We start from the raw sequence: 70,359 nt of genomic DNA on the forward strand, positions 1-70,359 counted from the left end.
CCCTCATTTTCTTAGATTTTATCTCATTTATAGTTGCGCCACTCAAAACGATCATTCAAGTCGCCTATAAATTTTTTAGCAAAGAGCAAAATAATTATCTTTAAAAGCCATTTTAAAATATATATATTTCAAAGAATCCTACTAATTTATAGTCTCACAATATTTCATTCTACAGTTTTTAATATAAAAAAAAAAATCAAATTGTTGAAATGGGATACTTTTGTTATCAAAATGCCCAAACTTACTTTTGGTTCCAGCATGATATTTACTCCAAGATTTTTAATAAATAAATAGGTATATTTTAGTGTTTTTCTTCAATTTAAATACAAATATAATTTTATATGCATATTAAACTTAAATGATATGTTTTGATTCAACCTGCCAATTTTTATAACATAAAGTTATTTTAAAATAATTATTTGAAACTAAATTATTATAAATTGGCCTTAGTAAAATTAATTCATCTAGAAAGTAAGTTTTTCCATAAATTATAACATTATTTTGTATGGAAAATAAGATAATGGGTTTCAATTATACAATAAAAAATTTACTTGCCTTTTTTGGGATATAAATGTATTTTTCGAGGGTTTTTGGTAATTCTAACGAAGCTATTTGTAATATTTTGCTATAATTTATTTAACTATTATGATTATCGGTATATGTATGAGGAATATTTTATTTTTTAAAAGAAAATGAGGAATATTATTTAAGCAAATTAGTTCTCTCTTCTTCTTTTTTTCTTTTTTCTTTTTGTAAAAAAAAAAAAAAACTTGGAAGGAACCATTCTATTGGGCTCAAAACGTCAAGCATAGGGATAATGATTTGTCCAAACAACCACCATGCAATCCAAATCTCTACAAAATAGAGGATATCGAGAGTTCGATGGATCTAGTTGTCAACCTGCCTGTGGCCCAAACTAATATGCAGATTGCAAGTTAAAAATTTGTGTGAGACGGTCTCACATGTTGTATTTTGTGATATGAATATCTTATTTGGACCATCCATGAAAAAGTATTACTTTTTATTGTTAATATCAGCGGGGTTGACGGGTCTCACAGATAAAGATTCGTGAGATCATCTCACAAGAGATCTACTCATTGCTTAATTTATGTGGGCATCCGATTCTTTGGTCAATTGGCATGATTGGACAACTCTCCAACAACAGCTAATCCAATGGCCCACCAAATATAGCATGAAAATTCCTCCACTATCATATTACATTAATCATGTCAATTTCTGTATGTAGACAATTCATTCGTTCAAAGAACCTCAACTTTCATGGTTTCCAAATCTAAAAAAAAAGGAGTTTATGATTATCGGTACGAAAATCTCAAGTTCGATACTCAATTATAATAAATATTTCTTTAAACTCGTGAACTTGATAAATGCAAGAACTCCACATTGTTGACAAATGGTATTTTGTTGAAAATAAAAAGAAATTTCTTTTGATATTTTTTTTTGCTATTTCGACTAACAATTCAAACTCAATCTTACCGCCAAAAAAACATCATATCTTCTGCTGCAATAAGCATATTGAAAATTTTTATTTGACATAAGCGTAGATAATACAATTGCATTTTAATTGTTTTAACATGGAAATACGTACATAAAAAGTATTTCTAAAAAAAATTTTAAAGCTAACACATAATAAGGTATACTTGGATTGATGAATTTAATTTATGAATTTATGTTAGATAAATTTAAAATCCATGTTTTTGTTAATTTTGTAGATGTAATGTTAATTATGATATATCTAAGTGCAACAAATTTATCAATCAATTTCATATTACAATCTTTGGAACCAGATATAATAACAATGAGGTGAACATTTGACCAATCATCAATGTTCGATTTCTTTTATCAATACTTTCTCGAAGGAGCCTAGTGTATAAAGTTTGCTCAGTACGATATAGTTGTCACGTGCTGAGATAAATAGAAGTTCGGTGAAGTCACACATGCTACAACAGTCCTATAACAATCCATTTATACCTAGGGATGGCAACTTTTCCCACGGGTTTGGGGCCCCGCGGGAAAAACCCGAAACGGGGATGGAGATCCCCGATTTTTTCGGGTTTGGGTTCGGGTTCGGGGATTTTTTTAAATCCCCGATGTAGTTCGGGGTGGGTATGGGATTATTATTCCCATCCCCGAAATCCCCGAACCCACCCCGAAAATAATATTAATAATAAAATAATAGTATTATGAGTATTAATAATATAATAATATTATTATTTTTTAAAATATTAATAATAATATTATTATTAATATTGATATTAATATTATCTATAATAATAATATATAATAATAAATTTTGAATTGAGAAAATCTCCGAATCCGTCGTTGTATTGTCATATTAATATTTTTGAAAGGGGATGAGGACGGGGATGGCTGAAGTTTCGGGTTTGGGGATTTCCCGAACCCGAAAAAGCGGGGATGAGGGCAGGGATGGGGGAGTGAATGGAATTCGGGGATGGAGATGGCAAACCCGCCCCCGTCCCGGCCCATTGCCATCCCTATTTATACCTCTGAAACCTAGCTAGAACACAACTTTATATATATTGGCTACCATATATATATATAATTTTTGATATATTGGCGTTTAGAGAGAGACAGAAAAGTAGACTTCGTCCACCTCTTCATTGCCAGACTGTCACCCCCACACCCTCACAATCTCTATATATACACAAACATTCCAGATAAGCGAACATGCAAAAAAACCCTTAATTCAACAATTGGACTAAGTACCTCAATTATCTCCGAATCAATTACTTCTCTAGAATCATGAGTCTTTTTGGGATTGGAAGCAGGTAGATTTCTCTATTTCAGTGTATATATAATACTATGTTTTCGCAAGCAAGCATGCATGTGTTCTTTTTTTCTTGAATATTTTAGTTTTCTTTTGATCTTATGTGGGATTTTGTTTGCTGAGATTACCAGTTCTTGCATATATGCTTTGTGGATTCGGGTTAAGATTTTGCTAGCTGTTCATCGATTTTTGGTCTGAAAAATCGGGGTTTTAATTCACTATCTGCTGTTCGATGAACAATAAATTATCCCAATTTGTCATATTTCACTTGGGCAAAGTAATCACTAAATAGTTGCAAAGCTTATTTTGTGTGACAAATAATTTCATTGGTTGCAGAAATCAGAAAACATTTCGTCCCAAGAAGAGTTCTCCTTCTGGAAGTAAGGTCTGTAACCATCATTGTTTTATTGGATTACGATGTAAATGTAAACTTTTTTTAGAAAATACACGTAAATTTCGCAAATACTTTTGAGTTCGATGAGAAGTCCCTGGTATCACTTACATTATTATTATATTAAATCATCGGCGTATTAATTTCTGGATGGGAATTTATTTAAGGGGTTTGGATTATGTGTATAAACCGTAACCGAGTTTCGGATTGATTCAGGGCTTGCAACTTAAGAAGCACATTGATGCCACTTTGGGCAGCGGCAATTTGAGGGAGGCTGTGAGACTTCCACTCGGCGAGGATCTTAACGAGTGGTTGGCAGTAAATAGTAAGATTTTGTTTGTTTTGATTTAGTTTGTATTGGAGATGTTTCAAATCTGATTTGCCAATGGCTTTTGTTTATAGGTTTAATCATATATAGTAATACTATCGAAATAAAGGGGAGAATGGTGTTGTATCAATGCTAAAATTTCAAGAAATATCCGCCTAATCTCTTATATGATTTTACTTCGTAAACATTGATAGGGATGTGTGATTTAAGTTTTCATAATTGATTTGATGAATGTCTTTGTTGTATTTTGCAGCTGTGGACTTTTTTAATCAAGTAAATATCCTGTATGGCACTCTCACAGAGTTCTGCACATCGTTAACGTGTCCAACAATGTCGGCCGGACAAAAGTATGATGCACAAGCACAACTAAGGCTTTAGGATTCAATTTGGAATATTTGTTGAGATTTTCTCTTTTTAACCAGGTACGAGTACAGATGGGCAGATGGGATCACCGTGAAGAAACCTATGGAGGTTTCTGCTCCAAAATATGTCGAGTATTTAATGGGATGGATCGAAGCTCAGCTTGATGATGAGTCCATTTTTCCTCAGAAATTAGGTGAGTAGTAATGCTGGCATGGTTTGTACACCTGTGGGGACTCGGGGAATTAGAGGGAGACTGCCCCTTTTCTCTGTATCCATAATTTCTGGCTCCACATCTAACGCGTCCTTGTGCATTCTTCGGGCTAATTTTACTGCAGGCACACCTTTTCCACAAAACTTCTTAGATGTCGTAAAAACTATACTAAAGAGGTTGTTCCGTGTGTATGCACACATATATCACTCCCACTTCCAGATGATAGTGAATCTCAAAGAAGAAGCACATCTCAATACTTGCTTCAAGCACTTTGTTCTCTTTACGTGGGTAAGCACAGGAGAATGATTCGGATCCCGCTATATATATTCTATTTCTCATTGTTTGTTTGGGATTGAAAAACAATCATTTTTCTTGCATTTCATGCAGGAATTCAAACTAATCGACAGGGGAGAGCTCGCGCCACTGCAAGAGATCGTTGAGTCTATCTTGCAGTGTTAGAACATTCTCGGTCTTTTATTCATTCATTCATTCATTCAGATTGACAGCTCTTACCTTTTCCACCTCCATTGCTGAAGTCGTCGTACCAATAGAGCTGTTGGATAATTTCTTGTTATAACTGTTAAATGGACACAAATATGTACTAGGCAAATATTTCTTGATCTTGAAGTATTGCATTCAAAGATTCTATGACATACTGCAAGAATATCGATAACATATATTATGTTAATATGGTCATGACCGATATTTTAGCGTTATCAACATGGTCAAATATTTAATATATCTATCTATACATATTATAAAATTGTGAATCAAGGTCAAAGTTTTTCTATTGTGTATTGTCAACTTTGTCCTTAGTTTGTACATACAGGAAAAATTTAGTGATGATGTTTTTGTCAAATCAGTTATTATGATAAGGATAAAATTGTCAAACTATATTTATGTTAGATAATGATCAAGTTGACAAAAAAGCTGAAACTTTAAAATTCTTTGATTTTTATTTTCTTGTAGATGAATTGAACAAACTTTTTTCACAAAAAATATTAATTTGAAAAGATTGAAATACCAAAATATATTGGTTTTATTTGCTTATAGATGAAGTGAAAAAGTATTTTTTCACAAAAAACTTAATTTGTAGATTTTTTCACAAAAAAGTTAATTTGTAGAAGATTAAAATAACAAAATTCTTTTATTTTATTTTCTTGTAAATAAAGTGAAAATATTTTTTCCACAAAAACTTAATTTGTATAACGATATAATGTTAAATATATTTTATTTTACGTTCATTAAGATTAATTATTTTAAAATGAAGAATTAAACTAATGAAGCCAAATAATTAAACTAATTTTGTTTTTGTTTTAACAAGGTTGGTGTCATGAAGAAGGTTCGATATTTAATTACATTTACAAAATGATACAAGAATTATCATATATAAATATAGATAATCCTAATAAATATTTCATTGATATTTATTTTATCTATATTTCTTTATCAAAAAGAAAGTCAACTAATATTGTTCAAAGCATTGGTTTATTATGAAAATTTAACGATATAAGATTGAATGATATATTTGTATTAATTTTAACTATATTTTCCTCTTTTTAAAGGCTAGAAACTATAACAATTATTTTATGGGAGATTCTTGCTTTGATTATTTTTATAAGAGATATATATTAACAAATCAGTTATAGTTTTTATAATATTAAAAAATATATCTTTGAATGTAAATTTTTAAAATTACGATAAATAAATTTTTATAAAAATTATTCATTAGCAATACTCACTACTTCTCCATAGACAAAGTCAAAGTTATTTGGTTTTTATTTACTTGTAGATGAAGTGAACAAATGTTTTTCACAAAAATATTTGTTTGAATGTGATTTATTTTATTTTATAGATTTATAATCTTTTGAATGATTTTATATATGCAAGAAGTTTATCTTTAATTTGGTGAGGAAGTTTTTGTAAAATCAATTATTATGATGATGTCAAGATTATCAATCTACGTATGCTAGGCAAGGGCCAAGGATCAAGTTGCCAAGAAGATTGAAACTCCAAAATTCTTTGGTTTTTATTTTCTTGTATATGAATTGAACATATTTTTTTCCGCAAAATATTAATTTGAGAATATTGAAATACAAAAAATCATGGGTTTTATTTGTTTATAGATGAAGCGAAAATAATTTTTTCCCAAAAAAATTAGTTTGTACAATATTGAAATACCAAATTTCTTTTGTTTTATTTGGTTATAAATATAGTGAATTTTTTCCATAAAAAACATAATTTGTGTATGGACATGATATTAAATATCATCTATTTTGCATTAATTGAGAATAATTAATTTAAAACGACGAATTAAAATAATGAATCCAAATAATTAAATCATGTGGGTTGGTGTTACGAAGAAGGTTCGACGGTTAATTACATTTTACAAAAATGATACAAAGCATTATTGGATATAGAAGAAAGATGACCTTATAAATATTTCGTGATTATTTATTCTATCTATCTTTCTTTATAAAAAAATCCAACTAATATTTTTCAAAGCCTTAGTTTATTATTAAAATTTAACAATATATGATTGAACACATACAGTTTTACTAATTTTAACTATTTTTCGTCTTTATAAAGATCAGAAACTATAACAATTACTTATTTGATGATTTTGCAATTGACGAAGATGTATTTTTATAAAGGATGAATATAAGTAAATCAATTATAGATTTATGTAATCTGAAATGACATATCTTTGAAGGTAAATTTTTAAAATTATTATGAATAAATTTTTACAAAAATTATTCATTATTGCTCAATATTTCTCCTTATGAGTTATGATTGATAATAAGAAATGTCAAATTTATTTGTTTTTATTTGCTTGTAGATGAAGTGAACATATATTTTTCAAAAAATATTAAATTGAATATGATTTGTTTTATTTTGTAAATCTATAATCTTTTGAATGAGTTATATATGCAAGAAGTTTCTCAGAAAAAAATTAATATATACAAATTTAATACTTCTAATAATATAGTATGAAATATAAAAAAAATATGTTATCGTAATTTTGATTTTTTGTATTTAAATAACATATTGCATAAATATGATATATCATTAAGAGTTGAACACTTTTTGATAAATATAATAAAATATTAATTAAATCATATTTTGTCATTGTCTAGAAGATAGAATAACCAAAATTCATTGATTTTATTTGCTTGTAGATTAAGTTAAAATATTTTTTACAAAAAATAAATATTTTGTAGAATACTAAAATAACAAAATTCTTGGGTTTTATTTGCTTGATGAAACAAACTTTTTTTCTACAAAACACTTAATTTGTGGGTAGATTTGTAGATGCATCAAATAGAGAATAATATACATTTCTTCACAAAAGATTTGCTAATGAAGATGGCGAGAATATTGTTTTTCACAGAGAAGAAAAAACTGATGACAAAAAAAAATCGTGAAAGCAATATAAATTGAAAATATAAAAGAAGAAAACATTTGACGCAATAATTTAATTTAAGGTTTAGAATATATTATCTATATTATATTTTTATTTTTCATAAATCAATAACACGTGGTAAAATAAGTGGTCAACGTTATGTATTATACTTTTTTCTTCTCTCAAATTTAATTTTAATAACTATTGTGATATCAATTTTATATTATATTTTCTCCAATGTCTAATTTATACAAAATTATAATATTTATTACTAATATGTTTTTCAACAATTATTAATTTATTTAGATGCGCTTGGATAAATTGATTTCAAATTTATTGATTAGAATTATAATTTTATTGTTAACAATGAAACAATATATAAAATCTTAAATCTACACATGACTTATTTACATATTATTATTTATATAAAGTAGAATAAATTTCAAATAACATTATTATTGGGTGGACTTGAAAAATATCATAACTAACATGAAATACTATTATATAAACATGAAATGAGTGGATTTGAAGTTTATGATGTTACTTCTCTAAATAACAAAAATACATTTGAATGTATTGAAATCCATGGATTTGAAATCCTTCTATTCAAGAATATCCTTAGATTTATAACACATAAAATTTTTAAACAAATATTTTTGCACTCATTTTATAATACATGTAGTACAAATTATGTTGGGTGCAATAATTGTCCCTGCTTGGTAGAGCGATCGAACCGTGGTGCTTGAGCTGCTGTGCGGTTTAAAAGATTTGAGTTGCACCATTACCACTAGCTATAGCTTTTGGTAAATCGGTAAGCACTCGATCCTACAATTGGTATCAGAGCCAAGGTCACGGGTTCGATTCCCATTGATTGCAATGAGTGCAATTATTGGGAGGGAGATTGTTGGGTGCAATAATTGTCCCTGCTTGGTAGAGCGATCGAACCGTGGTGCTTGAGCTGTTGTGCGGTTTAAAAGATTTGAGTTGCACCATTACCACTAGCTATAGCTTTTGGTAAATCGGTAAGCATTCGGTCCTACAAATTATATTACATTGAATTTCCTACGGATGATGCTAAAGGTACAACCAATATATCGTACTGCGATATTTACAACAATTATATCGTGAAATTTTGTTATTATCTAATGAGATTTTATATTTAATTTATCAAGAGATTTTGATAAATGAAATTTCTGTATTGATTTTTTTGAATTGTAAGAATTATTGTACAAATTTGGTTGCACATGTAGCATTACTCATTTTCTATCGACTAATATAGCATGAAATCATTAATATATAATTTTTTCTAAATTAATCTCTTCTGATATCATTTCTTTAACAACAATTATTGATAATATAAATGTATTTTCACGTGCGTCGCACGTGTCTTTACCTAGTGTACGTAAATGTCTGTAAATTTTTAAATTTCAAATAATAATTAAGGTCCCAGACTTCAATATTGATTAGACATTACAATTGTATGTCATTAATTAGTAGTTAAGAGTTTTCAAAGCAAAGCAAGTAGGTTTGATGAGAAGAAAGTTGAAAGGTTGCTGCATCAACTACCTGATTACGACAAATGAAAAGGCAGATTCAGCATTTAATCCATAATCTTAATAAGATTCAGGCAATTGATATTTTATGTCAACTGTTATTGTTAAGCAACTAAAAGCTTGAACAGAGCATTCAAAATTGAAAATACCTCAAATTCCATCTTTTGATAAAGAACCTGAGCTGGTTTATTATTTCCATGAACATGCACAAACACCTGCTTTACACCTACAACACAATGATCTAAGTCATTATAAAAGTATTCCGAAAATAACAGTATTATTATTTATTCGTTCACAAGAATCTGCGGAGTGGTAGATAAACTTGACAATATGCACAGTATTCAGTCTCTACTGTTTAGTTCATGACATTGATGATGTTTTCTGGAGAAATGATGCGGCAAAAGAGGTGACCTCGAAAAAGATTACTATTGAGTTAGTGTGCCACTAATATGGCAGTACTTATAGGGCTGATGCAGTATAATGGGTGGAATGAGAAGTGCCTTGTATCTGATGAATGTCAAGTGGGCCTTCGCAGGTATCCATTTCTCTTGGAATGAGTGATGACACGTTTACAAGGTTATTAAAAGTGCAATTATGTAAGGTAGGCAAATGTGGAGCAACACAGACTCTCCCTCTTTTCATTTTTACTTCAAGTGTACTTTACCATAAAGCGATTCAGGTTCCTTGTGCTTACCATGCTCTTTTGCAAGGGAAATGGCAAATTGCAGCATGTTTCTTGCAATACCCTTACGACGTGCTGACTTTGCAACACATAAGTTTGAGATATAACCATATTTACTGGATGGTTTTCTGTCGACAAAGCCAAAAAGAGGAGCTTTAATACGTTCCTGTTCAGAAAATGCAATCAATTTTCAGGGGGGCGCTAAAAGATTGATTTTCATGTTTGACCAGTGTTCGAGTACAGCAGTACCCCTGGAAAGGACTGCCCGTGCGACAAATATCCATAGCTCAAATCCACGGTTCCAACAACACTTTTCAGTACATTATGCTTCACGGTTCGATCCTCCTTGTTCGCCTGACAAAGTGATCAAAATTCAAGTACTGTGCCAATTGCAAACCTCATACACTATTAGGACAGGAGCAGATATGAGCAAACCATCACGATGCAATTGCATTTCTCTTCAAGTTGTGCTTTGCATCTGGTTTTCAACGAATTGAACTCCTGGACAACGCAGAAGGTGGTAAGATTTTGACAGCAAGAAGCCAACTCCAAGGATTGTGACACAGATGTAGAGTGATATCTACCTGTTCTGCAAATTGTTTTTTGTAACTTTCAGCATATCTGCATAACAATCCAAAGTTGAGATTCAGCTGCAGTGATCCGGTTCGAATCTTCCATCACATTGATTTAAAGTTATCACGCTTGAGGTAAATATTGGATATGATTTTATCCTGATTTGTAATCAATGAACAAGGTTTGCCACTGTCTTTAAAAACAAAAGGAAACATTGATAATAAGAGTTTTCGTATTTGGGATCTTTGCAACTTATGTAGGCCTAGCTCTCAAACCACAGCAAACCGAGGTGCAAGTGATTCAAAAACTCGTGTTCAACCTTTTGAGAACCGAGATGGTCGAGCTCGAGCTTCAGTTACTCGAAATAACTCTGAGTTGAGCTCTTGCATCAAGCTCGAGCTACTTGAATCCGGCTCACATTTAGAAATCTCTACTTGATCTAGTTCGAGTTCGAGTGCATTCCTAATCCAAATTAAGTTACAAAAGGAGGTTGAATTCAATTTTTAGTGCAAACCGGTCATTTTCTTGGTTCTCCCAATGAGCATCAGCCCTTAGCCATGCTGCTGCCTAAAAACAATATTTCACAGCTGTCATTGCACGTTAGCTTATGCATAGAATATTAGACCACCATATTTAGCTTTTTTATAGAAAAGTAAATATTTACCCAATATTCTTCATCAATTTGAGCTTCGCGTGCCACGAACTGCCCATACTCGAGTCCGTCTCCTTGATCTGCTCGCTGCAATCTGTCGAGTTTGATGTTTAAAGGACTGAATTTATCAGTTTCAGGAGTGGATAGTTTACGAAGGTCTCCTGATAATTCTTTTTCCTTGGTTGCCGGGGTAGACTTTGAGCTCACCCTGTATGTTTAAACGCATCTGCTTACTCATTCAACAAGAGTTTCTATCTATAACCCAAAAGATGACGTCCAATGAATCTATAGATAAAGCAGCTTGTGAGAACTACTACACACAAGCAGAAATGGATTGAACCAACTCACATTGCCCAAGACGATGAAATCGTATGATGAACTCGTATCCCATGGCTCGAATTTCTTGAAAAATCTGGGCTTTGCAGAGCAACGGCTGCAGACATGCTGGATTCAAATATAGATTATAGCAATGTGACTCAAATCCATTTTCAAAGAAATTATTATTATTTATGTAGCATGGGCTAATACCATATCTTTTCAGACCACAAAAATTAAATGGTGTGGTCCTCTCAGAAAGATATTTTCTTTCACGGAGTATTGGCTCTCGTTGATGAAGTACGAGCTCAAGGCCACAATTATTTGGGAACCGTGGGTTATTCACATTTAGGTCCGATTCGCGGAAAATTCTGTGGGTGCATCCAAAGGTGGTTTCAATTAACCCCGAGTCTACACCAAAGACAAATATTTGTCGCCAAGCTTCGCTTCGCTTCGTCTCCATTGCGTCTCTCTCGGCCTCTAAACCTTCATACTCGCTAACTGAACATCTATTGATTGCACAAGTTAGTATCATGACTCCAAATTGCATCACAAACATAACCATCAGAAAAGCTTAGCCTCTCGGAGATTTAAACGTGGCAAGGCTCGATTTTTCCTTCGTATATAGGATCCCGAGTATTTGACTTAAGGGATGAGGCGAGGAGGAGAGAAACATGGGTTACGTAGCAAAAATGAGTGAGTTGCGAGAAGAAACCGATGGAGGAGGATAAAAGCAAGATGCAAGAAACAAGGATAAACTCGCAACCAAGTGAAGTTGGTGGCAATTTGAGCAAAATTATTGGGGCTAAAGAAGCCGCAGAAAGAATGAAAATCGAAAAAAGAGAGGAGAAGATTTAGGAAGGAGCACGAGTTTCTCGACTTTGGTGAAGCCATTTATTTGATAAATTTAATTTAAATCCGACGATGATATGGAAAGGAGAGATTTTGAACTTATGTAGGCAAGAAAGCTTGGCCGTTTGAGGTTACGGCTATTTTCATGAACCAGCGAGCTTGGTTTCCTCCTTTTACTTTATTTATTTATTTATTTTTTTACATATTTCATAGTAGTTAAGTTCGTAGAATACGGGTTTTTAATCCAAATAAATGTAGCAAAAGTTGGGAAAATAATTTACAAAAACTCAGATAATTTTAACAAACTCGAATGATGATCATGCTGAAGTTTAGTGCTGGTGTTGATTGAATTTAAGACACGAGCAATGATTAATATGCAATATGGTTACATTTAAGCCGCCTCAGCTGAATTACACGAATGCCTTGCCTTGCAGTAGAGTATGTATCAGAGGAGGTAGGAACAACGGCTTTAACCGGATCAACATCATTGGCGAAACAGATATGGAATCATAGCAATTATACTGCTTGCATTCTCTGCTTGAGCTTGTACTTTTCGGATACTTCACTGTCATATGTAAGAAATTTTTCTTACAGCTATAACCAGAAGAAAAAAGATAAGACTCATCCTCATTTGGCTCATGCGAGAGCATACATTCATGCATACACTAAGGAATTAGAAGACGGACTAGAGAGAATTGTGGCCGTAGTGCTATGCATGGAATGGCTTCGTAGTATGTGTAATTATTATCGGGCCAACTACCATGAGTACTAACTCGTGAAAATTGATTTCCAACATTGTAATTAAACTAGAAGGTTATAAGTTCAGAAGTCCTTGTAAAAGTGGTTTCTACCAACGTACATGCGGGACAGACAAGACTTCAAGTATATGGCGATTAAGTGAAGCAGATTGGAATACTGAACGTATTGTAATTGGATAAAAATGTAAATATTCAAAATCCCTGGTATACTTGATCAAGTAATTGCCTCTACACGACACGATTCCAAAAGTGTCATTGGCCAAGCAATACTGGATCAGATACCTGTATCTAAACAAGCAGATCTACAACCTGATGTGTACCATGCTAAACAGATTCTGACCTTACAACATACCAGACACTTCCAACGGCGTTTCCCATTTTCTTTTCTTCAAAATAAATACTAAACAAGAGAGATGACTAGTTCATGGTTGTCTATAAGTTGCTTACAGTTTCTTTGGTGTCTTCAAACATTTTTGACAAAAAACTACGTGGAAACATACCAAGTCTGTCATGTTCCCCCACCATGCGTGAAAATGGCCTCAATTCTGTCAAGAGATGCTTCTAAGCGACCAGAGTTCATGTTGAACAAAGGTTCATCGGTCCCCACACCCCTGTGAATGACAAAGTTCAGTATAGAGCTCTTTCAGGCATGACATGTAAAAAAACTTCATCAGTAAACATAAATTGCTACAGATCAAAATCACTAGATAATACTATATAATGAAGCCGTTTATTGCATTAATAGAACAAATAACATTATTTCCAACCAGTAACCAATTAATATGAGCCAACTCACCCAGTAAATTCTGGGAGAACATAGTCAGCCCTCCAACCAAATCGTAAATCCACTCCTGGACACAAACCAAAGGATGTTTTATTTCTAATCCTTGACATACCATCTCCCCCAAAACACGTAGAGAGCTTCCATTTCCAGCCAATTGCGTGATGCAAAAAGCTATGGCCTACACCTACCTGCACAAGTTCAAAATATTACAGTTATATTTGTGCATAATAATAAAGCAAAGGTACGGGAAAAGGGAAAAATTCCAGATCATCAAACCTGAAGATTCAGATATTTTGTTACAGGTATCTTCTTAGAAACAAGCTGCACATCCTGTTGCAAAGGTTCCAATATTACCTTCCACATCCGTTCAGGGGCCAACGGTTTCAAAACCAGCTTTGCATGGTAGTCGTTCAGAGGAGCGTTACACAACTACAACAAACCAAAGAACCAGCACTTCTACTGAACGCATCAGAATAAAACAAACCCATAAATAGAGAATCCACATTTTGATCCTTGAGGCAGACATAAGATTACGAGATTAAAAAAAACAAAAAAAAAGACAGCAGCAAAGTTCACTATGCAGTCCAGTTGATAAAGAACAATCTACCTTCTCAGTTGTCTAATGTAGGCCTGATAGTCTACTAAATTTGACAAAATAAAATTATGCTGCACAAAATTTCCTAGAAAACTATCAGTGGACATCATAAGAAATGTTTCTAGAATCGAGCTTCAGTTTTCATTGTCAACGAGCTCACGAGATTCATGTGCCTGATGCACCGACAAATGCGGAATGAGAAACAAGATTCATATTCTAAGGAATCCGAACAAAAGCTGTATATAAAAAACAACTGTAGAGCTGTTAGATTTTTTTTTCGACTTGTAGTGAATTAAAAGGTACGGAGAAGAAATACTGTTTAAATGATATGACAATTCTCTATTTTCAGTATAAAACATTATTCTTTGAATTTTATCTTATCATTGCTTAAAGAATTAAAATTTAGATAAATTATACTACCTTCCTGAAAACGTATATGATATAGTCACAATTTTACCCTGCAACCAGTAAATAAAAAGCTATCATAGCACACATGGTGTCTCGGTCTCAGGCTCATTTCATGTCCCAAGTCCAAGTGTTGCCTAGTTTCAACATAGCCTTATAAAAGATAAGAGTCCAACCGTGCAAATGGCAGAATGCCTGTGCCCATATCATGAGTTTCTTTTCTACTCTCTCCTTTTCTATCAAGTATTCAAGCATCTTTCGGATTGCTTGAAAGTCATTGCAGCCAACACTCTGCAGACTTTCTTGAATATATTTTTCCCAGACTGAAATATACTTTGTGAAAATTACATGAATATTGTTTTCCAAATGAAGAAAGAAATCACCCACCTCACAGAATCAGGTACACCTTTGTTCCAAACATCACAAAATACTAGAAAGATAAACTCTTCCATCTAATAACCCACTTGTGACTTCAATATTCATCAAAGGAAATCAACCACCCAAAAGATTAATCCATAAAAATCCAATATCTCAAAATCATATCTATAAGCGAGCTCTATCCATAATAACAGCAATACGAAGAACTCAAGAAATTTACCTCGCCACAGCAATATGAAGAACTCTACGAAAAATACCTCTAAGTTAACTCCAACACGAATCCCCTGCATTTCTCTTCGGAACTTCAAGAAGATCTCCGATGGCATCAAATTGATGCTGTATATGTCTTCCCACGATTTGGGTTCTTCACCATTGGTACTCCCCTCCATCTACCTACGCATAAACAATATCTACATGATAAAATCAACGGCAAAGCCCATTAAAAAACGATTATGGAAACTCAAAGAAATCAACATGACCCGTAATATTTAATTTTTTTCTTTTCCTTTTTGTTTGAACATAAGGTCGTCAAGTGAATTGATACCTTTATCGGTTGTAGGAGAAAAATTTGTCGCTGTTTTTGGGTATGTAATGTGAGAGTGCCGCATGGGAAGATACTTTGGCTATACTTAGACCTCAAACACGGTAGCAAATGTATAAAACTCGACTCAAATATGAAAATATTTATCCAATTGTGAAATATCTATCTAAATATGAACAACTTGAAATAAATATGAAAACTCGATTGATCCAAATTTGAAAAACTCGATATTAATAAACTATTTAAATGCATAATTTCTTTCAAAATGTAAATGTTTGTATAAAGAAATTTTTGTTTACCGGATTTGATATAATTTAGCAGCTCGAACATGATCAAAATTTGAAAAAGTTAAAGATTTTTAGTTTAAATGAATGCTAAGTTCGATTTTGATTCAAAAAAATTGAAAACATCAATATTCAAATTTTTACTCCAAAACAAATATTCAAAAAGTTAGAAATATATTTCTAATTATATATAATTACTTAAAAAAATTATCAAATAAAATTATTTAAATCTAATTTGACCGAAAAAGGTTCGAATTAACAATTGATTAGCTAAAATCTTGGTTCAGTCCCAATTGTTTGGGGTAGTTCCTGTGAGGGCACATGCTCTTAATTAATATTTAATTACCAAACAACAATGATTAATTGGTGTAAACAGCGAAAACGAGTTTAAAACGTTCATTTGAGCATACAGAAATTTCGGCATGACCTGCCCGTAAGTAGGACATCCCAAAAATTTCAAAACACAACAACATCAATATACGCTCGAAAATAACATCAAGTTCACAATCAACCAAACAAATATCTTACAGCCGCACTGGCCAGGACTAGACACAACATGCACAAATAAAATCCTAAACAACATAAAAACATCACCATACAGCTACACAGGGCATCTCCCTGACAAATGTATCAAACCAATATAATATATAGATATCTGGGAACTCTGACACAAACCAACTGACTACTAGGTACCACTTGCTGACGCTCCACCAGACGCATCAAATCCCCTGAAATGACCTGCTATGGCATCAAAAACAACGACAACATAAAAAAAAACAGGGGTCGGACCCCAGTACGATAAATCAGTATAATTACGACGTATATAAAAGACATATAATAATACCAAGTAAATGTAATGACATGTGATGCATGAATGGTACAATGGAATAACGGATACCAAATGGAGTCCAAACGAATAGCATCATCAACAGTAACAGTGGCCACCTGTGCCAGGAATGCAGCATCAAATCGTCGCTCGTCCATGCACGTAGCATCGGGAATGCGAGTAGCTAAGTCGTTCGTCCCTAGCTGTCATCAGGGAATGTGGCTAATCTTAACCCAATCGTCCCTCTGATGACTCAATATATATCAACAGAATCAACATAAATCGTCGTCAAAGGAGTCATGGCTCAATATGTTATGCCAATACAATTAATAATTGAATGCAACATAATAAACATTCAAGGCATATAATAGCAAACAACATTCACCGAATATTCTTACACACCAATATAAGAGTCATAATGATATAGGTTTGAGTGTACCTCAACTACAACTTACAATACCACGGTAATTTCTTGAGGACTTCCTGATGAAACTCGTCCAACGATATAACCTACAATATAAATTCGTTGTACACTTCAATATAATGCATTCCAACTGACTAAAACAATTTAAATCGGAGCGATTAAAATTCGAATTTCCGGGCAGCTTATATAACCCTTATATAATCTGAAATTTCAAGCTTAATACCTCAAGAATCGAGATTTAAATGCACAATAGTGATCTCACAGAAGTAGCTCGCCGGAAATGTCGCCGGAAACACTGTTCACGATCAGAAAACAAGCTGGAAAAATAGGGGAAAAGCTTAATACTTCACTTATTCAAACTAATCCTCCAAAAACAACCAAGAATCGAAGCCAAAATCTTACCTAAATCGGAATCAAAGCTTACACGCACTGATGCTGGAAAACAAGCCGATCGAGCTCGATAACTTCCGATTCATGGCAGGAAAAAGTCTAATAGTATGGAGGAAGAAGATTGTTAAGCTACTGCACACAAAAAATCTGGCCGCTGGGACGCGGCGCAAGGTGATGAGCTCGATGCTTGAAAGAGCTGATGGGTTCAAGGGAAAAGCTTGGAGATGGTTACGGGATAGATTTAGTGGAAAATGGGTTGGGTTTATTTAAACTAAATCTGGAAATGAGCAAGGCCTATTTTAGGTATTGGGCTCTCACAGTTCCCGATTTAGTCCTAAACGAATTTAATGAGCTGATTTAGTGCCAAACGTTTCAATAGTTTTCCAATCCAATTTTTCCGTTAATTTGTAGTTAACTAAACGGAAGATAAACTTTTGTAAATCAATTTATTAAATGAAAAATACGTATGTTTTACCCTATATCACAACAAAAATATAAGAACAATTAATGATTTCACACGAGCAAACAACATAATATAGTTTCACGAAAAAATTTTAAAAAATGAAGTTCACCATTTATGAAATAGAAATATACCGAAGTGTTGTTTTGTTTTACTACCAAAAAAAATTGTGAGAAATTAGATAAAAGGATGCATGTGTTAGAGAAGGATAGCAAAGTTGTGTTAGAGAGGGAGAGAAAATGTTTTACTTTGTGTTAGAAAACCATAAAAGAAGCTAAACTCGAATTAACATCTTCATCTTGCTACTCTATATCTTGAACTTTGGATGCATCATCATCTAAAAGGCGTTTGATTTCATCGATGATACTTTCGGCTGCTAATAAATTTCAAGCAGTTAGCTTAAGTGTGAAAATCAAATATTTGAACAATTAAAATAAACTAAAACTGTCCATCACCAGGCAAACCGAACAGAGTTGAGAGAAATTTTTTAGCCAATTTCATGCTAATATCTCTATCAATGAATTCATGATATATCGATTTCAGGCGCAAATAAAAAAAATTGTTATCAGGAGCAATTGCGTACATACCTCGAGATGATGACAGAGAGATATCGAGGAGCAATTGGAGATTTTTGATGATTTTTAGAGCGTAGAGAGGTTAAGGGATTTTTGGAGATTTTTTATTTTATAAATTGATTTGCAAATCTTTCTCTTCCGTTTAGTTTGACCAAAATTAACGGAGAGATTGGATTGAGAAAACTTTTGAAACGTTTGGGACTAAATCGACTCATTAAATTCGTTCAAGACTAAATCAAAAATTAACCCAAACAATTGAGACTGAACCGAGATTTTAGCCACAATTGATCAGGGGAAAAACTCGTGAACCCGGTTTGTTTAGAGACTTGCTTGAAACCTTATAAAACCCACTACCCCCAAAACCTTGACCACTCACTCACCTGCAAAATGTCCTCCGCCGGGATTGGAACTTATGAAGACTTCGTTAAGGTTCACGGCGTCCTTCTGACGGCATCAGGTCTGCCACAGTCACTTCACAGGAAGCTCTTTCAGAAGCTCGCGGCTGTGACTTTCGACGGCGGTTGTTATTTCCAGGTGGAGCCGGTGGATGACGGAAGGCAAAGGAGGCTTATACTTACGGAGGAGTCATTGGGAAAAGAATCGGATGTATTTCTGGTGGACCATGCTTGGACTTTTCGTCATTCTGATGCTTACAAACAGGTTTGAAAAATGCTGTTTGAATTAGATTTTGTATTATTCGGTGGGGAAATTAAAGAAATGTACAGTCTTTACCAGCAAACTGGGAAGAGTCGTTTCTCAATGAACGTATGGACTATTTCGTTGATCTTAAAACTTCTAGCACGCATCAACGTGCTGATTTTTTCATTGCAGTTGCAGGAGTTTCCGGGCTTTGGCAGAGAGGATGGCTGCACTAATGTGTGTGGATACTGATTTAAACTCGGAGGAAGCAACTGATACAACTGATGTTAAGCCAAGTGCTATGGAAATTGTTGAGAGAGAATTTTGCAAAGTCAAAGAAGAAGGAATTAATTCTGTGATGTGGTTGGAGCTCGAGGATCTTGAAATGGACGATTCCACACTAGTTTCCCTCGATCTACCCAGTAAATTTCCTGTAAGTCACTACTTTGTACGTGGATGAGCAGTGTTGGTTAATGTGATATTTATTCGATTATTTTCCTGAAGTGTAATCACGTAGTTTGCAGCCTGAGCGTCTGTTGTAACATACCAGTTTTTTCCTCTAAAACTTGAGACTATCTCAATTGCTCCATTATCTGATTTCTGTTGCTCCAGTTATTTTACATATGTGATGATACAACTAGTAGGGGTAACCTAGTTTGGCTCGTATGTAAACCATGCTCACACTGCCAGAAACATGTCTTTTGATTTTTATGTTTTCCCTGTACATTGCGCCAGCATTTGATTGCATTAAGCCTCTGTAACAACAAGCTCAAGGACTTGGAAATTTCCGTAAAGGTGATCTCTCAATTTAAACATCTTAGAGCACTATGGCTGAACCATAATCCGAATCTGAAAACTAGGTGAGTTTTAAAGTTCCTTAAAAGTTGACACCAAGACAGCTTGAAGACTAGGAAATGTTAGATTTTACCTTTGGTTAACAGTATCTCTCTTTTCCAGTGATAATTACGTGGAAGCCACTATTCTACAAAATTGCCCTGATCTGGAAATCTACAATTCCCGTTTCACTCTCAACTATGGTGAGTGGGCCTTAGGATTCTGTGGAGGATCATATGATAAAGACAATCCTGGATTTTCTTGTCAGAGTGATCGTATATTGCAGAATGTCACATCTTTTGATCTCTCAAATAGGTGTATTCACCATTTAAATACTAAGGTCAGTCACAATTTTAGTTCTCTAGCATAATTCTTCACTTTTCCAACTGCTTATTTATCTACGAATTTGATTGATTTACTATATCCTCATCCATCTCCATAGTCATTTTCTGCTGCTGCCTTTTTTCTCTTCAGGCCTTTTCCCATCTTGAAATGCCTAATCTTTCTCATTTGAACCTTCGTGGAAATTCATTTGCTGGAAGTTCGATTCACGAACTGTTAGAATATATTAAAGGATTCACTAACTTAACTTCACTCGAGGTGACTTTTTAAATCTGAAAACTACATGTATTTTCAGTCTTATGAAATGAAATTTTTTTGACACATGCAATTTAACAGGTGGATATTCCTGGACCTCTTGGAGATAATGCTCTTGATATCATTGAAGCTCTGCCTAATATTTTGTTACTTAATAGGCTTAGTGTTCCCAAAATCTTGGAATCAGAAAAGTACATTGTGGATTCAATGTTAGAAACCCGTCTTCCACAGTGGGGTGCTGGAGAATCTCTCACTGATCGTATTATTAACGCACTGTGGTTCTACGCAATGACATATAGGCTTGCAGATGAAGAAAAGATAGACGAAACTTCTGTTTGGTATAATGTTTTTGCCTGACTCTATGAGTGTGTGTTCCGTGCACAAATATTCACACTAAATAAACTATTTTCACAGCGGATCCGCTCAAACAGAGAAGGAAAGAAATCCCCTCTGAGTATTTATATTACTTGAAATATAAAGGAAGACACTGCAATAACCCTATCTTCAACAGTGAGGATTATGGACCCAAGGGAGAATCCTTAACAAGAGAGAATGATTTCTACTGAGTACTGGCCCTATCTAAGCAAGAGACTCCAACAAAATACCATGCTGAATGATCCCCTACCTACCCGTCCCCCCTCCCCCAACCCCAACTCATATATACTCAATCATTCCCCTAATATAGGATCTCTTTTATTTTTGCTACAGATTGGGATAAAATAAATTGGATAAGTTAGATTTTTTTTTTGGCATTTTGCACTAAATAATATGATTTCGGCGACAACCGTGTGATTTGCTTATCTCGATTTCCTGTTTTATTGGGACTCTTGTTTGGCATTGTTCACAGGTACGTGATGGATGAACTAGGTTCAGCACTGCGACACAGCGATGAATCCAATTTTAGAGTTTCGCCTTTCCTATACATGCCGAACGGTAGACTGGAGTCAGCTGTTAGGTTCCTTCCTTTGACCATCCAAATTGCTGCTCCCATCTTTTCTCCAAAGTGTTTCCGAAGCTAATTTTTAGAGTTTGCACATTATTCTATTGAACTTCATCAATATCCAATATCGGGTTTTTTCTTTATTATTTTGAAATGGATGTACTAAAGAAGAAAAATATTTTATGCTGAAGATTTTATGGTTCTTAGCCTCGTTTAACTGTATTTAGAAAAGATTATAAGACTTAAGCAAATATTTTCAGTTACTCCATCCTCTGGCCCACCAAAAACATTGAAGAAGGAGATGAATGCACTCGAGATTTCCTGTTTGGGATTGGGGAAGAGAAACAACGCTCTTCTAGACTTACTGCGTGGTTCCATACCCCTCAAAACTATTTTATCAGAGTATATCTTGATTCCACCTCTTCTTTTTTCCCCCCTTTTCTAGCCAATCCATGACTTAATACTGGGGCTCATTCAATATTTTTCTTGTTGGTTCTTTAGGAGTATGAAAAATACAGCAAGAAATTGCAATCCACAAATTTCATGCCACTGCCACTGAAGGCATCTGCAACCAATAGTCTGTGTCACAGTGATGGAAGTGCTTTGCATGTTTACACTGATATACCTCAAGTTGAGGAACTTTTGACCCGTCATGAATTTGTTATCAGTAAGTGATGTGATGATACTAACAGCTATCAAAAGTTCATCACATTCTATTAGTTCTGTATTATGCCTCCTTGCCCTAGAAGTTCATCAAGTCACACTTACTCTTTGAATAAGTGTGACTTGATGAGAAAGGCTAAATAACATATCGTGAATTATCTGTGTTACCAGAGGTTCAGTTCAATCACTTGACACATGCTGCCAGATAGGCTGTAAAGAAGGTTTGGAGAATCGTTGGCTCTCTTACTTTTCACAACTTATTCAGTTTCTATCTGATCCTTATGCAGCGGCTGAACCAAAGAATGCTGATATAATATGGACAAGTGTCCAAGTAGATGAAGAGATGAAGGCGGCAGTTGGTCTGAATGATAAGCAATTCATAAATCAATTTCCATTTGAGGCTTGCATTGTGATGAAACATCATTTGGCAGAAACAATTCAGAAGGTCCTTCAGTTTTGAACTTATGATTTATTCAATGTTTAAGATTTCAAATGCAAAACATATTTTTTATCAATACCTTGTGTTTCTGATTCACTGCCTCGTGCTACAGGCTCACGGTGCTCCCCAGTGGCTCCAGCCTACTTATAATCTTGAAACCCATCTTATTCAACTTATAGGAGACTATTACAGACGACAAAAGGATGGCATTGACAATTTGTGGATATTAAAACCTTGGAACATGGCAAGAACTATTGATACAACAGTTACACAAAACTTATCGGCTATTATTCGTCTAATGGAAACTGGTCCAAAGATATGTCAGAAGTATATCGAACACCCTGCCCTGTTTAAAGGGAGGAAGTTTGATATTCGCTATATCGTTTTGGTGCGCAGCATTAACCCATTGGAGATATTCCTCGCTGATGTTTTTTGGGTAAGCGCAATTTTCTCTTTTATGTAAGGTGGCTGCAAACTCTGCTTCAAATTACTCTTACAAGTTTTTTGCTTACAAATGTCTCTATTGAAGTAATATTTTCATCATTATCTGCAGGTTAGATTGGCAAACAACGCTTACTCTTTGGACAAGCACAGTTTTTTTGAATATGAGACGCATTTCACAGTTATGGTAAGTACCTTTGACCGATAATTACCTTTTAGTTTTCTCAATAGTACCTTTGAACCTGATTGCCATGGTGGATTATGATGTGACTCCTAGTCGACGAAGATTATTTGCTATAATCCATTAAGTAGAACACCGGTCAATGTGAACTTGATTTCACATAGAAGCACCAGGTTTTTGTGAAGCATATGATTCATGATTTTAAGCTTATTTCTTCTTTAGAACTATAGGGGAAGATTGAACCACATGAATACACCAGAATTTGTCAAGGAATTTGAACAAGAACATCAAGGTACTGGCTTTTCCTATTTCCACCTATTTTGTTTGCCTGGAAACTCTCGGTTTTGACAGTTGCATGGTTGCTCCATCTATTCTTAATTGTTGCAGTCCTATGGATGGATATCCATCAGAGAATCAAATCAATGATCAGATCAGTTTTTGAGTCTGCTGCCCTTGTGCATCCAGAAATGCATAACCCGACATCTAGGGCCATGTATGGTATTGATGTCATGCTCAATTGTCATTATCAACCAAAACTACTGGAGGTTTGAGAAACTTTTATTGCTACTTCTTTCAGCAAGATTGCACCATATATATTGTGCAAAATGTAAATAAAAGTGGGTAGGAAGAATAGAGATCGTTGAACTGTTTATCATGCTGGACATCGTGTGTATCATCTGAAAGTGAATAAATGTTGGAATTTAGGCGTCCGTGATTTAAATTTTAGGCAGAAGATGGTGCTATTTGCAGTACTCTAGACCTTTAAACCAAGTGCACTAGTGATATTTGGAATTCCTTTACTTTTATTTCAGTCTCGTGCCAGTTTTTGTGTGATATGGTTGTGGAAATTTAGATTTCAACTGTGTTGGAAAACTAGGCGCAGCGGCTAATAAATAGGTGTTGCTTCACTTGCTTTATGCTTATTCGCATATTGTCTTTTATCCAGGTAACTTATTGCCCTGATTGTACACGTGCATGCAAGTACGATACTGAGGCCATTTTTGGGGGAAAAAAAGTGATTAAAGGAAGTGAGTTTTACAATTTTGTGTTTGGTTGTCTCTTTTTAAACGAGACGACTCATGTATCCCCCTTGTAACTTATGAAGATTGTAGTTTGGTAGGTTTTGTTTGCCTGCATGTTTGCTTTGGTTTCTTTCTCTAATTTTTTTATGTATCTTCATCAGGGACACTATTAAAACCCACTTGTTTGTGTACCAATTGCCCAACTGTACTTGATTTTTGCGTCTATCTATAAGAGAATTTTGATTACTTGGTGAAATTTCTATAATTTGTTACCGATATATGCTCAACATCATTGGGAAATTTGGTTATGATGATAGAATTTCTTTTAGCTTTTTTTCTTTGGATTTTATATTATATGTCTAGAGGGTTTGTCAATATTACCAATCAAACTATGCATGTTATGTCCTTTTCTAGGTGAATTTATTGTAGTTTATTGAATATTTTTTGATGATATAGTTTAACATATTATGTCAACAGTGACAAGGTAATGGTTATTTTAGAAATTGATCTGTAAACAACCAAGATTTAAGATTCTAGGAGGTATTTTGACAGACAACTTATGCCTTGTTAACTCGATATTTAGTAGAAATAAAATATATTGACAATTTTTATGCTCGCATGGAGCAGATTTAATGTATTACTGATTTTAACGATCTGCCTTGGACATGCATGAGTTTATCGTATGATTTTGCAAAAAAAAAAAAAAAAGCAGCTATTTTCATGTAACACTAGTCAATTTTAATCGTCAGTCCAAATGGCTTTCGTAAGATAGACAAGCTCGCGTGGGGCACCGGATACGAGGGGAGAGAATTATAAATTTTTATATTTGATTTTTTTAATAAAAAAATACAAGAAAAACTGGGTTAAATAGCAAGCTAAATTTTTAGCCCCATTTAGGATAACCCAGATGAAAAATAAGGCTTGAAGGTCTGTTGTGATCATTGTATTCCTAAAACAACGTCCATTTCTTCGACCACACAAACATCGATGTTCTTGAATAAGTACCGAAATTCGTTGGTAATTGTGTTGACGCCCATGTAAACACACAACCAACATACAACTTAAACCTCGCAATGGCCACATGCTCGAGAACTTGAAAACTACAAAAGCCTGCTCGAAAGTTACTTCTTGATCTAGTTACAGCTTAAATCTTTTCGTTGGCTCGATTAGGATGCCACTCGAGTTTGATTTGATTGGACTTCACCGTTCTTCCGTGCATGTATTTTAATGACAAATATTCGGTTAAGGATACATGCCATATACACGAAGCAGGAGACAAGAACGAGATCTTTGGAACATTTTAATTAGACACATCATTCAGTTAGCTTCCTTGTTCCTGGCATGGGCTTCAGTTCAGGTAAGCCAACTTCTTGACACCACTTACCAGAATCAAACTCATCCATAACCTTTTAATATGACGATGATAATTCATAATAGCGTCCATAGGTTCTAAAACATTGGACTAGAAGACCAAGATTTTTCTCACAAAAATAATTGATTGAATCAAGTTCGGCACCAAAGAAAAGACTAACTTGTCGACGAAAATGAATTACTGATCCATCAGCAATGTCGGTTCCACTTGTTCTTGTGTTGCTTGAGACTTTAATGTTGTAATTTTCTTCTGCAGTTCCAAATTCGACATGTGTTCAACCTCCAATGCACGCTCAAGCTTTATTGGTTCAGCAACCAAATAAGTAAGTGAATACGTACAGAGAATAAGTCTGAATTGGTTAAAAAAAATGAAGCAAGAAGTGTATTATGACTAATACCTTAGCTGCTCTAGTACTCCACTCTCCCAGTATAGCTCTAATTCTTTCATTCTCCTCTACATACTGCGTAACAATGGTAATTGTAACAACAGTGAGAGAATGCAATGACAATTTAAATTCCTGACTTGCAGCCTTACTGTTATTGACTAAAGTTTCGGCGAATTTTTAGAAAAACAGATGGAGATATTATTGCCACATGTTCTACAGGTTACATCTGAACAAGTAATAGTTATAAGCATCACTGTTCTTAATTCTTAGATCCCTCCATCAGACCTTTTGCTTCCTTATGCTACAGATATTGTTTGTCCGATCTTTATTTGTAGGGGAAAAAAGGTTGGAATCTGCTCGAACACAGAAGAAAAGTGAGAGAGAAATGTACACATGCAGACGCTACCTGGTTGTTTGTACTACGAAAATGTTGGATCTCCACGTCCCTCTCGGCAATCAAAGATCGAGCAAGCCTCAGTTCAGACTGCAAATGATTCATCTGCAAAAGTAAGCTTTTCAGCATCCATCATTAAATTATAAAGATGATCTTTGCAGCTATAATGGAGGCCTTGAAAAACAAATCAGGAACTTGAAACTTCACAAGACATCAATAAACAGAAAGGTTCTCAAATTAGCTCCATAGAAAGGTGAACATCTAATCTGAAAAAATACAACAGGAACAAAATATATCAAATTTGATTCCAGAAGTGGTTACTGAATCATTCGAGAATAAATAATTAGGCCTCGTGAATGCGATAAAATGAAGAAAAGTTTCCCAAAAGAATAATTGTATGGATAGAGTTCTCAGAACATGCATCAATTAACTGAAAACTGATGTTATTTAGAACTACAGGTCAATGAACATCAACAGCTATAAATCATAAACCAGGTATTACCTCAGCCGAAAGTGTGCGTAATTCTTGATCACGAGCCGCTAATAAATGAGCAAGATCAACCTGAAAGCTCCATTAAAATAGACAATCATACAAAATAAATTGGATGGTTCATTACAACATACATTTGTTATACAAGACTTGAGCATAATTTTCATTACTGAAACAGTGAAACTACAATCTTGAAACAGCTGGTGATGCAAGAACCTAGCAGATCTGATCGGATCTTTATGGTTCATCATATTATCACAAACAAAAATTGGCTTTGTATGGAACTCACGGAGTATCAACCCAAATATTTTATGTTAAAAAGTGAATGGATAATAGAAGACGAAATAATCATGAAAACCTACTCTACAGCCATTTTTCAGAGGTCACCGGTTTCAATTAAATTCTTCAAAAACTATCAAGTGATATTTCAATAAACAACCAAAAAAAAAATTTAACATTTTGTCCATTATATACATACAGCTCAAAAGACATGTATAACTCAGCATAGCATCAGAATCTTCAGAGATTGTTTCCTAGAAACCATATGGCTGTAAACCAAACTATGTTATCAGCATAAGCAAGGTGACTCCACATCAATACCTATGTATTGGAAATTCAGTTGCTCTACCACTTTTACCCAAAAAGCATATGCTAAATTTTTATCATGCATAGAAAAACTTGCTGAGAGTGATCGTTACCTGAGGGGTGCTCCCATCATCTGATCTCTCATATTTGCTTAAGCATTCCTGCAACCGAAGAATCTACATGGAATGCATAATGATTAGATATCTTATAAAAAAAATTAACTAAAAAGTGTAAAATGTCACCCATTTCAATCACCCAACCAAGTTGAATAAAGATGATGCATTTGGCCGATATGGATTTACTCATATTTTAATAAAACAAACAGAAAATTCCATCCAATGAACCACGAGTGTTAACATTTACCTCCTCACTCAGAAAGTGAAGGTTCTCTCTTTGATACTGCAACAAGGCCATCTGCTGATCAGACAACCGTCCACCATCATGGTACCTTTCACGAAATAAAATTCATTACTCATGCTAAAACCATGTCAAAATATAGGACGATCCCTATTTTCGTAGAAACTTCTGTACCCTACGGGGCTTAACTTTCAGGTACTACAATTATTATCATGGGTAATTAGTAGCTTAGCACGAGCATAGTAAGTTTTGCCTCCAAACAATAGTAGCTTGGTAAAATATTTACGACATATAAATAAACCATCGGCCCAGAGGCAGACTCCAACATGCATAAAAATACAATAAAAGGGTCTAGGTTTCCCTGAGAAAGGAAATTGTTCTAAATTTAAACAAGACACCTGATGCAAAAAAAAGAAAAAAAAAAAAGAAAACAACCAAGGAATTTGAAAGATTATGCCAGTGTGGTTAATTCCCTGAATAAACGAGGTAGAAAGGAATATCATATAACAGTTTGAAACCACGTTTTCACACAGTGAAAAGTATCCACATTAATGTCAAACAAAAAGTTGGGGGAGAAAATTCGATGATAGTATGGTTGGAAACTAAAACACAACAGAGAATCAAAAAGGCAACAGACACATGCTTCTTTTGAAAGTGGAGGCAAACTTAAAAAATACTGGTAGCAGACCATGAAGTTTCCTTTGACTGAATTCACGAACTAAACATGTATGCAAAATTAGTAAAGAAAATTGGGAAGAGTTAACAATGAGTGATTTACCATGACAAACACGACCGGAAATTATGTAGGACTTTTCGGTTTTCAAAGTGCTCAGAGAATCAAGACACAACTGTCCATTTCAAGGTGAATTTCCAAACAGTTATAATTTTGTTGCATGCCTGACAGGAGAAGGGCCAAAATTTTGGAGACTTGTTGAACACAAGTCCCGTTTCAAACATCCCAAAAGAGCAAATGACATCAACAATAGGGAACTGCAAGTGACTCTAAAAAATATCTCGAGAACTACTTGCATTTCACTCACAAAGAAGAACATGGTAGACATCCAGTTTTATTTTAGCTTGCTAAAACAATCTCTCAAGGGAAACTGTTCATAAAGAATTACCTTAATCCTTCTAGAGAACTTGACTGTTGCAGAGGAGAATACAGTGAGTTCAAAACATCAGGTTCAGAATCCAGCGAATTGTACTGATGCACATAAGCTGCCGCCACCAAAATATGGTAAGAACATGAACTTTCCTGAACTTCGTACTTCAGCCTCTAAGATAACATACTTCAGAGTTTCGATTCTTGAAGAGTAGATTTAAAAGCTCAGTTTGTAAACACACAGCATCTCAAAGTTATCAACAGTTTCTCAAGAAATAAAATCTCTTAATAAGATTCCCAATAGTTGATATTCTGAAATTCGATAACATTGATACGATCGGTGCAACAGTACATTAACTTCAGCTAAACGAGGTAATAGGAATAAAAATAGGAAGAAACAAAAGGACGGGGATAATAAGTCAATTTAACTAATCAAAAGTACTACTATTTCCGAACCATTGTCTAAGATAAAGCAACATTTATTTCCATATCATCAGTCCGACAAACAAACATACCTATGTAGGCGCTCATGAAAAAGCCAGCACAAATTGCTTCTACAACCATAATAATTCTGCGGTATGACAGACAACACATGAATTCATCAGCAAAACATTAGCCATGTAAATATATACCTTATGAAATGGTGAGAGTATTTTTGAACATCAGAGAGACTAAAAATAAAAAAATATTAAATAAATCAAATATGAAGATTAAAAGTGAAATAATTAATGCTTCAGCAAGTAGTTTTCAAATGCGATATAGGGAACACTTTGTCTATGTTCTGCTGCAGGTGCCAAAGCTTGACAACCTTTGGCATGCAGACAAATGAAGTGTGCATTAAATTTGTTGCATTTTTGTGCAATCATAAATAAGAATGTATTGACAATCTTTCAATCATGTCAAATAGAACTCACGCAAAAAGTGATGTCAAAACCCCCACATAGAACAGAGAAAGTCAATCATGGTCCTTTCAACATAGACTGGTCTAACACGTTACACAATCATATTCCCTGAAAGTTCACACATAGGTTGATCTGGAACTTACTAAAATTGTAAAAAATACGGGTTTGATAACTTATGCAGACAGCAAAAAATGATGCTGCACCAAAAACTAAAGAGGCATAAAAAACTCTCGGGGGACTGGGGCTTGAAATATATCAAGTACAAGATCCTTGGAATAAAATAGTATCATGTATCTGACAATTGCTGCCCAGTGCCCACTGACATCTCAACATAAGGATTTAATATTAAGGTAAAGCAGAATGTAACAATAAATAATATTGTGCCAAAATGAAAAACACGAGGCACTAATCAGGATACATCAAATGTTCAGGCGGGCCTCAGGTAGTATAGTATGGCTAGAATGATTCTTTCTTTTTTCCTAATAAAGACAATGCAAAACTTTAAAAAGAATAGTATGTCGAGAAGCAGATCAGCAGAACAGATTCATCCCAAGATACAAGATTTTCACTTGTTGCATGATGTATACAGTCAAGAATATAATCAGTGTGTTGACCTGAGTAACAAAGAGGTTGAAAGAAAAGTGATGTGCGATTTCCAGGCCATGATAAGCAACATTGCAGCAGTTCCTGCATTTAAGTGTTTTGAGATACATCCTAATTCAATAAAGCTCTTAAGTTTCAATTTTGACTGCCGGAAGTATAATAAGCATGGAAACCACTGATAAAAATATCAAGAAGAAACACTAACTAAATAACAACAGGTTTAAGATGATACAGGGTAAACAACATGTAGCCTACATACAGAAATGAACAATGAAAATTAATATAATATAACTAACACAAACAGTGTCGTGTTCTATTTCTTCAGAAGTCGAAACATACTTGCAATATATCAAGCCAGTCAAACTCCAAAAGAGATGCTATATTTGGGGTATGAAACTAACTGAAACTAGCCACAACTGAAAAATACATATCTTAATAGTCCTTGTTTTAAGCTAAGCTCATCATTTGCTCACTAAATTAGCTGAGACAAGAAGGTCAAGCCGCTCGAGCACAGATTCAGTTAGGATACATAAGATATTCACCTCACATTGCTCTCAAAGGACAACCAACACCACCCAAATAACAATCAGAACAGCAACCTATAATGATCTGCACTTAATACACACAACAGAAACAAAAACAAATAACTACGATGGAAACCTAGTTATCATAAAAAAAAATATTTGGTCTATGCTTCAGCGTTCATGCATATTGCATAATATAACGAATAATGAGGCAGGCTTCATCCCGTAAAAACATTACAGGTAGGCCAAACACATCTCTTAACATTATCCTGGGGATTATAAGTAGAAAGGAAACTAGCATTGGCTCACATGCAGGCAGGTAAATGCTTTCGTGACAATCACTAAAATATATGACCATCTGAAAAGTTTTAAAATATAATAAGCAACACAAGATTAAAATTGCAACCTCCAATACACATCCATCAAAGTGCCTTGATGTTAGTGGATTAGAGCTAAAATCGTTAACATTAGAGCTGTGGCTATATGCCTATAGTTTTATTTTAACACCTTTAGTTTAGCTCGATTCCATTGGCATAGCTCTAGCGGTGTCAAAAACATCAATCAAACTAAAATCATTGAAGCTAATCAGAGACCAGAGATTTTACACCATCGACAACAACAGAGTTGTCTGCAAATAAATAATCACACTTTCAAGTGCATGAAGCAGGAAAAAACATACCATATGAGATAGAAGCAAATGGTAGGCGAATTAGATGCTTCAACTTTTGGCTGAACCCATAGTAACCCTGTAACATAAAAGTATCTCATGTTTTCAACAGCATAATTGTCATCACTGATAAAGACAAAGAAACAACAGGGGGACGAGAACAGTAGTTCCTAGTTCTCACTGATACACAGCAGTAATTGTTCACCTCAAATTGAAGATTAGCGAACCCATGTCAATATCAATAACAAGCTTTAAACATAACTACTCTTTCAAGCCTCATCAAAGTTAACAACCGAGTTAGCAATCAAAGTTTAACAGATTAAAAAGTCAAAGTCAACATCAGATCGGTCTAAAGAAAAGCTCAAGTTCTTGGCATAAAGCGGTGATTTACGAAATGGAAGAGTGATTATCAGAACTACAAGCAGCATATAGTACCGATCTGTGGTGGAGAGTGACCAGAATTTCAGGACTACATAACATGCTGGTGCAGGTTAGCCTTATAGAACCTGAGTTTGTTTTTAGGGGAAACAATGGTAAAGAAGTTTATGATCATCAGAAATTTCTCGAACAATCAGATGAAGTTAATGTACAGAGAATTTTGAATAGAGAATGCATCACAGATACAGCAATTGCATTCAAGCCAAAATCAGCACTTTTGTAGTATTCAAGCTTAAAAGCATTTCTATGCTTTAGATGGAGGAGACTTTAAGAGCATTGTAAAGTTGAGATTTCACCCAGATTTATGGAACTAATTAATTGTATTCTTCTATTATCCTTTCCTTAATCGCATCCTAGTAACATTGATAACAGATACAATAGATTATTTTCCTAATTTTGTTGGTATCTCATCCTAAATCGAGGAAGAAGGTTGTTTAAAAATTATGTCAACTTTTGTTGTAAATAACCAGTGGAGGTTATTATTTTCTTCGGAAAATGCTCCCACCACTCATGTTTTATGCATTGATATGAAAAACAATTTACTGCCAATTCATTGTGTATTCACTATTATTTTCAACATCGTGAACTAGAGAGAACATGATAAAGCAGAGGACCGCTTTATTGGGTAATGTGTCAAGATTGTATACAGTTGATCAGACTCTTATGAAAGACAGTGTGTTTGATGAAAGATCTACCGCACATACAACATAAGGACTTCATAATTGACACTTGAGGTTTTACCCGACACAAGATCACTTTACAGTCACTCAATTGTATTTTGCAAGGATGCTAAAAAGAGGAAGATTAATATATCAAGGTCTTATGAAAGAGATATATTTTCAACTATAGATATTGCAGTTAAAAACCTATACTTGTTAGAAACAACATAAAAGAGGTCAGTTTCGAATCAATTTCTAATGGAGCTAAGTTGGTATCAAACAAGGTCTGGCACCAAATCAAAAAAATCACCCTAGGATATGTTGTGAATGAAGATATTATTAGGTGAATGCAACATCCTAGGAAAAGAAAGAACTCTAAATCACTTAACGATAAATTATATTAAAAACAATTTTCCAAGGCCAGATGATAATAAGATACAATGAAAAGATAATAACCAAACTACCTGCAGGCGTATCTTTTGAACTTGGTAAACAAGATACTGCTGGAACATGCCTTCAATGTTCAGAGGATATCTTTAGCACAGGGCATATTAGATCAACTTGCATTCAAAACTATAACATCACTTAAAATCAGTTTTCAAAGTTAGGACACACAAGTGTCGCAGTGGAGATTGTCCATAATGGTCCCCTATGTACCATATAAGTCAAAACATGTATGAATGTGATGAAGAACATTGCATCTTTTTGTACGCATCTTAGTACTCGTTCAAAAGAATGAACTATGCATGTTTCCTCTTATCCCAATGGATATAAAATATGATTCCAGAATAGTTTTTTTTTTTTACGTAATTTAATTAACATCATTACTTCTCATTGAAATTTGTCTGTGTTATGAAGTATCAAATGGCTCCGATGCTTTCTGCCGTGTGCTTCGACATATCCAAGAAGCTGGAATTTTTTTTTTTTTTTTTTTGCATTACATAGATTATAGGCCATATTTCATGATTTCATATACCATAGCTGCTTAGAGAAAATTGTTTCATTCTACTATCCTAAGTCCTAGATGCTTGGGATGCCTATGCTTTCTGCCGAGTGCTTAACCAAATCCAGAAGCTGACAAAATTTCTCGCATCAAATAGAATATAGGTCGGAACATTCTAAGTCCTAGAAACTAAGGCAGTGCTCGGGAGCATTTTTTTTCAAAATATTCTCATTCTTCCAAAAATAAAACCGAACTTATTTTACATTCTCCAAGATGATCTCCTAAAACTTTAGCTTTTCAGTTTCATGTCTTCTAACATAATCATTACTTTAATTCTACTATTCACGATTCTCCAAAAATATTCTAATATTATATCATGTTTTAACTATCATACGCTATATATTAAAATTTTAAAAATATTTTGTGTATCATAAAATAAGTTAATATATATGATTACGACCTCACTAGCCCAACAAATTCTTATACAACATGATACCTAAAAAATGTGTGTTTAGAAAAATAAAATCAAGCATATAAACATATTCTCAAATACAACTTCGTTTTAAGATTCTCTATGTCGATTCTCCATTGACTCAAATGTTCATGACTTTTGAAGAAAAGAACATAGACATGTAACTATGTTAAACCCATACAAAGAGAGATTTAAAAGCAACGTAATCATTATATATTCGTATGATTCAAATAAACACTGAAGTTGAATACTTGAATCTAAAAGAAGGGAATAGTAGCCAAAAGAGAGGAAAACATGACAAAGGACCTGTGACAACCAAAAGAATGACATCACAGCTACAAAGTATCAGAGGGATCAATTCTTGTAGAGAAGGAAGTATCCATATAGCACCCACAGCTAAAATCACATAACCTGCCTAGAACCAAAAAAAAATTCAGAAAATAACATGGCTTTGAATATCATGCACAAAAGATGTGCAAACTTGAAAGAGTAAAAACTTGCCAATAGGAGACAATAAAAAATGCTTCCAAATATCCTTGTAGGCTTCCGGTGACTAAACAAAGGAGCCTCTTGCTGTATGTCGAGAAACCTACGCAGCAGGTACCAAAATCATAATAAGAAACCGAGACCAAAAACTAACTTATGCTGTCACATTATAAGAGCTCTGACACCACGACCCTGTGTAAGATACCCTTTTAGATTCTAGATATACAAAGCAATACATAATGTTGATTGAGTTATGCAATGAACAGAATGAGAGTGCATTGCTGGTGATATCTAAATGTAAGAAGGGAAGTAGAATGAACACTTTTAGCTTTCTCAAATGGGAATTTTTTTCCAGAACACGTTTTGGTGCAAAAGAGACTAGCATAAAGATTGGCGACTGATATTCTTCAGCAACCTAGTGCAGCGGTTGATATACTTCAGAATGGGTCATTTCTACAAAGATATTATTTTTATAGCTATCCATTTGTTTAAACACATCTTTGCAATATTCATGTCAAGTGTCCACAGACTGGAAAAATATCATTTCTATCCATAATTTCAGAATTAAGAAGAAATCACATAGACACACGCAACCACCCACAGAGAAAATTTTAGTAGTTATAACAATCATCCATTGTCAGGTAAAAGAAGTAAATGGTGTCGATTGCATCAAAGAATCAACGAGTTCGGTGCCAAATTTTCACTCGAGCGAATTCATACAATACCAACTCCAATTAGGGAACCTGAAACACAATTATCAAAAATAGAAACTTTGCAGAATTCGGCATATCAGCGAAAACATTGGATCCAAGAAACAACAAAAAATCATCCGATAATTCACCAAGTAATACGACGATCGCGCGTAAAAGTTCAAGCCGCGGAATCTTACAGGCTGTTTTCATCAGGAGATGCATAGAGCGAAGTCGAACTCCTCTCTGCGGACATTTTCTAGGGGAATTTTCCTTTCAATCCTCTAGCAAGCTCATAGTTCGTCACAATGGCGCTTCTTCAGCCTCGCTTTCTGAGGAAATTCAGATTACGAAGCAAAAGCTTACTGGTAACTCTCTCTCTCTCTTTCTAGAAAAGGTAATGTATAAAGCGTCGAAAATCAAATCGAAGTATCCAAATTCGGAATTATGTTTTCCTGAATCTTAATGTATAAAAAATGACAAAAGTGTGTGTGAGACGGTCTCACGGGTCGTATTTTGTGAGACGAATATCTTATTTAGGTCATCCATGAAAAAATATTACTTTCTATACTAAGAATATAATTTTCATTGTGAATATTGGTAGGGTTGACTCATCTCATAGATAAAGATTCGTGAGACCGTCTCACAAGATATCACTCATAAAAAATTACATATTTTTACTTTTTCCAATTTTACAAAAAATAATAATTACATTTTACGTACCATGTAATTATTAATTTTTTAAAAAAATTCCTAATTTTATGACTTTAATTTAACTTTTGACATAAATTTATTTTCAAATCCACGTATCACAAAAAATTTATTATTGTTTTTTGCTCGTATATGATTCAATAAAATATTACAATAAGTCAAGTTTGGTTCGGCCTCATTAAGATCATATACTTGATTCGTTATAATTTTATATTCGGCAATTTTCACACAATATGGGAAAAAAACTCTATATTATCTAAGTTTGCTAAAAACATTTAATTGAAAAATCAGTTATCTAAAATCTATTGTGAGTAGGTCTCTTGTGAGACGGTCTCACGAATCTTTATCTCTGAGACGGGTCAACTCTACCGATATTCACAATAAAAAATAATACTCTTAATATAAAAAGTAATATTTTTTAATGGATGACTCAAATAAGAGATTCGTCTCACAAAATATGATCTGTGAGACCGTCTCAAACAAGTTTTTACCAAATCTATTTGGTTTTTAATTAGATTGAACCTAATTACTTGATATTCGATGAGTTCAAATTTTCACATACTATTATTTTTTTATTACAATGAAACATGTACTCTTTAGTGCATATTGAGTAAACTGCAGTGTTAACGCAATAGTTTGTAGATCACGTTAGTCAATTAACAATACTGGGCAAACCCTGTTTGCAAACTCGAGTTCAATTGGTTTATTGGGGCCTTGAATTAACAATAATAACTTGCATTGTACCACATCGAATCGAAATTTGAAAGTAAGCGAAATGATTGAAAAACTATAAAATGAGAAGTCTACCCTATTAAATTCGCGAATTTCGAGCTATTTGCGAGCTTAATAATTTGAGAACAAGTCGAACTTGAGCATCATGATAAAAAGCTCGAATCTAGCTCGAGCCTATATATATATTAAACGAGGCGAGCTCAAATATGATATTGTTCGGCTCGTCTCATTTACATCTATGCAATTTGATATACCTTCAAATGACTCAAAAAATAACTAAGTTATATTTAAAATTTATTATCAATCGGATTTTGTCAAACAAATCAATAAATTTATTATTTTGAATTTGAAATTCTTAAGTTCAAATTCATCTATCCGAATACAACTTAAAATAACTAATTTTGGAGTTTTTGTTTTAAGTCTTTTTGCTTTACTTAAAATATAACTAATTGTTTTTTGGGTCGATTTTTTGCTTTGTATAAGATGATCTACTACCCTCCCATGTTTTTTAAATTAATCTCCAATTTAAATGAGTTTAGACTAAAAATTATTTATAAAAACCCATCATTTGTAACTTCATTTTATTTTCTTTATAATCAATTTTTAGTAATAATATATAAATATAAATTATCACTGTGTGTTGCGTGTGTGAACAAGGTAACGTTGGGTTTAGCTACGTATTTGAATATCTAATTTTTTGTGAACTACTCGATCCCCGCTTGCCCCACCTATGGTTGAGTCGAGAGTTATGAGGCCATTCCTAATAAATTCTATTCGCAAGTGAAATCATTTATTTCTTTTCCAGAGACTTACATACATACATACATACATATATATATATATATGTATATATATATGTATGTATGTATAAAGTGAAATCATTTATTACTTTTCCAGCGATGTGTGCATATATAGGTGTGTGTATACACGTATAAAGCGAAAGCATTTATTACTCTTCCAGCCATATATTAATTTTTAATATGTTATCTGGTAATCGTATTTTTTTCCGGGAACCAATTATTGATGTTATGAATTATATCAAAATCGTATATCAAATATATGATTGTCATCTTATTAATGAATACACAGTTGAACACGATTGTTGGTGTATAATATAACAATAATATTATATATATATTGTCAACGGTATTTAAATTTGAAGGATAATTTTTATCTTTAATGCGATTGTTGAATTTTCAGTCCAAATACAATAATTTGAATTAATTACTAAAGAATCTACTTACCTAACAATGAAAATTACGTAATATATATTTATTATAACATGAAATATAGCACAAAACGTAGCGTATGATCACACCCGGTACTTGAGTGGTATATTTGATTTGAAGTCCAAATTAGTTGTATATTTATTGAATTGACAAAAACTTGTGTGAGACGGTCTCACGGGTCGTATTTTGTGAGACTGATATCTTATTTTGATCATCCATGGAAAAAATATTATTTTTTATCCTATTGTATTACTTTTTATTGTGAATATCGATAGGATTGACTCGTCTCACATATAAAGACTCGTGAGATCGTCTCAAAAGAGACATACTTTATTGAATTTATATGCTATGGTTACAATGACAGCTATCCTTTTTTGGAGGATTAAAAACTTGAACTGAAAAATATATCAAAAATAGGATTTGTCAATTAGGGATTTGGTAGAACTCCACTAGCAAGGTAAAAGGTAGGTAGTTCAAGTTTGATTAATTGGTTCATTGTAGCTAATTTTCAAAATTTTCCAACACTAATTAATAAAATTCAACAGAATTAGTTATTGACACATATGAATAAACTATGATATACATGGCTACAAGTCTCTATATCGAGATTAAGTTTCTACAAATTTTAATTAACAACAATACGGTGCAAAGGAAGTAGATCGAACCGAACGATAGCCGTTTCCTTTAATCGAGATCGGAATTTTTAAGCTGATTCGAATCTCGAAAATGTACTATGTTAGCCTTGATTTCAATATTAAGTTTTAATTAAGCAAGCGCGATCGAATTCTCGAGTTTGAGTATGTGAGTTCATGTACTTTTCTTCTTTTGGTGTAATCATAAAATAGTAATAAGAATATTAAAATACGATCAAAATAATTTAAGTTCAAATTCATTAAAAAATAATCAATATATTGGAATGATCAGATAATAAAATCCCTAGAAAAAAACTTGCGAGTTCGATATCATTGGCATCCACAATGTGAGATATTTTTTGCCCTTTTCCCATGTTCGGGCCGGGCTTGGCGACTTGAAAGTTCTCTGCTAAAAAGTCGATCAAGAAACTATATAAAAGATTTTTTTAAATTTTTTTTATGAATTTTATAATTAAAAGATGGAAATTACGGGTTACGGTCCTTGCAAGTTAATTCAATTTTAAAATTAAATGTATGTATACTCATTGTTAGTCTAGCAAGTGGCCGAGTGTTTCAATCTTATGTACTGTAGTTTTACTAAAAAATACTTTCATATATAATAATGTATCCATTAAACTTATCGACTGATCAGTTCACGAGTTACAATAGTAGCTATCCATAAAATACATCAAAATTGATCCACTCGAAACTAATATCAGACTTGAGAGCTTAAGAGCTAGACGATGAGCTATTTCAATGACCGATCTCTTCATGTGTAGAATTGATAAAGAAAATTTGAGGGGATATTAAGATTCCGTACAAGCTTCCACCAACTTTGTAATGGATGCACTGATTGAGAGGAAGGTGGAGACAACCTATTGAACTCTCGCAGATGGTCTAGCTTCATGGGGTATCTGTTAGAGTAGATGTTCTGCAAGTCAACGGTTGGTTAGAGAATTATTGACTCAAGTGTAATAAAAAAATATTTATTTTAATATAATTTAACTTTTTATGGTTTCATTTTGTTTTATCTGTATACTCATCTAATCAGTAGAGATAAAGTCCTTGATTATAGTTTAATACGAATGAATAATTCGATCTTAAAACTCATTTGTAAACACTGTATATTCTAAATTCTTTCTAGTCGATTCAGCCGCCTAAAAATAAAGATAAATGTCGCTTGAGGTTGAGACTAGCATCTGTGATGTTGTGTACCGTGTTTCATGATAATGGCATGGAGATTTCCAATCATGCAGATGGATAATCATACGATGATTGTACCGAACAACCCTCACTCGAACTTTTCAAGTGGTTATCATTCATCCAGAGGAAAAGTCCGTTGTTGTGATTGTATGTGATTAGTCATTACGACCCAGGACAACACCGAGGCTCTACATACTAGGATTGTGCTTTGACTCGTTTACCGACTCCGTGAGGATCACAAGGTGGCGAGGTTGGATGGAATTGTGAAATTTGTAGGAGCCAGTGCATTGTAGTCGAGAATTCACCGCCCACCTAAGGTAACTACTTGTTACAAATAACGTCTTGTTGTTGCATCGAAACATATAAATGTTGACTAATCTGGCTAACATTGAACTTGGTAAAATGAAATGGTGGATCTCCTATGTAATCTAACGAAATGATAGTGTATTAAATCTCTGACCAGAGTATGAGATGTACATTGGGGAATGAGTTCTCTAGTTGTGCATATGATGACACCATGAAAATTTCATGATCGTATCACATATCTATCGAATCTAATATGCAACCATCGATGAACCAATGATTGCAGATTTGATCGGGATATATGATATGAATGGATCATACTGTACGTTAATCATAACCGACTGGTTCTTGCATGCACTATCAATGATACCTAGGGAATCATAGACGATACTACTAGAGATCTTACCATGATTCGATGTGTTTAATCAGAAAAATGATTTGTGACATTCTCATAACCAAATGTTGGTGCATGAAATAAAGCAAATTTAGGTAAGCCCGAATAAAAGAAAATGTTCTGAATCACAGAGAGTTGTGAACCCACGGCTAGCTGTAACCCTGAACCATTGAGAGTCACAGAAGCACTGGATCATTTTGTTCCCGTTGAGAGAACAAATTCAAGGAGTTGAATTTATATAAAATCATAATATAGTAAATTCAAATAGTAAATTCAGGGGGTTGAATTTATTATAATTAAATTTTGAGAGAATAAATTATTTGAATTTATGATATAATAAATTCAAAGAGTTGAATTTATTATATTTAAAATTTGAAAAGAATAAATTCAAGGAGTTGATTTATAAAATATGAGAATTTAATTCATTAAACTCAAAAGTTGAGTTTATTAAATATTAAATTACATATAGTGGGAAGTATGTTTAATGAGCTTGTAGGATTACAGTCCAACATACTAAATGATTGAAGTTCTAAATAGACTTTGATTAATTAATTAAATTAGTTGGACTAGTCCAATTAATTAATCAAGCTCGTTAATGTTAATTAAGATGTGTAAACCTATATTTATGGAAATTAGGTCATGTATTGATAATAAAAATGACAAAGAAGCACAAACCCTAGCCTCCATAACAATTCAACTTTTCGAAAATTCCCTTCCCTTCTCCTCCAAGAATTAGGCCACCCCTAAAGAGAGTTTAGGGTTTGAGCCGCCTCTCGAGTTTTTGATCTCAACGAAAATTTCTTCTAAATATTCTAGTACTATTAAGAAGAGGAACTAAGCTTCTAGTAGTGGACTGGATTGAGAGATTGAAGAAATGAGACTTGAAGAACGTACGTAGGGATTTACAACAAGAGCTACGTTCGCTTATACCGGTGTAGTCGGAGTCAAGTGAAAATTCACTAAAAGTATATTAATAATCATCTTATGTATTTTATTCTATTTAAAACATACGAGTGTCTAAATATTTTGATTGTCAAAATAAAATTTCAAAACGTCCGCTGTATTTTGGACACGAGAAAAAACGATAATCCGACAATATCTACGGTTCGGACAATCCCATCAGTGCAACAATCACTTCCTCCCCACCCGGCCTCATCATGTGGTTTTGTAATTCGGCAAAAACAACGAATCTGAAAATGCAGAGATTTTCAATCACACGATGTTCTAGATTTAAATTTATTCTAAATACCATGATATTTACATAATTGTTTTTAAATTTTTTAGTGACTTTAACATCTCAGTTGCTGCATGAAATATCTGGACCCATACGTGACATCCAGATGGATCAACAAGAATCTAAAATTAATTACACATGCACGTGAATCTTCTATAACGAAGAAGAACTTTAAATTTTATTCCACGTACATATAAATCCAAATGATTTTCAACATTGAAATTTTGGGACACTAATACTTAAAATACATAATTATGTCCCAATTTTCAAGATTGTAATTTGTACTTATATTTATATATATATATATATATATGTATATGTTGTTCGAAACTCTTTTTGTTGCGCGTCCAAGCGGAATGTCACCCCACACTTTTTTGGGTCTCGAAAAACTTGATACATTAAATATTTTTACGATGTTCGTTATATATATAATTTTGATATTTTAGACGTTTTTCGACATCCAAAAACGTCATAGCGAACATTGTGGAAACATTTAATGTATCACGTTTTTTGAGAGAGAGAGATATATATATATAATATAGTTATAATGTTATTATTATCAGGCTTCTAGAATACATAAGACAGCTAGCTTTGCAAGGGAACCTAACACCTTCTTTCGATGTCTTCATAACGTTAGTTCATCATTTGACCTTTCCTAACAATCTGACCAAATCATTGACGTGTTAACGGATTTTTCTATCATATTTTACACACATACATTATATTATAAAAATGAAAAATATATAGTCCATCAAAATTTTACTAACTATATTCAACTTCGATGCATAGTTCGTAATCGTTTGACTCGAAATTTACAAATATATAGTCCATCAAAATTTTACGAACTATATTCAACCTCATTGCATAGTTCGTAATCGTTCGACTCGAAATTTATTACTGGAGTTAAGAAATGGTCATGTTATTTTACTCAAATTCATAACATTCAGATTATCAACTCATCATCTCATGAGAATTATGTGGTTTTACTTTTTTTTTTTCTTAAACCATAAACTACAAAAGTTTGTATTGTTAAGTAATATTAGTATTTGTATATGTAGTTGGATTATTGTATCAATATCTTTTAAGTGAATTTGAAGACTTTTTTAGTTAATTCAACCGATATTCGAAAGCAGTGTTGAAGATTGTGATTTAATTCATCTCAGGATGATGATGATGGCAAATGTGGCTTATCTCGTCATCATTTATAGATTATTTTGAAGCAAAAATGATGACTAAGATGAATATTTAATGTCCGCAAAGTCGAGATAATAATTACTTAATCCTCGCAAGAATTAAATGGAGAATCTTCTATTAGAAAAAGAAGGATTGAGGCGAGGGCGAGGGCCAGGAAATCTGCCCATTTCCATCCCTGTGTGTGACAATTTTCTACTACTTATGTAAGCTGTCTAATTGGGTAGACTAATCAAAGCTATTCCCGCGTAAGGAAACACGTAGCTTGGAAATATATATTTGGAAGTGAATATGATTTTTTTTTAAATAGGTATATCAAAATTAATATTATCTTCTAAAATTTTTGGTTTTGGTTCAAACTTGGATCGAACTAAAATTTTATTGTTCGATTTCAGTTTATAAAAATAAAAAATCAGAATCGAAATTCAAACATAATGGAACCTTTATTCGTCAAATTTAACTTTAAAGTTCTAGCATGCATAGATAACTTGATTTACATAATTTAATGTATTTGGTTTGGTTTGTATAAATTAAATTAATATTATATTTTATTTTCTTTAATAGAAAATAAATTATTTATACTATTTTGTTACATAAATAAAACTTTTAAATTTAATTAATTATTTTGATACCATCATAAACTTGAGAAGTTTTTGAGCTGCTATATGATTAAAAAAATAGAAGCTGAATCATTACCATCGACTATATTTTTTGTACAGCAGCACATACTCCTGCAATATAAATCAAAGTAATGTTATATTATTATAGCATATCCGTAAAAAAGTAAAAGAAGATAGTTTCTAAAACTTCTTCCACATGGTTTGGGGAAAAACCTACCAGAATTTTAAAAACAAAAAACCTGCCCACACATCCAAGAAAGTCAAGAGGGAGGAGAATCCATGGAATTTTCTAATCGGCCAAATTTGTAAAACTTGAAAATTGTTCCCATTTCTTTTCTTTTCTCTATTTTTGTTTTCATACCTATTCACAAAATACAATTTACTCGATTTTAATAATAATCACAAAAACTCTCGACTGTTTCACGGGTCAATGTTATGAGACAAATATTCTATTTGGGTCACCCAAAAAAAATTATTTCACTTGTCAATTTTGTGATACATAGATTCTATCAATTTGGGTCAGTTATGAAAAATATTATTTTTTATTATAAAATAGACAGAATTGACACGTTTTAGAAATAAAGATTTGTGAGATCGTCTCATAAGAGACATACTCAGTAATAACATGATAGGTGGACAAGCATACACGCACAAGTGGTAGTTTATAAATTATGTTACAAGGCGTGTTAAATGGACAAATTCAGCATACAATTAATTTGATTTAACAAATCGCGACTAGTGATAGCATTATAATTTCTTTTTCTTTTTTTTAAAAAATGTATACTATATATATAAATAATATATATATATATATGTATGTATGTATCAAATAAATTCTAGAATTTTCGTGGTTATATATCAAGTATTATAAGAAGGGGTGCAAATATCTATCTCCATGTCCTAAAGAGGGATCAGATATTGATTAGTCTCATTTTTGTTCGTGTAATGTGATAGATATATTATATCAGTTCTTGCTTTCTTTCCATGTCGATTAATTTTCCGAAGACATTACATATTCTCATCGAGAAAGAAAAATAATTATATAAAAAAACCCATCATTATTTTCTCGTTTCCAGCTCAAGATCGATCCTTTCTCAATCTCACAATAACTGTGTACGTATATTAATGGCGGTTAAGAGGAAGTTGAAATGGCAAGACTATTTCCCGAACTGTTTCAAGCCTGAGGGCCCGAGGCCGGATACGAAGAAGTCTGTATTAAAGCAACAGCCATCGTTCCAAAGGATTTCGCTATCCGATTTGAGCAGCTCCACGGTACTGTCGGAGGATCTGTCGGCCTCGTTGGTGGGATCCAATCTACATGTGTTCACTCTTCAGGAGTTGAAGGTGATCACGCAGAGCTTCTCGTCCAGTAATTTTCTCGGGGAGGGCGGGTTCGGGCCGGTGCACAAGGGGTTCATCGATGATAAGATAAGGCCCAGTTTGAAGGCTCAGCCCGTTGCCGTCAAGCTCCTGGATTTGGATGGTTCGCAAGGCCATAGAGAATGGCTGGTATGGTAGCTAGCACTCTCATTTCTTATTATAAGTGCATGAAATATTCTAAATATTACAATTTATATCTAATAATACGTAGAAATCATTAGCTTTTTTGCATCAAATTTGTACGGATTAGTAGAATTCTAAGTTAGTTTCAATCATCCTTCGTTGGTTGAGTCGTGATCATGAATATATGAATAAATTCGATTTTGCGAGATAATCGTCGTTTTTAATCAATTTTCGTAGACTGAAGTGATTTATCTCGGGCAATTGAGACATCCGAATTTGGTGAAGTTGATTGGATATTGTTGCGAAGAAGAACATAGGCTTCTTGTCTACGAATACATGGCACGAGGAAGCCTAGAAAATCAACTATTCAGAAGTAAGTCACCAATTTTAGCATTATTCGCTTTAATAATTTACATAAAGTTCAAAATTTTTATAACTAATTTTATATAATTTGTTTTATTGTTTATTGTTTTTTTTTTTTTTTTTTTTTTTTGTGATTCTAACACATAATTGGTACGTAGCTGTAATTCGTAGGCTATTTTGTGTTTAGAAAAGGTCAACGGTGACGCATTGGAAGTTGACATTTGATCTGCAAGTTTAGTGCATACTAAATTGTCAATAATTTATCTAAATAAATTCACACAAGTACTTTAATTTTCTCTTTTTTAATTGACAGTTCAAACTCCATTATTTTATCTACCACTTTGAATAAATCAAGCAGCCTGCTTCTTGAACTATGGCCACTTTAAATTAATGGAACTAGGTATAATTTTTTAATCTATTTATTGGTCAAATAACATAACTTAGATTTAAAAAATAATAATAAGAATATGATATTTTGCGTACTATAAAATTTTATTTAAGATATTGTTTACCTGAATCTGAAATCTCTGTTATGCTTGTTTTTAGAATTTTGAAAATTGTTTTTGTAATTTAATTTTTTTTTTCTATTTTCCAAAAAAAATCTGAACACAGGATTTTCAGTTTCACTTCCATGGCCAACGAGAGTAAAAATTGCTATCGGCGCTGCTAGAGGACTTGCCTTTCTCCATGAAGCCGAAAAACCCGTCATATTCCGCGATTTCAAGGCTTCAAATATCCTGTTAGACTCTGTAAGTGCATGTTGTATATATCATACCAATGTAACAACAAATATTTTTTTACAAAATCTTTAAATCCTATTTCCAGGATTTTACGGCGAAATTATCGGATTTCGGTCTTGCCAAAGACGGTCCAGAAGGTGATGATACGCATGTTTCCACCCGAGTGATGGGCACACAAGGTTATGCTGCGCCAGAATACATCCTGACAGGTAATATATCACATATCCAATGTCGAATTAATATGCAAAAAATTATGGTTTATTTGAATCTAATAAAGTAGAGTTTTGCAGGTCATTTGACAGCTGCTAGTGATGTTTACAGTTTCGGGGTACTGCTCTTGGAGCTTCTAACTGGTCGGAAATCGTTAGACAAAACCCGTCCTCCAAGAGAACAAAATCTGGCAGACTGGGCAAGGCCAATGCTAAAATCTCCCCGAAAATTCGGCCGTATAATCGATCCAAGACTCGAGGGGCAGTACTCGGAACTCGGGGTTCAAAAGGCAGCAGAATTAGCTTATCATTGCTTAAGCCATCGGCCGAAACTTAGGCCGATTATAAGTGAAGTGATCAAAGTTTTGGAGCCGTTGAAAGACCTTGAAGACTTGCAAATCGGTACTTTCGTTTTCGCTGTTTCGACTGATAGTGATCATTCGCCGAAAGAACTTGTTAAGAAGGAGAGTTCTCAGTTGCATCATCACAGGAATAGGCCAAATGAAGGGTGTAGAAACGGGGCGAAATCCCCCGTTTCGTTCGCTGAAAATGCGCGACAACATGATCGGAAAAAAGGGTCTAATTCGCCTGCGAATTATGGTTTAAAGAGATCATGAATTGTGGATCAACAAAGTGTATATATAAAAACTCATCAAGAATATAATGTTCTTGGTTTCGTAGTTTATTAGGGCAAGCTTTGGCCATGCTGTGAGCATTTTTACACTTCTTTCCCTTTTCTTTTTCTCAAATGTAATTGGCATTTACACACACATTTCTTGGTTTCATTCATACGTACAACTTTGTTCTTCTGTTTGATAATCGAATATTCTCATTTCTTTGCAAATTCAAAGTGGTTTTAATTTAAATTCTAATTTACTTATTTTATAGTATGTTCGAATTATTAAAACTTGGAATAATTACTTTTTTGTGATCATGTAATTTTCACTTCTCTTTTGGTCATGTTAATAATGAATTTGTATTTTTAATAACGGAACTTGCGTGTTTTTTCATCCTTGATCATGTTAACGACGAATTACTTTTTTTAGTCTTGTTATATACATTTTTTTTTTCAATTTTTGGTCTTTTTTAAAACTAGAGTTCATCGCATCTTCTGAAAATTGCTTATGTGTCATATGTGTATGTTGACATGGATTTTTTTTGAAAAAAACTCGTGTATATGTCGTGATTTTTTTTAGAATATTACGTGGCCTTCCAAAAGTTCATTCAACATCCAAGACTACCACATAAACAACTACCGGTCGACATGCTGGACTTCGTTCAAGAAATGACTAAATATAAAAAAATTACAAGTTACTTGACTAAAAATATAAATTTATTGTTAAAATACATGACCAAATATGAAAAAAGTACCAATTATATAATTTTCCCTTAAAAGTTATGTATAAAATACAAATTATATATGAAAAATAATTTTCTTATTTTTTCGAACATGGTAACTGGAGCGATTAATACTAGATGGCCAAGATATAAAAAAAATGGTCCCAAATTATTTATGAAAACTTAATATTTTGTAAATAATTTGTCCCTCAATTTTTAATTCTAAGTTGGATTAAAAGTAAAATATTCTAATACAAAACAAGAATTGACATTCCAAAGCAATAAAATACTGAATATTATTTTAATATATATGCTAGCTGGATTTTAAATAAATTTTTTCGATTTATTTTATTTTCTGAATTAAAATCCCTCGTATTTTGATGATCGTGTTGACTTGGCTTGGTCACGATCAGCTTACCAAACCCCGAAAGATTAATATCTCATATCCGAATATCATTAAACAAATAGGTTAGTGAATATTTGGTGAACAAGAAATTAACTAGACCCTTGAGAAAGAAGTAACTATCATATAATTATCACCCTTATTTTATCCCTAATTTTTTTATTCGAAGTCGATTTCAAATTAAAATGTAAAAATATATATAATTTATACCGAATTTGATTTCGACATCTCAATTTTAGAAGGGAAAAGTAAACAATATTTTTAAGGAAAAAAAAAAAACGTTTTAAATTTGATTTTAGAGAATTGATAAGCATATGAAGAAAACTTCATTTTTGCTCTTTTAAATATAATTCATGTTTGTAAAAACTCACGTGATAAGATCTCACGAGGTCAATTTTATAATACATATAATATATTTAAGTCACTTATTAAAAATTATTATTTTTTTATGATAAATATAGAAATAATTAAATCGGTCAATATAATAATTATAATCATTGATATTTTAATGTTTGAATAATTTTAATGGATTGTAATGATTACGGAGGCCAAATTGGAAGAATTTTACTTGGTATACCATGATGTGACAACGCGGAACATCACGTCTTAGTATTATTATTTTAGTGCACATCAATGTCATATTAAAAAAATATTAAAAAAAAGTATATAAAATAATATTTTTTAATGCAATTTTCAATCAATTACACATTAAAATTCAGATATTTTTTAAATTTAAATAAATATGACTTGTAATCTTATTAACTAATAATGATCGTTCCCTCATAAGTCATAAAATATCCCATTAAATTAAATTAAAAACCAAAAAAAAGGACGCCGAAGTTTATGAAATTCAAGTTCTAGAGTCAATTTTCCGTATGATCCACGCTTCCAACTACCGTTTCTTAATTAATGAAATATCCGAAAGATATTTTTTAAAACCCTTCACCAAGAAAAAATAAATAATTTTTTTTAAAAGAAAAACCGAATAATGGAATAGTGCAAGGGAACAACCGAAATTCACGAATATTACATGCATTTTCGAACCATATTAATAATTAAATTGTAATAAAGATTGTGTTTGGATCGAATGATTTGAATGAATCCGTCTTATTTTTTTTTACTCAAATCAATTTCTCGACCTGTTATTCCAAGTACTTTGATTTAAAATCTTCTCGCAAATTTAAATTCACTAGGAATGATCACGTGTGATGCACGTGGGTGATTAATAATGAAAAATATAATAACGAGATTTAGATAATTTTTAAAATCGTTTGAATAACATCTTATTTATGAGTCTTTATTAATCTAAATATATCAAAACACAATAAATAAAAATACATCATGACGATAAATAAAATATATTCACTTATTTATATAACATTTTTCAATTTGCATGATTATAACATAATGACAGCTCTCTCAAATTAACAAAGATATTTTTCATCCAAATATCATTCACAATAAAAAACAATATAAATAAAATGAGAATAGTAAATTTTACTAAAACCAAAATCACAATGTATTTAAATGGAGTGCATATACTGATTGTCAAATAAAATTCTCTTAATTAACTAAATTATCATAATGATGTTAAAATAAAACCCCTAAACTTGTTATTAAATTAAATATCAATTGTGTTTTTGCTAACTTTTAACTCATTACGAATTTTGTTTAACTTTTTTCTTTTATAGAATAGATATTACACATCAACTCAAATATTTTAAACGGTATAGTAGCTCAATCGTCATGACTTCAATCGATGTCTCCAATAAGGACAATTATTTTGTTAGGGTGACCACTCTATGTCATCACCTATGCTTCATTAAGTTGCAAGCATAGTAATAATGCACAATGAATTGGTAAACATAACTTAGTTAATTTAGTAAGTGAGTAATGTTAAATAACAATTTTGTTATTTTGAAATGTGAAAAATAGTTTATATATATATAAATTCATCATATATAATGATAAATTAATTATATGCAGAAAAGAGAAAAAATTGTTTTTTATGTATGTAATTTCATCATATACAATTAGAAATTAGTTAATAGGTTGAACAAACAAGATAACAAATCAATATATTATATACGATGATTTCGTAATAGAATAACGCTAATATAACCATACTTTGTATTATGTTTAGAACGCAATTGAAAATTGATAACAAAATATATAATAATATGAACTTTAATTTTAAAAGCATTATTATCTAAGCTATTATCATAATACATAATGAATCATAAATGAAATCACTAAATTATTGAGTAATTATTTATTTAATTATTAGTTAAATCAATTTATAAAATAAAAGAAAAAGATAAGATATAAATATTAAATATTCATTAGCAACCATGAAGAAATACACTAATTTTAGTTAACAACAAAGAAAAATTATGGGTAAATTCAATATGCATTAATATTCAAAGGCATTTAAGATAGACAATAAATTATAAAAGAACCCATCAAAAAAATTATTGATTTAATTTGTTACATTAAATGAATAAGGGTATATTGGAAAATTCACAATTAAAATTCATATATATTTATATGTACGTTAGATTTATCCAACCACAGTCCGATTATCTTTCTCCATATTTTCTTATCCTTTGAAAAATTGGCACACGGTTCCAAATAAATGGAGTCAATTGACAAGACATATGAAGTTCTAGTAGATTTTTTAGGACCGATGCAAATATTTATAAAATACATTCTCTTCAAAATTTTGATTAAGATATCATAAAATTGATTAACTCAATAGTTCTTTAAGAATAAGTCTTTTGTGAAATAATCTCACGAATTTTTATCTGTGAAATGGGTCAATCTTACCGATATTCACAAAAAGTAATATTCTTAGCATAAAAATTAATATTTTTTTATGAATGACCCAAATAAGATATCTGTCTAACAAAATACAACTCGTGAGACAATCTCACACGAGTTTTGGCATCTTTTAAACTCACACCATTTATTTTAAATACCAAAGATTGTCCCATGAGTACTTAGAACGTATTTGACACATCCACACTATCAAGTTTAGAAAAAAGTCTCGAGTTTAATTATTTTTTAAAAAATACTATTGTAAAGTTCTTGGTCCCTCCATACAGAAATTTTTTTGGTATTTTTTGAAATATTTTCTACTTCGAAAATGTTTTTAAATTATTTTTTTAAAAATACTATTTTAAATAAAATCGCAGAATTATTTTCGAATCATGCATTGGAAATATAACAGATTTTTATGTAATGAATATAAATTATATAGTACAAATATAAAAAAGGTATAAAATTAAATGCACATTAAAATGCTGCAGATACACATGGTATGCCACCATAATTATAAGCAAACTTTAAAAAAAAAAATCTAAGTACGTATTTTTCCGGATCGGAAGATTTGAATTTGAGAGAATATTTGAATTAAAGATATGAAATAACTTCATATTGAAATGAATATAAAATTCACCACAATGACTTAAAAAAATAACCGGTAAGAGATTTCAAACCAATTGTTAAGTCCATTCATACACATGTAGCATAAGATTTTGAAATCATTCGGAATTGAAATAACTTCATTTAAGATTTGAATCTTCAAATTAATCGATCCAATCACAACCTAAATTTTTTTATATCAATTGCAAAACAAAAAAGATACAATTCTCGTCACAACCATGGTATTAATCTCCACGAATTTTGAAAATAGTTTTAGGTTGTGTTTGGATTTGAGATATGATTTGAATGAATAATTTGAAATCACTTCATAGCACGATGAAATTGATATTCACCACAATTGTTCAAATAATAATTAGTTTGAGATTTTAAATTATTGTCAAACGGAGTTTTACCCAAACAAATAAAATAATTTGTTATTATGATTTGAAGTTCTTGGCTTTAAATCTATCTATTGGAATATAGTCAAGTAATGAAAAGATTTGAACTTATATGAGGATTTCAAATACAAGGATTTTATATTATTCTCATTTTCATATCTTCCAATTTAATCATTACTTAAATTAAATATTTTTGTATTATTTCGGAAAACACTATATTATGAACCAATAAATAAATTATAAAGTTTTAAAAGATGAACATCGTGTTGCATCAAATTTTCAAAATACGCTGGATGGAGAATTTCACAAGAAGTAAGGTTCTTATTAGAACGATTAACCATACCAATATTCACAATCTCTTAGCATAAAAAGTAATATTTTTTTATAGATTACTCAAATAAGATATTTGTCTCACAAAATACGACCCGTGAGACTGTCTCACACAAGTTTTTGTCTTTCACAAGATCTGGTTAAGATTAAGAAGTGCGTGAAATAGTTAAAAGATGAACTCTTTCTAACTCCCTAATTATCTTTCTAAACTACGTTTTGCTAATTGACTAGACGAGATGTTTGTTACAATTGAGTATTAAACTTGATATCTTATTCCAAACCTGAGATTTTTAGTATGTTTCTAATTTATCGAACATGTACAAATCCATGAAATTTAAAGAATCAAAATTTATAACAATCCAAGCATTTAAATATGTCGACATTATTATAATAATTCTAATAACAAAAGTAGCAAGGGTAGCAGCAGTTTTTGTCACAATACGAACATACATTTACCTCAAGACATTTAGGATATTTTACCTTGAGACATTTAGGAAATCTACACTGAATGCTCGGACAAGAGCACGGGATAGAGCAAGGGCTCGCACAAGAACAAGAGCACGTTAAGCACGAAGGCCAAGACAAACACGAGAAACACGAAGGCCAACTTAAGCACGAAGTAAACTCGGGAATGCAGCAGCGAGGCAATCTACATGTACTACAGTCATCGAAACATCGGCTGTTCCAGCACGAAAAACATTGACAATTTGGGATTCGGCAGCTCAAACATGTGTTTCTGCAGCGACATGTATTGCATTCGGGGCAGTGTGGCATCTCAAGATCGCACACGCAGTATTGACAGCAACAGAAAATCCATGATATACTGAAGCATGATAATCCACTGCAAAAAAATGGGATTTATTCTTAGATTATGAATGAAAAAATCAAAGCGGGGAAGTAGGAAAAATTTCAAAGAAGGTTTTAGAGTTGTGCATTTTTTTCAACTCATACCCGCAGAGCCATTTCCAGAAGCGACGTGATCTGCTAATCTTCTTGGTTCTGCTTTCAAAGACCAAGATTTCAAGATTAAAGATTCGGAAAACACTAGAACTATGCAACGGAAAAGATAACCAATGTATATTCTAACGTAGGTATTAGAGGATCTGCATTCCCTGCCACGAAATCTGCAACCCTGCCGATGAAATTCGATATCAAGATAGGTATGTTACTAATTTGTATCATTTGATAAAAGACAAAACCACGTTCAAAAATATTCGCCGTGTTCTTTCGAATTCGTGCTTGAAATTAAAAGTCTAAGCAGTCCAGAAACTAACATACTCTTTACAAGATCTTGAAGCCGGTGGAAGGCCTTCAACAGCTTTCAGCTCTTCCTGATTAAACAAAAATGCAGTTCCACTATAAATCGAGAAGTATATTCTTCGCGAAAAATTTAAGTACGTGACATGGGATGATCGAAAAGACGTGGATATGTAACATACACAGTTGATTAAAAAAAATGTTGACATGACATATATAATTTACGTAGTGTGATTAATTATATAGAGTTCAGTTCCTAGATTAAGTATGATCCGAGTCGATTATCATCCGCACCAAAGAGTGTGTCGTGATGTATTAGAATGTTTTTTTTATTAGAACTTTTTGAGTCCATCATGAATCATCAATCCTCCATCATGAATCATTAATCCTCCAAAAAATCAGGTAAATTGAAGTGGTCCATACATTTCCAAGATAAGGATTCAAATTAAAGTTTTATCAAACAAATAATTCATTTTTGGCCTCCTTATGCTATGTGATGACACACCACAAACTACGAGGGCCCTTAGTATTTCCCCCACACAATTAACAGTCACTGTCATCACCATACTCCCTTTTGCCAAATCTCTACCCCACCTACCTACTCATATAAATTGAAATAAAAAATGGAAAAGAACATACATAAGATCCTCCAGTGTAAGAGTAAAAAATTAAAATTACTAATAATCGTAAAAAGTACACTAAAAAATAGTAAAGAAACATAAATAATCATTACAAGTACACTTAAAAAATTAGTTCAAAGTTCGGTTTTAAGATGTATTTATAGATGGCACCAACCAAAAATTAGCAAATCTCATTAAAGTTTATGGGAGTTAGTCCAAAACTAACCCAACTTCAATTTGCCCAAACCAAGGAATCTAGAAGAATTTAAGCATGAAAATGAATTCAACTACTAGTCGAACTAGCATATCAAATAGGCCTTGAAAGTAACAGAAAAACAGAGCAAACTTGCACGTGTAAATCTTTAGAAATCACCTCAGAGAAAACCAATGTCCCTCTCCAAAATCTGAATCTTGGCCAACTCCCGCCGTTTCCCGTACAAATCAGGGTACTTGGGCGGCGATTTAGGCCGCGGCAGCGGTAGCGTTGGCACAGAGCCATTCCTCCTTAAATCAGACATTTCGCCAAGAAAATCCCAACACTTGCTTCTTCTTTTTTTGCAATCTCAACTTTCACACACGAAATCTAAAACTGGCACCAAATCAAAGTCCCAAAGATCGAAACTTTTCAATGCGGCTTCTGCAGTAAGATAGTGAATAGATCCTAAGAAACACCGCACACAGTGCCTGCAGAAGGAGAGATGCGAGAAAATGAGGTTAACGTTTGGAAATGGAAGGGAAAACAGACAGGAAATAATGACTAAATTCTGACTCGGTGGTATAATTACAGGGGTCCCCAGAGCCCCAAAAGCTCTGCCACACAACAACTATGGGCAGAACCAATTGCAGAACAAAGCTATACACTATATATACACGCAGAAATACTATACTATATAGTACAGACATAAATGAATGCATTTACTTCACTCAGACCTCCTGTCTGCAGTTGCGTGGGTTAAATAAAAAGAAGTGTAAAAAACCAAAAAAAAAAAAACCCCATTATTTTTTGTTACATAGAAATTAAAAAGGTTGAATGATAAATGATAAGTACCAGCTGAAAAACACTGTTTTATGTCTTTCTTCTTCGAACAATGATGGAAATTTTAGAGAAAAGACGGTGAAAAAAGCTGCAGGATATTAGTGAATGCGGAAAGAATGAGATAGGAAGAAAATATCTTCGATCAAATTTACTAGTATCTTTTTAGAAACATTATTGAATGACACAGCCACTCTGTACAACGAAATTAATAATAATCTATTTCATTTCGACCAATCATAATACTTCAACAAATTTTCTTGAAAACCCATTTTTCATTTTGAAAAAAATTCAAAAAAAGAAGAAGAAGAAGAAGACAGTCACTTTCTCGCACACAGTGAGTGTGTGTAATTTGGTGGTGGAGTTGCAGAGTTGTACAGAAAGCACACGTGACAGGCTGCTGCGTGAGATTGATTCTGAAACTGTGGAATTCATCCTCGTTTTTACAGTATCGTGTAAAACAAAACAAATATATAAATAAATATATTAGATTTCAAATGTAAAAATACGAGCGTGGTGAAATTTTTTCAAACCAACCAGCTGTGTTTTTTTTTTTTGGGGAGACTGAGGAATCTCTGGCGCTGTTGAGATTTGAGGATGTAATTTTTTAAGATTTGTTGATAGGCTGTTTGATGGCATTTCTGAGCCGGTTCTGTGCGCCTGGTCGGCTGATCGTATCCCATTCTGGTACTAGGTGTGCTATAATGTGAATGTGGATCATAAAATCAGATATGATATTTACTATTTTCAATTTTATATATATTTATTAAAAAAATTGTGAGACTGATTTCATTGCAATCGATTTCTTGATATTCATTTTTTATTTGGGTCATATATTAAAAAATAAATTTTTTTATATAAAAAAGTATTACTTTTTTCATTATAAATATGAATAGAATTGACGTGTATCATAAACAGATATATGTAAAATTGTCTAAAAAATATATTTTTTATTTATAATTTTATCTAAGTGCTTACATGTCATTGTTTAAAAAAAAAAGTTGTATCTAAACATTTATAGAAATAATTCAGAATTGTAGCGATGTAAGTCCATATCATGTGAGTGCCTCTTCTTGTAAGGTAATCCACCATATATAATTATACATATTCACATAATTAAACTACGACGATTTCGATAATTTTATTGATTCAATGACATGATATACAATAATACAAATAAAACTTACTGAAAATAAGCATATCATTAGTAGAAAAAGGAATATAATTGCAGAAAATATTATTAAAAAACGGCTTATCCATATGGACAGTGTTTTCGTCCACTCAACACATGACACGTGTGCTGAGTGATGAATCATGGTAACTCATTCATACATCATGATTGAATAAGTAATCATGATTTAACGACTAAGCACATATATCACGTGCTTAGTAGATAAGAACATCGCTCATATAAATAACATGAACAAAAGAAAAAAACACGGTCAATAGACATCATAATTGGTTATACATGGCGAGTGTTATTGTATGTGCCAAGCTGATCAGCTAATCACGAGTGGTAAACTATATCAAGCATGGGATGAGCTAAGTTGGCTATAATTTCTGATAAACCGTGGAACATATATTACGAGCTGAGTTGGACATAACGAATATTGGCCTCCTAGTAAATCTTAAAATATATCCAATATGCAATGAGACGAGTTTTTCGTAATATATAGTAAAATGTGATAGCTGTAGACCGAGTTGCGTTTGGTCGTAACTCATTATTAAACATGGAAAGGACATTCAGATATAAAACTTAGTTTAGGATGAAGATGTAAACCAATCAAATCGATAAAAAAAATTGAATGTTTGATTCAATAGAATAGCTACTTTTTGCACAAATTCAATTCGAATTGAAATTCGAGTTCAAGTTTAGTTCAGAACATTCGAACATGTTTATAAGTTGTTTAAAATATTTACTTAGATCAAAATATATTTATTAGATATAAAATAATTTGAATAAAATATTAAAATTCACAATAGGCCCGTGAAATATCAAATAAATTATTTTAAGGTCGAATTCAAATTCGAATTCGAACAATTTGCTTGTTGTAGTGAACTGTGCTCTTATTTGTGTCAATTGAAGCCCAAAGTAGGCCATAAAAGGTCTATTGTGGAAATGCGTTAACATAACGGACTTCGAGATTTTGGTGTGTTTTGACGTAATTTGTTTTTAAAATATAGATTATTAGATGATGCGTTAAATTAAGTTCACAAAGTTTTCTCGAATCCAATGGCCATGACTTTTAGTTACAAACATATATACGAGTATTTGGTAAGACAGAATGGGGGTTATCCCCACTCAATTAATTATTAAAAAATTATATTTAAAATGAGATTTTATAAAATTTAATCTCACGTTTTGTAATTTTGGATAGAAAAACTTTATACTTAATAACACTAAATAAAGTTTTATCAATATCTATATAAAAAATATTATCACTTATATGAGACATCATCGTTTTTCGATATCCTAAATGACAGATCTAATGATCAACATTGATAAAAAAAAATTCGGCCATATTTAAGCCAATGACATAATCTCATCGACCAATTTGTTGTGGATTTTCTTCTATATTTTATGTAAGATCGAGTGCTTACTGTTTTACCAAAAGCTATAGCTGGTGGTAATGGTGCAACTCAAATATTTTAAACTGCACAACAGCTCAAGAACTATGGTTCGATCGCTCTACCAAACATGGACAATTATTACACCCAACATTTCCATTAAATCGAACCATGTTAAATCCTTGTTATTGTTGTCAGGTTATTTGTTAAACCTGTCTGATCATAAATGAATAATTTGTGTTCATTTTTTCCTACACTTTAGATATTTGACACTCATATCTCAAAATATATGTAAATCAATGTTGATATTGTTAATATAGCAAAACATAAGTCTATCAGGTAAAACTCAACTGACCATGATATATGTCATTAGGATGAAATACCCCGAAAACTTGTCCTAATCTAATGTTCTGGTCGGATGAAACTTGACTGAAAGAAACATTTTGACGAGTTAAAACGAGGCATGTCACAAAGTAATCATCCAATCAAACTCACCTCATATGTTATTGGTAAAGCCAAAGCATCTCTTTCCAAAAGGAAACTTTATTATTATTATTATTATTATTATTATTATTATTATTATTATATAGTGTTTAAAGAAATCTAGATTCCCTCGAATCCCAACTCTTTCCAACCCTCTATTTTTCGATAAATTACTAAAAGAAATCACTTGTGAACTTTTCGCATATAAAAAACTCATGAAATCTTTATCTTAAAACTCATTATACGAACTCATGACTTGTAGTTCATCTAAAATGCAGATCTGAGTTTGAAATGAAGTCTCGGTTAGTGAAATTTTAGACATCTTAGTTATGATATTGTTAATACGACAAAACATGGATTATTAGATCAATTGTTATGATAATATCTTTATGGTCGCTTAAAATAATCTAAACCGACATATGTTATATGACATTATTTAATGTGAGTTTTAGCAACTCGTGAAGGTTTATATAATATTTTTTAGATCAATTTGGATAAGTTACCTTAAAGTAAAAAATCAATTCATTAAATTCGAAGCCTAATTCAAGAAGAGTAGATCTCTTGTGGGACGGTCTCACGAATCTTTATCTGTGAGACGAATCAATCCTATCGATATTCACAATAAAAAATAATACTTTTAGCATAAAAAGTAATACTTTTTCATGGATGACAGTCTCACAAAATACGACATGAGACCGTCTCACACAAGTTTTTGTCATTCAAGAAATTTAGTGTCCCAATTAACCCTATGTTTCTAACAACCGGAGATTTAATATACTTCAAATATTCCCCGTAAAAGCTCTTAGGCAGCCATATTTCAAAAGCTCGTGAGCTCTTTTTGAATTACGTCAAAAGGCCGCAATTCAATAATACCATCGAGAAATTTTTTAAAACCAAGTCCTTTGAATTTGCCCCTATTCACACCAGATTACACAATTGTTTTTAGTTTGTGTTTGCCATTATCAAGAAAGCTTGCCAAACTTTTGAATTCATAAGAAACACACAATAATTACAAAGCCCTTTACAATAATTTGCATAGTCTATAAATTGGATTGTTCATAATTTTAAGCGATAATACAATAGATATTGAAGGAATATTAATTATATATGTTCAAGGTGTTGAGTACAAGAGACCAATCAATGGCTCCTAAACCAGGTGGTGGAATGATGATGCCAATAGTGAGCAAGGTGTATTGTTCGCCTGATGAGGTAGTTTGTGCGGTTAGGAGGCGGCCGAATGTGCCGAATGGTGGTGGATTCGTGGTGGCGGATTGTGGCCAAAGGGTTGTTTTTAAAGTGGATGGATGTGGGATTCTTGGCAAGAAAGAAAAGATGATTCTTAAGGATGGGGAGGGAAATGATTTGCTACTTGTCAGGAGAAAGGCATGTAATTAAGCACGTTTTGTTGATATTGTAATCTGATCCACGTTTGAATTCATATCATTAGACGGTTGAGTGATCAAGATTGATACAAAAGAGAAGTTTCTTCTTTGTTTTTTGGTGATAATTTGGATGTTACAGGGAGCAATTATTGAAGCACTAAGCATCACAAGACAATGGAAAGGCTTCACTCGTGACTTCTTGGGATCAGACAAGCTTGTCTTCACCTTAAAAGAACCAAATTCATGTTTTTCGAACAACACTCCCATCAGGATCTCCGCTGAATCAACGGAGTTCGGCACTTACAGAAACCTTGAAATTATGGGTGATTTCCAGCGAAGGTCTTGCACCATTGTCAATTCCGACGGAGATGTAATAGCACAGGTATACATTAATCATAATATTCGTCGAAGAGAATAATATATATCCCGTGATTTTCTTCCCTTTTCATTGCATCTTTGCAAATTTATTTATTTTTCAGTAATTACAGTGAGAAATTCTTGTTTATGGCATGTAGATTGGTGTTAAGGAAGAGGTGGAGCAGGTGATGTCAAGCAGGGATTTGTACCATGTAAGAATAAAGGCTGGAATTGATCAAGCCTTTGTTTTCGGAATGATTGCGGTTCTGGATTACATATACGATGGATCCACCAGATGCTGAAATCGTTGGATTATCAATTGACTTTAATCTGACCATATTGAAATTCCTAGCACGAGACAAGATTGGATTTGAGTCTTCTTAATTGAGAGAGACAGAGAACAATTTCGATTTCTTGGGCTTCTTTTGGAATATTAGTTAATTGAAGTGATTGATTTTGATGTATTCTGAACTTGGAATTTAATTTTAGTTGTTGAATCTATACATGTGATATTCAAAATAATTAGGCACGTGTTTAATTCTGATTGTGTTTAGAATAGTCAAACTTTGATGTTTATTTATCGCATGTAATTTTGAATTTTTTAGAACGTGTCTTGATCTTTCAGATCTACCCGCTCATTTCCTTGAGATAAATCATTTAGTTTTTTTTTTCTATCGAACTATTTTCTTAATGGGAAATACAATATGGAATGTGATAACGTTCGATCTGTAGACCGTGACCATATATAGATAATGTCTATTATTGTCTTCTAATATCCTGTTTTAGCCCATCATAAAAACAAAGTACATTTATGCGTATATACATTAAAGACTCGTGAACTATTAGATACATTAAAGCCTAATAACTCGAAACATTAGTTGATTATTTTATTTTGGCCCATTTTGGCTATATGTGTAAACTTATAAATATGTTTGTGAAAATAACTTTATGAGCTCAAAAATGTTGTTATTCCGAAATGTATCTATAATCAATTCAGTCCATCAATCACATCAATATAGGATCAAAACAGTTTTCGCTGCACTCATGGTAACTCGACTCATCAATGACCACATATGCTAACACAACCGAATGACATGGATTATGAAGTGGATGTACAGCATGTAAATTTCATGCAATATGATCATTACATGCCTATTTCCAGTTGGTCCTCCTTAAACCTTATTGAGATCAAACTTTAGCCATAATGAGAGTGTAACTTAATTTGAAATTTATTTCCGCAGAAAATAAATCTATATAATCATAAATTGAATTACTGAACATTTTTATAAAAAAAATTAAAATTACAAACTCCCACTGAAGATGAATATCTTTAATTGACCAAATACACATACAAAGAATGTGCACAAAATTCTTTTGGATGATAGTCCATTAATAATTTGATCCACAATTATGGAGATTGTGCCGAAGTGATTTATAACAACTATTCACTCTGAATTATTCCTTTAACAACTAGAAACTTGATTGTATGCAACATAACAAGTTGTAAAATCTATTGTCATGATAAAAGAAGCAATAATAAATAACATATTAGCACTCTTTCATGAGACAACACCTTATGTCAGCAAATAAATATAATGCAATGTAGTTTTTCATGCTATCTTGGCATCCATTAAAATCAGAATCGGTATACCAAATGATCTCAAACTGATCTAACATCTGATACATGAACATATAATCTCTTGTTTTCTGTAAATATCATAAGAGTCGTTTGACTGCTTTTCAATACTTTACTCCTAAATTATTTCAATATCTCCCCAACATTCTATTCACGTACTCATATCATAATGTGTATAAACATGAGCAGTGCATTAGAATCCCCACAGCTGAGGTATTGAGAAACGTTTGCATTTTTTTCCTCAAAATCATTCTTGGGCATTGTTTGAAACTAAATTTATCTCTCTTAGCCACATGAGTGTCTATTGGTTTACAATATTGCATTACATATCACTTGAGAACTATCTCGATATAGCATTTCTATGATAATCCAAGAAAACATCGAGAGAGATCCTGAGGTATCTGAATATCCAATACAAAAAGATATTTTTACCAAAATCTTTCATCTCAAAATTCTTAGCTAGATATCTCTTAGTGTCTATTGTTGCTAGCAAGTAGGATTTCATAAACTTATAAAACCAGAAAAATATGCTTATGCTCACTGAACTTATGATACTTACAATCATCGATCAAATTCATCTTAAAACCAAAGGAGATGATCACTTGATGAAATTTGAAATACCATTGTCAAGATGTCTGCTTGAGTCCATAGATAGATTTCCTTAATTTGCAAACCATATTATTTGTGTATTTAGATACAAAATTTTCAGGTTGCACCATATAAATCAATTCACATATGTCACAATCTAGAAATGTAGTCTTTACATCTATCTAATGAAGCTCGAGATCAAAACGCGTTATCAAAGCCATTAAAATCTTTAAGGAGTTTTTCGCAGAAACCGGAGAGAAAGTATCTTTATAATCAATGTCTTTTTCCTATTTAAAGTCTTTAATGACAATATGAGCATTATATCTTTCCACATTACCTTTGAATCCCTCTGTGTTTTAAATATTCATTTTAACCAATAGGCTTCGCAACTTTAGGGAATGACTCAAGATCACATATGTCATTGTCCTTCATGGACTTTATATCATCATTCATGACATCATTCCACTTTTGAGAGTTAAAACTTTTCATAGCTTGACGGAAGTTGATATGTTCATCCTTCATTATTCCAATGATTGTCTCATGTTCTTGAAGAAATATAGTATAATCTTCTGGCATTGCATTTATCCGCTTTCTAGTGGATCTCCTTGATGACAGAAGTTCCAGATGTGCTTGAGTTTTTCATATGAAATGGAAGGATCTCCAATAATGTCTTGTTGTATTGTGTCTTGGTCAAAATGAGGAATATAATTATGATCAATGCCAAAGACACTTGTGGGAATATTTACATATTCCTATTCAAATATAACATCTCTAAATGTACATTCCTCTGCAAACTCAACATCTTCAAAGAACCGGGAATTTCTAACTAAAAAATCGACTTACTTGTGGGATCATAAACTTGTACCCTCTATATCTTCCAGAGTCTCCAATAAAATAACAACCGATCATCCTTTAGTCCAATTTCATTTCATTAAGCTTTTAAGGTCTTGCCTTAGCTGGATATCCCCAAACGTGCAAATACTTAAGATTAGGTTTTTTGCATATCCAAAGTTCATAAGGAGTTTTGGTCGTTGTCTTAGTTGGAACTTTGTTAAGGATATATATTACGGTCTTTAGTGCATCTCCCCATAGTGATTCTGACAAGGTAGAATGACTAATCATACTTATCATCATGTCCTTAAGCATTCTGTTTTATCTTTCAGCAACATCATTCATAGTGAACGAACTCGACATAGTGTATTGTTGGACAATACTACATTTTTTTTAGTAATCTAGAAAAAGGTCCTGGATGCTGGTCATCTGAACCGTCATATCTACTATAGTATTCACCAAAATGATCGGATTTAACGCTTTTAATCTTTAATTTAAGTTGATTTTCAGCTTGAGATTATAACTTTTGAACACATCCAATTACTATGCCTTTTCTTGAATGAGATAAATGAATTCATATCTTGATAAAATCGTCTGTAAACGTTATAAAATATTATTGATTATTCCAAGAAGCCAAAGGGAATAATTAACAATTATAATATGTATAAGTTCTAATACGTTTGAACGCATGTTTGCTTCAAATCTCCTTTTGTTGGTTTTTTTACTTTTATACAATTAACACAATTATTAAAATCCGTGTAATTTAAAGGTTCAAGAATTTAGTCTGACAAAAGTTTCCTCATTCTTTTTCAGAGATATGACTCAATCTCTTGTGTCATAACGTAATAGAATTCTAATTGGTTAATTTTATTTTAGTGCATCTACTTGTTTGTTGGAATTCATTAAATGAAGCACTAACATCCAAAGAATAAAGATTTTTGTATCCTGATAAAGAACTAGAAGCAACCAATTTTGAATTCTAAAACAAACTGAATATTTAATTTTCCAATGAACAAAAATAGCCGAATCTGTCCAATGCAGAAAAGAAAATAGAATTTCATTTAAAAGATGGTACAACAAATGTTCCAAAAAATCCAAATATATAACAATTTTTAAAAATATTTTAAATTTCCCTATTGCCTCAATTTCAACTTTGTTGTCGTCACCAACATAGATAAATCTTTCAATATCACTTGGTTTTCAGAAATCCAAGCAATCCGGTATAGACTAACTTATGTGAGTTGTTGCACCATAATCTATCCACCATCTGTGTCCATGCATCGAAGTTAAATTAACATCAGAACAAACCATATTAAGAAGCATATATTTCTTAGCACATCAAGTGTGAAAACTTTTGTATTGATTCTTTATATGCCATCACTGCCGCAGAATAAACAACCAGAGCTTTGAGAATCACTAAATTCTTCTGTTTTTTCGGAGGTTGTTATTCGCAACTTTCTTATCCTTTCTTTTATTTCTTTTATCCTTTGAGGTATAGGCATAATGCTTTATATCTTGTCTTGCTTCAACCTTTCCTCTTCCCGAACATAGTGCGAGATGAGTTCATTCAGATATCAAGTTTATTTCTGACAGCTATGGCTCACCTTAAACTGATTGAACTGTGGAGGTATCAAAACCAAATACACCAGCAAGTTCTCAAAGAGATCAAGCTTCAATAATTTCAACCTTGAAGCAACCATGAAGTACTCCCTTATGTTGCCTTTAATCATGTACCTCATTGAAATGAGGCTTGCCAAGAATGTACCAATTTCAAAATTTTCACTCTTAGCAAACATTTTTTCGAGGTCCTGAAGAAAAGTCTTAGTCGTAGCAATGTCACTGATATTGTGTCCATGAATGCGGCTCAAATGATCCTCATGGGTCTCGGCCCATACCCATGCACCACTATTGATCATGGGTCGTTAGGATGGTCCAGCTTGGGCCTCGGTCCATGCACACGCACCGCCACTCATATAATATATCACTCCTGGAAAGTGGTTTCTTTCACCTCCTCGAACACTTGAACCCAGGACCTGCAGGCATAAGTACCTAGATTCTTAAAGTGTTGATACCAATTGAGCTACTAGCCCAATTACTTGTCTTATCGTTTGTAGCAGAGTTTGTCTGGTGGGATCTTTTCTTAGCCGAAAAAACATAAGAGTAAAAGAATTCAACTTTTTAAAAGATACGATAAAATTCCTTGTTGTAAAGTTTTATTTATTTCTCTTGTATTTATTTAATCATCAAGTCTGACACTTAAAACATACAGCTTGGTTACTGATATATGATAAATAAATTATATATAGATGTAACGATAAAAAAAATAAATGTATAAATAGATAATACTTTTCTATTTACAAGGTGAGTTTTCATTTGGCTATTCAAGCTCTCCTATGATTTTAGCTATGCACTCTTTTCGGATAGTCACTTGTTTGAGCGTCATATGATAAATAAATGATATATAGATATAAACAATGGTTATTTATTTTTCTCGTATTTTATTTATTTCTCTTATGTTTATTTAATCATCTGTTTTTTTTAAAAAAAATCACGAGTTGGCTATACATCAACCGAACATGAGATAAGGAGTGGTAAAAAAATCAATTCCATACTAATCATATACACCAGACGATACCTAAATGTTTTATTTATCTACTTTATGATGCTCCTACCATTTCTCAACCTAAGTATGTTGTACCATCTGGTTTTGGAAACACGATTCTGGCATAATTTATAGCAGAGGTGGTCGGTACGATATATCGTACCAAAATTTCGGATATCGTATACCGTACAGAAAATATCGATATGAAAAAAATGATTCCGTTACCGTCCGGTATATCGAAAAGTCGGTATGGTATCGGTAAATTACCGTCATACCGAAAATATATGTAAAAAAAATTCATTTTCTTGTAATTTCAAGGCCAGTGATTATCAATAATAAACAGATCCCTTAAGACAGTCAAAGAGACTATGAAAGATATATACAGATCAAATCCATCAAGACAATAAACATCAACCTCAACATGTGTATGGAGATTCAAGACATCAATGAACACCAATAAACTTCAACCGCAACATGTGCGACTTCTTCATCCGCCATCTTTGCAACAATGTCTGAGGTCTTGTGATTTCTGAAGCATGTCAGCTTTTCAACAAGTCGAAGCTCAACATCCAGTCTTCTAGCTAGCTGTAAGGTTAGGCTACAGAGATAAGACTTCTCAACAGTTTAAATTCTCAGCTATGAATCGAGTTGCTTCACTGAACTTTGATTTGGACTATTCCAACATTATGAGTCCAAACAGAAGTTAAATTCTTTATTTTGGTACGGTATCGATATATATTGTTTTATACCAAAAAATATATTATATTTTTTAAAAATTTAACTTTATTATTTAAAAATATTATATATTTTTTAATTTATATACATTATTTCGGTATTTCGGTATATACTGAAAATTTCAAATTCCATACCGTTATCGTACCAAATATTTCGGTATCGGTATCATACCGTACCGAAAATTTCGATAAATTCGGTATTTTTCGATACGGTAACCTCGGTATACCGAAAAATCGGTATTTTTCTCCACCCCTAATTTTTAGTAGCAATTCATCTATTCAATTATTATCCATATTGACATATTCTTCATTATTGATCTATATACATTAAAACAAAAATTCTCATTAAACGATTTCACGGATCAATTTCGTTAGACAGATATCTTATTTGGGCCACCTATGAAAAAATTATTTTTCATGTCAAAAATATTATTTTTTATTATCGCAAGTCAAATTTGTGATATAGATTTCCGATCTGATCCAAATAATGAAAAATATATTTTTTTAATATCAAAAATATTATTTTTTATTTCAAATATAAATCGGATCGATCAGTCTCACAGATATGAAAATATAAAAACGTCTTACAAAAGACCTACTATACTTGATTTCATCCTTGAAATCAAAATGTAGTGGACAAGTTGCGGTTACGTACTACCTCCTTCTCTTAAAAAATGTCTACAGTAACATCAATTTTGCAATCAAATTTCCCAACTTGGGAGTTGTAAGAGTTCTTGAAGGGGAGTGATTACCGAAGACGTTGTATTGTTAATAACTTAATATATAATTTATTTGGTAATTACCTATCAATTATAGATATTTCGTATGAAAATTTATCATTACTACATAAATATGATTGGCAACTCAATAAAAACTGTTTTTTTGGTGAAATCTTTTTTAATATTTCAAAAATGTCCTTAATTTTTTGTTTTTTTTCCATACTTAATTTTTTTGTTTTTGCTTATCATAATTCCCAAATCATTTAACTCAATAACAGTCTTTCTTTTTTTTTTTTCCCTCATTCAAAATCATTCAAAACAAAAAAATTCCACCATAGATCACAATCGATTCTATTGTTCTATATTTTTATAAATCACATTTTAACTTTTAAGCGCATACATTGACCCGATGGATGCTATATAACGTTTTCTGATGTTAATTTCGCCAATCTACAAAAATTCTCACTTTTTTGTTGTCACGATATAATATAAAAATTGACGGGATAAAAATCCAAATTAGTGAATAAAATCACCAACAAGTCACGACTCAACTCAGGCAAGGCAATAATTATGAGTAATGCTACGTGTATAATCAAATAAGTACAACAATTCTTATTACGTAAAAAATTGAATACAAAAATTTTATTTATCAAAATCTTATAATAAATTCAATACGAATTTTCACGAGACAATAGTAAAATTTTACGATATAATAACAAAATTTCTCGATTTAATTATATTAAATATATTTGTTATATTTTTTGTATTAAATAATTCTTTGGGCGAATAAAGTTGAATGGATGGATGCGTACGTTAAAGCTGAAAAAAGCATGATCCGTGCCCCACAAACAATGGAACCAGGTTCTCTGGCGTTGAACACGGACCCACCGATAAGATTTTGTTTTATGATAAATCCCAACTTAAAGTTCGATTCGATTTGTTAATTCGATCTCTAATTAATTGGTTAATCAAACTATTCCGAATCTACGGTGGCATTTTTTTATTATATTTAGAGTAGATCTCACGTATTTTTATCTGTAAGAAGAGTCAATCCTATCGATATTCACAATAAAAAATAATATTTTTTCATGGATGACCCAAATAAGAGATACGTCTCACAAATACGACCCGTGCGACCGTCTCACACAAGTTTTTGCCTTATATTTATAGAGAAATAGACATAAAATTTTATATGAAAATTATTTTTTTGTTCATATAACTTGTTTTTTTTTATTTGTGGTATTGTCGTCGGTCAATTTATATTCTTAATCTACTAATTTATAATTTCTTTGATTTTAATATTTTTTTCATCCCATTGCAGAAATATAGCCTAAAATTGTTGGCGCGACGACAATGTGAAAGAAACTAAAATTGTAAGTTAGTGGATGAAGCACGAGAATGGACAAACACAACAAATTCCGTCAACAAATGTACTTTCTCCCATTTTATGTTTTGTATAAACTAAACATCTCACTTGAAAACAAAAATACGGGATCCATCGAATATATTTTTTTTAGTTATACTCCCAAATAAGCATAAATTCACTCGAGTTAGCCGCATCAGCCAAAGTTGGGATAAGGGTGTTCGCCTTCATTATACGACCAAAAACTTGTCAGTGGATTCAGTGCTGCCCACATCTCTCTGATTGCTAAGGGAAGAAAGTCATTCGTTCGGTGGATTTATCAAATAATAAAATTTAACGATATGTGGCAGAGTGATAAGATAAAGATAACGTTTTGTTATATATTTTTCACATATCACGTTTAGAAGATAATGTGAAATATTCTCCATCATCTGTAGCAACCATTACCAATCAAGGCCAACATGTGGGATAAGTCCATTTCTACTCCATGTCCTATATTTTTTAATTAAAATTCAATGACATCGTTTTGTGAGTTCAAAATCTTGATCGGATATGGGAATCCAGTTTTAAGCGAAAAAACTCCAGACACATATGAAGAACCGAGTCGGATTCGTGACAACAACACGCATAAGTTGCAGAAACTTGCATTAGATTACAAGTAATAATGGAGCTTCCGAGTACCGTATTTGTACAAGTTTTCACAGTCATACAACATAAGGAGAAACAATTGATTAACTAAGTTATAGTCATCCTGGCTTGCTCTGTGCAATCACACAATGCCGCGATTGTAATCGCTAGCTCGAACCATTGAGCATTCCATCACTGATAGCAATGCTTGCTCTAAGAGTTAAAAAGCACAAGTAAATGATCATCAGGCCGGCTCCCAATAATTTTCCAGGCCGCATACCATTTCGTGGCAACATAACGAGGGACCAAACGAGCCCCAACATTAGAAACCCGAGAGTGTAATATAAGGTGACGTCTCGTGGAATGATGTACACAGATGGCTTTTTGGACCAAGCTCCAATGAGTAAAGAAACGCCCAGACCTACAAGCGTGTTGAACATAGGTCCTGCAAAGCATCCTGAAATAGCGACCTGCACACCATCTCCACCATTCATCGACATGGCGACATTAGCCATGAGATCGCCCAACGAGTTTCCCCATGCCAAGATAGTGAGCGCGAGAAGCGTGGATTTGATTCCTAGGATAACACCAAATGCCACAAGCAGTGCAACGAGCTCGTTGGCAATCACATAGAACCAGATTATGCTCATAAAAAATCCACCCATAACCCAAGGAAGTAAGAACTTTTGAGGTGGGTGTTCGGTTTTCGTGTATAATAGTGCCAGGACTCCAAGTATACCACCAATAACAAAACCGACAACATATTTAATTCCTTTAGCTAGATGACCCGAATCGCCTTGAGTGTTCCAAAGGACTGCCAGTACCACAGGTGCAAAAAAGGCACTGGCCACAGCGTAAAACTTCGACCACCGCTCCTCCTCGACTATGGGTATCGTCAGCCGCCTAGGGAGCATTAAAGGATACTCTAGCAATGACCACAACTTAGAACAAGAAAACAACGACTGATCATTACCTGAATCCTCCTCACTCCAACCCCACAATTTCCTCTGATGATCGTCTTTACTCGTAGTCTCGTTTGAAGGCCATACACAATGAGGAATGTGAGACTTGAGATGAGGCACACTCCCCTCCGAATTGGACTGAAGCAGCGAAGCATAAACAGATTCATCCTCGGCATTTTCACAAGACAAAGCACTTCCCGTAACAGGTAACAAATGGACAACCGACCCCAACTTCAGCCTACTGCCATGCTTTCTCAATATCTCCTTA

At 32.7% G+C, this 70,359-nt stretch overlaps 9 protein-coding genes and 1 long non-coding RNA gene across 20 annotated transcripts in view; 4 read left to right on the plus strand and 6 right to left on the minus strand.

The window, feature by feature from the left end:
• Positions 1–2,657: 2,657 nt before the first annotated feature.
• On the plus strand, positions 2,658–4,777 carry LOC142529983 (MOB kinase activator-like 1A). The gene is made up of 7 exons (XM_075635718.1): positions 2,658–2,807; positions 3,143–3,191; positions 3,414–3,522; positions 3,779–3,872; positions 3,948–4,081; positions 4,224–4,387; positions 4,487–4,777. Exons 1-7 carry the CDS (start codon positions 2,782–2,784, stop codon positions 4,556–4,558), a joined length of 648 nt encoding a protein of 215 aa, XP_075491833.1. The 5' UTR covers positions 2,658–2,781; the 3' UTR covers positions 4,559–4,777.
• Positions 4,778–8,909: 4,132 nt separating this feature from the next.
• LOC142529982 (GCN5-related N-acetyltransferase 6, chloroplastic) lies at positions 8,910–11,524 on the minus strand. Of its 5 annotated transcripts, none has more exons than XR_012816004.1 (9): positions 11,311–11,524; positions 10,975–11,170; positions 10,825–10,877; positions 10,322–10,358; positions 10,173–10,238; positions 9,965–10,091; positions 9,750–9,865; positions 9,205–9,281; positions 8,910–9,068 (listed from the first exon to the last, which is right to left on the minus strand). XR_012816004.1 is itself a non-coding variant. In XM_075635715.1 (9 exons), the coding sequence occupies exons 1-9, from the start codon at positions 11,403–11,405 to the stop codon at positions 9,000–9,002; spliced, it is 852 nt and encodes a 283-aa protein (XP_075491830.1). In that variant the 5' UTR covers positions 11,406–11,524; the 3' UTR covers positions 8,910–8,999. The 5 variants fall into 5 exon arrangements, 3 of the variants coding, with proteins under 3 accessions (XP_075491830.1, XP_075491829.1, XP_075491831.1); XR_012816003.1 differs by having other exon boundaries at positions 9,720–9,865; XM_075635715.1 differs by having other exon boundaries at positions 9,750–9,903; positions 9,987–10,091.
• On the minus strand, positions 11,319–15,704 carry LOC142529984 (uncharacterized). 5 transcript variants are annotated; one of them, XM_075635723.1, is made up of 6 exons: positions 15,594–15,704; positions 15,307–15,442; positions 13,948–14,100; positions 13,684–13,859; positions 13,388–13,498; positions 11,319–11,406 (listed from the first exon to the last, which is right to left on the minus strand). In XM_075635723.1, exons 2-5 carry the CDS (start codon positions 15,436–15,438, stop codon positions 13,396–13,398), a joined length of 564 nt encoding a protein of 187 aa, XP_075491838.1. In that variant the 5' UTR covers positions 15,439–15,442; positions 15,594–15,704; the 3' UTR covers positions 11,319–11,406; positions 13,388–13,395. The 5 variants fall into 5 exon arrangements, with proteins under 5 accessions (XP_075491838.1, XP_075491837.1, XP_075491836.1 ...); XM_075635722.1 differs by lacking the exon at positions 11,319–11,406 and adding an exon at positions 11,971–12,694; XM_075635721.1 differs by lacking the exon at positions 11,319–11,406 and adding an exon at positions 11,971–12,723 and having other exon boundaries at positions 15,307–15,459; positions 15,594–15,700.
• Positions 15,705–16,202: 498 nt separating this feature from the next.
• On the minus strand, positions 16,203–17,346 carry LOC142529888 (uncharacterized). The gene is made up of 3 exons (XR_012815980.1): positions 17,140–17,346; positions 16,820–16,943; positions 16,203–16,612 (listed from the first exon to the last, which is right to left on the minus strand). It is a non-coding gene; the product is annotated as an uncharacterized LOC142529888 (long non-coding RNA).
• A 1,554-nt stretch (positions 17,347–18,900) lies between these two features.
• LOC142528958 (uncharacterized) lies at positions 18,901–24,555 on the plus strand. Its single transcript, XM_075634263.1, is given in 16 exon segments — positions 18,901–19,209; positions 19,381–19,398; positions 19,400–19,621; positions 19,924–20,048; positions 20,146–20,362; positions 20,497–20,622; positions 20,701–20,957; positions 21,467–21,574; positions 21,820–21,961; positions 22,061–22,226; positions 22,510–22,667; positions 22,774–23,097; positions 23,215–23,289; positions 23,506–23,575; positions 23,671–23,828; positions 24,230–24,555. Coding segments are annotated over 16 exon segments (2,589 nt in total). The 5' UTR covers positions 18,901–18,936; the 3' UTR covers positions 24,380–24,555.
• Positions 24,556–25,578: 1,023 nt separating this feature from the next.
• LOC142528836 (protein FIP1-like) lies at positions 25,579–35,790 on the minus strand. Of its 2 annotated transcripts, none has more exons than XM_075634053.1 (14): positions 35,574–35,790; positions 34,700–34,787; positions 34,505–34,609; positions 33,248–33,297; positions 31,699–31,765; positions 30,507–30,579; positions 29,506–29,561; positions 29,010–29,106; positions 27,895–27,979; positions 27,645–27,707; positions 26,959–27,018; positions 26,469–26,561; positions 26,075–26,137; positions 25,579–25,974 (listed from the first exon to the last, which is right to left on the minus strand). In XM_075634053.1, exons 4-14 carry the CDS (start codon positions 33,293–33,295, stop codon positions 25,855–25,857), a joined length of 825 nt encoding a protein of 274 aa, XP_075490168.1. In that variant the 5' UTR covers positions 33,296–33,297; positions 34,505–34,609; positions 34,700–34,787; positions 35,574–35,790; the 3' UTR covers positions 25,579–25,854. The 2 variants fall into 2 exon arrangements, with proteins under 2 accessions (XP_075490168.1, XP_075490167.1); XM_075634052.1 differs by having other exon boundaries at positions 34,696–34,787.
• Positions 35,791–44,492: 8,702 nt separating this feature from the next.
• On the plus strand, positions 44,493–47,320 carry LOC142530120 (serine/threonine-protein kinase RIPK-like). Its single transcript, XM_075635900.1, has 5 exons — positions 44,493–45,131; positions 45,363–45,498; positions 46,101–46,237; positions 46,314–46,437; positions 46,519–47,320. Exons 1-5 carry the CDS (start codon positions 44,748–44,750, stop codon positions 47,052–47,054), a joined length of 1,317 nt encoding a protein of 438 aa, XP_075492015.1. The 5' UTR covers positions 44,493–44,747; the 3' UTR covers positions 47,055–47,320.
• A 5,358-nt stretch (positions 47,321–52,678) lies between these two features.
• Positions 52,679–55,130, minus strand: LOC142530218 (uncharacterized). Its single transcript, XM_075636024.1, has 5 exons — positions 54,585–55,130; positions 53,608–53,664; positions 53,417–53,461; positions 53,281–53,328; positions 52,679–53,170 (listed from the first exon to the last, which is right to left on the minus strand). The coding sequence occupies exons 1-5, from the start codon at positions 54,722–54,724 to the stop codon at positions 52,726–52,728; spliced, it is 735 nt and encodes a 244-aa protein (XP_075492139.1). The 5' UTR covers positions 54,725–55,130; the 3' UTR covers positions 52,679–52,725.
• A 4,102-nt stretch (positions 55,131–59,232) lies between these two features.
• LOC142529463 (protein LURP-one-related 6-like) lies at positions 59,233–60,605 on the plus strand. 2 transcript variants are annotated; one of them, XM_075634995.1, is made up of 3 exons: positions 59,233–59,677; positions 59,816–60,054; positions 60,188–60,605. In XM_075634995.1, exons 1-3 carry the CDS (start codon positions 59,398–59,400, stop codon positions 60,329–60,331), a joined length of 663 nt encoding a protein of 220 aa, XP_075491110.1. In that variant the 5' UTR covers positions 59,233–59,397; the 3' UTR covers positions 60,332–60,605. The 2 variants fall into 2 exon arrangements, with proteins under 2 accessions (XP_075491110.1, XP_075491112.1); XM_075634997.1 differs by having other exon boundaries at positions 60,200–60,605.
• Positions 60,606–69,091: 8,486 nt separating this feature from the next.
• Positions 69,092–70,359, minus strand: part of LOC142529112 (cation/calcium exchanger 4-like) — a 2,519-nt gene continuing 1,251 nt past the window's right edge. The window contains exon 1 of the mRNA XM_075634505.1: positions 69,092–70,359. This exon is cut by the window's right edge and continues 1,251 nt beyond it. Coding sequence (XP_075490620.1) covers positions 69,297–70,359 — 1,063 coding nt within the window. The 3' untranslated portion in view covers positions 69,092–69,296.

This window comes from Primulina tabacum, chromosome 16 (genome assembly GCF_025594145.1).
Source record: "Primulina tabacum isolate GXHZ01 chromosome 16, ASM2559414v2, whole genome shotgun sequence".
Taxonomy (NCBI): domain Eukaryota; kingdom Viridiplantae; phylum Streptophyta; class Magnoliopsida; order Lamiales; family Gesneriaceae; genus Primulina; species Primulina tabacum.

What these genes read in the sequence shown, in the direction of transcription:
- LOC142530120 (XM_075635900.1), top strand. Translation starts at nt 44,748, where the DNA reads ATGGCGGTTAAGAGGAAGTTGAAATGGCAAGACTATTTCCCGAACTGT. An exon ending in AAGGCCATAGAGAATGGCTG is followed by an intron (nt 45,132 to 45,362) that starts GTATGGTAGCTA and finishes CAATTTTCGTAG; the next exon opens with ACTGAAGTGATTTATCTCGG. An exon ending in AGAAAATCAACTATTCAGAA is followed by an intron (nt 45,499 to 46,100) that starts GTAAGTCACCAA and finishes ATCTGAACACAG; the next exon opens with GATTTTCAGTTTCACTTCCA.
- LOC142529983 (XM_075635718.1), top strand. Translation starts at nt 2,782, where the DNA reads ATGAGTCTTTTTGGGATTGGAAGCAG. An exon ending in CTTTTTGGGATTGGAAGCAG is followed by an intron (nt 2,808 to 3,142) that starts GTAGATTTCTCT and finishes CATTGGTTGCAG; the next exon opens with AAATCAGAAAACATTTCGTC. An exon ending in CGAGTGGTTGGCAGTAAATA is followed by an intron (nt 3,523 to 3,778) that starts GTAAGATTTTGT and finishes TGTATTTTGCAG; the next exon opens with CTGTGGACTTTTTTAATCAA.
- LOC142529984 (XM_075635723.1), bottom strand. Translation starts at nt 15,438, where the DNA reads ATGGAGGGGAGTACCAATGGTGAAGAACCCAAATCGTGGGAAGACATA. An exon ending in GTGTTGGAGTTAACTTAGAG is followed by an intron (nt 14,101 to 15,306) that starts GTATTTTTCGTA and finishes GGTTTGTTGTAG; the next exon opens with TTGTGTAACGCTCCTCTGAA. An exon ending in CAAAATATCTGAATCTTCAG is followed by an intron (nt 13,860 to 13,947) that starts GTTTGATGATCT and finishes GAACTTGTGCAG; the next exon opens with GTAGGTGTAGGCCATAGCTT.
- LOC142529982 (XM_075635714.1), bottom strand. Translation starts at nt 11,405, where the DNA reads ATGTCTGCAGCCGTTGCTCTGCAAAGCCCAGATTTTTCAAGAAATTCG. An exon ending in AAATTGATGAAGAATATTGG is followed by an intron (nt 10,878 to 10,974) that starts GTAAATATTTAC and finishes TATTGTTTTTAG; the next exon opens with GCAGCAGCATGGCTAAGGGC. An exon ending in AAAAACAATTTGCAGAACAG is followed by an intron (nt 10,239 to 10,321) that starts GTAGATATCACT and finishes TGCGTTGTCCAG; the next exon opens with GAGTTCAATTCGTTGAAAAC.
- LOC142530218 (XM_075636024.1), bottom strand. Translation starts at nt 54,724, where the DNA reads ATGTCTGATTTAAGGAGGAATGGCTCTGTGCCAACGCTACCGCTGCCG. An exon ending in GAGAGGGACATTGGTTTTCT is followed by an intron (nt 53,665 to 54,584) that starts CTGAGGTGATTT and finishes ATTTTTGTTTAA; the next exon opens with TCAGGAAGAGCTGAAAGCTG. An exon ending in GCAGATCCTCTAATACCTAC is followed by an intron (nt 53,329 to 53,416) that starts GTTAGAATATAC and finishes CTTTGAAAGCAG; the next exon opens with AACCAAGAAGATTAGCAGAT.
- LOC142528836 (XM_075634052.1), bottom strand. Translation starts at nt 35,629, where the DNA reads ATGTCCGCAGAGAGGAGTTCGACTTCGCTCTATGCATCTCCTGATGAA. An exon ending in TTTCATGAGCGCCTACATAG is followed by an intron (nt 29,107 to 29,505) that starts GTATGTTTGTTT and finishes TGGTGGCGGCAG; the next exon opens with CTTATGTGCATCAGTACAAT. An exon ending in TACGCACACTTTCGGCTGAG is followed by an intron (nt 26,562 to 26,958) that starts GTAATACCTGGT and finishes TTACTTTTGCAG; the next exon opens with ATGAATCATTTGCAGTCTGA.
- LOC142529463 (XM_075634995.1), top strand. Translation starts at nt 59,398, where the DNA reads ATGTTCAAGGTGTTGAGTACAAGAGACCAATCAATGGCTCCTAAACCA. An exon ending in ACTTGTCAGGAGAAAGGCAT is followed by an intron (nt 59,678 to 59,815) that starts GTAATTAAGCAC and finishes TGTTACAGGGAG; the next exon opens with CAATTATTGAAGCACTAAGC. An exon ending in ACGGAGATGTAATAGCACAG is followed by an intron (nt 60,055 to 60,187) that starts GTATACATTAAT and finishes TATGGCATGTAG; the next exon opens with ATTGGTGTTAAGGAAGAGGT.